The sequence below is a fragment of the Dromiciops gliroides genome, chromosome 2, assembly GCF_019393635.1.
Source record: "Dromiciops gliroides isolate mDroGli1 chromosome 2, mDroGli1.pri, whole genome shotgun sequence".
NCBI lineage: Eukaryota > Metazoa > Chordata > Mammalia > Microbiotheria > Microbiotheriidae > Dromiciops > Dromiciops gliroides.
Genome location: NC_057862.1, coordinates 44,511,462 through 44,583,550, shown reverse-complemented (window position 1 = coordinate 44,583,550; position 72,089 = coordinate 44,511,462).

The following is a 72,089-nucleotide window of genomic DNA, read 5'->3' as shown; positions in this document are numbered from 1 at the left end:
GGAATGGTCCACAAAATATCAGGGTTAGCAATTTGTCTCAGGACTGTTTCTATTTGAATTCCATCAAAAAAGACTAGAAGAGTAACAGTACCACCATCACCATCAACAAGAAAAACAATCTTTCTTTTTGTGCTCTGGGCACTAAGCCAGTCACTGGAGATTCCAAGACAAAATTTAAACAGGCCCTGCCTTCGAGTTTATTCTGCTAGGGAAAAAAGAGAGATATATACATAGTAATAAGTGAAGCACACACATGCAAATATACATATATATGTATATATGTATATGCAATATAATACATATACACATGTGTTTTTGTTGTCCAGTCATTTCAGAAGCATCCAACTCTTCATAACCCCATTTTGGGGTTCTGTTGACAAAGATACTGGAGTATTTGCCATTTCCTTTTCCAGCTCATTTTACAGATAAGTAACTGAAGTAAACAGGGTTAAGTGGGTTACCCTGGGTCTCACAGCTAATAAGTGTCTGAGGCCAGATTTGAACTCATGAAGATAAGTCTTCCTGACTCAAGGCCCAGTGCTCTATCTACTTTGCTGATTAGCTGTCCCATACCTGTGTGTAGTAGTATGAAAAATACATATATGTACATTAAAGCATATTATTTAAAATGTATGCATGCATTCACATATATTTATATGTGTATTTTAATTATTTACATGTTCTATATAATTTACATGTATGTTTATGTATGTATATATAAATATTATTTAATATATGTTATAAAATATATTATATGTTTGAAGCTGAAACCACCAATAAATAAACACAGACACACACAAAAAGTGTTATTCTAAAAGTTTTAGTGTCATTTTAAACTGTTTAAACTATTAAAATTTAAACCTGCCTTGATTTTTTTAGGTAGACAGTATAGATTACCTTATTAGATACTCACGACACACCTATAAGTGCTACAAGTATTATTCTAACTTTACAAATGAAGAAACTGAGGTTGAGAGAGGTTTTGTGACTGACTCAGTATGAGAAAGTAAGTATGTATCTGAAAGCAGATTCAAACCCAGTTCTTCCAAAGCCTAATATCCTATCTGCTATGCCAATACTGGGGAAAAATCTTTCCTGTCATATTCCAGATTTTTTAAAGCTCTTAGTGATACTAGATCACAATATTCAGTCAGTCTTTTTTATGAGGATCTCCTTCCAGTTTATAGACTAATAGAGAAGACAATATAAACACCAGGCACAGTCTAAAGACTCCTTTCCTTATACATACTCACAAAAGGAAAATACTTGAGGAGTAGAAAAACAGAAAGGGTTGAATTCAACCTCTCTTGAGACTGAGAGACCACCCTGTTCTTACTAGAAACACAACATATTGAGTCTCATTCGCTGTATGTAGCTGCTTGGGATAAATGTTTTGGGGTGTCAAATAGCAATTTGTAAGATGCCAGGGTCCGAATAATTACATTTCCATGTGAGTCAATTCAAATGTGCCAGCTCAATTCATCTCCCTCCCCGCTTCCCTTCCATAAAGTAACACAATCTCTTGTCTCTAAGAAAAATAAAAATATTGAGTTCCAAAATCTTTAAAAGTCCTGAAAACACTGGACCTGTATGCATATAAAATCGTGGCTCACTATTTTATCGAACACATTATGTAACACATCACTCACTGGGCTCTGCATCACTGTGTGATCTACGCCATTATACCCAGCCCTTGTGTTTGGAACAGGGCTATTTTTGCCAGTGACTTCTGTGAGAAAGCAAATGTGAGAAAATATTTATTAAAAATTAATTTCTTGGTGACCCAGAGACCCAGTTTTAGCCCTTTTCTTCCCCCCACTCCAGTCCAGAAAGTCCAGTCCTTGAGGAACTTTAGCAAATCTTATTTTGGGACCAGCCCATGGGTACTAAAGAAATGGAGATTGATTATTTTGTCTAGCTCATTGAAGGACTTATGGAATTATACTATACCTAGACTTTGTCCTTTGCCCTTTGCCAAGAGTCTTTTGCATACTTTCCTCTTATGTCATCTATAGAGCTCATTTTAATTTGGACCACCCTCAGGTCATGTCAACCAATTGAATTGAATGATGCAAACCAATTACCTTCGATCAATGTATAATGACTTGCTTCTGTCAAAAGAGGACCTCACCAGGTTAGCCATCATGGCTCCATCTTGGCTTGAGCTCTTGCCTCAGAATACGGGTTCTTGGTGCACACAATTCTTCCTCTTAGGCCTTAAGACCACATGCTGGCTCTGAGAGACAGCATGGGGTCCTCTGGAGCTTTTCAGCTTGTGACAACTGCCATGTGGTCAATTCTTTACTAATATATAATATTAACTAGTAATAAATGCTTACTGCCAAAATGGGTACAATAGTCATTGATATATAAGTAGCAATAATTTTATAAAACACAGACTAGCACAAATAATTTAAAAAACACACAAACAAAAACAAATTTTTTCATCCCAGATACATGATATAATTTATTGAATGAGAATGCATACTTAAACTAGGAACAAATCACTAGGCCTAAACCAAGAATTTCTAGATTGATAAAGATTTGCTGAAATTGTATTTAGGTTACCATTTCTTCCTCCTCCTCATCATTTGAATGTTGTTTGGCTCTCACCAATTCCAGTTCTCTAAGAAGTTACTTTGGAAAATTCAACAACAAATATCTTGACCATAGTTGGAACTAGAGCTGGGTGACTAAGGCTTTGTTCCAAGGTGCCAACATTTTGAGGGAACCGAAATCACTTTCTGTCCTCTAGCAGCATATCAATAACTTATCATCCAGCAAATTACAAAAATTAATTAAAACAAGAAGCCTACCCCAATAGTGTTGAAGAATATAGTTTGGGCCACTATCCCAAGTCATATTTCCCCACAATTTGTCCCAAGCTTAGAAATTTCTAGTTGCAATTCTGATCTTCAGCAAATCCTCTTCTTCTTAGTTTTGAGTAGCTGAGAACTGTTTGGATCCTGAACTAAAGTCCAATTATATCTGTAGAGATTTTCCTGGCTAAGTGAGATTCTGAGCAAAGGCAGGCTTTTAATTCCACATGTTTCTCCCTAACTGGAGAAATTAGAAAAAACAATGTGTCAAGGCAGTTGGGGGAAGGGAGGGAAGAAGATGAAAAGATAATGTATTTTTCATAGTATTTCTGAATGGCTTCCAATATTCCAGAGCTAAACTTCCAATCCTCAGCATAAGCAATTTCTCCTGAGGATTGTAATATCTTGTGGTTTCAATCTCTCACATCCTACCCAACTGTTTCCTCTTTGCGGTCTCAGGTTTCCTTGTCACCACAGGGCTTATCCAAGCTCAGATTTAATCAGTAACCAAACATTCATCAGCATGAGGGAGTGAGGGCCATGTTTTTTACCCCCTTCTTTACATTGCCCTTGTCCACCAAGTAAACAACTTCAGAAAACAAACAAACATGACTGATCATTTACTTGGGCCTCTCCCCTAATCCTAGAACCCATTGCTTTTTCTGACCTTCTGAAATCCTTGGTTTATATTTAATGAGTGCATTTGTTTTTATTTAAATGGAAATTCTAAGAGTTCAGACCTTCCCTGAGGCTCAGAATTCTAAGGTTTTGAACCTAGCAAGCAAAGATGTGGATACCAGGTTACTTAATGTACTTATTTCAATAACATAGTTACTGAAATCTGGTCTATCATTTAGACCAATGTGCTCCTTTCCAAAAGTATTCCATTGTGATTGATTGAGGAAATTGCTGGTTATACTTCCAGAGTAGAGGTGTTGTTTTGTAGCATCCAAGTGAGAGGTCCTCTATTCTCAGAAAATCCTCTTCATGCTTGCCTGCTCTCATTGTGTCCTCAGTTATAAGTTATTGGAGTTTATTATTTGGGATGGATAAATAGTGAGTCCCAGTTCCATGTTATGAACCTGAAGTGAATTAACTAACAGAGGCAGCCAGGGTAACATAATTGTGTCTTGTTACTAAGGAGAGAGGACAATAACTGGGAGCACTGATTCAATGGATGACAGTGTATTGACCAGAAGATTACTCAAATAGATAAAAAAAGGAGTATTTCATGTACCTCTGGTTGTGGGCACAAGGAGAGAGAATACATCTGAATAAGTGTGTCAATAGAAAACAAAAAAAAGCCCTTTAATGTCTAATGGGGCATGTGTCTGTTTTGATGACAGGTAAAGGACATATCTCAGATAGGAGATCTAGACAAAGGGCACTTCTCTGTGAGGGGACAGAAGAGGGTATTTCTGGTTGGAAGCACCTGTAGAGGAGGAATCTGGCTCAGCTCACAGATAGAGGGCATATTTATTGCTGGAGGCACTAGTAGAAGGCATATCTCCAGGTAAGGGCACACATTCCTATGGTTTGGGGAGACAGAAGAATGGTATGCTTCAGGTACAGATTAGGGACACATTTCTGGATGGGGATGCAGATGAAGAAAACATGTTTGTTAGGTTCACAAATAGAGGGCACATCTTTTACTGGGGCATTAGTGGAGGGAAACAATGATTATTGTAATGACGACGATGATGGTGAGGATGATGGCGGTGATGGAGATGATAACATTTATGTAGCACTTTAGGGTTTACAAAGTATTTTACAAATATTGTTCCATTTTATTCTTACAACAACCTTGGGAGATCAGTGCTATTATTGTCACCTTTTAACAGATGAGGGAACTGAATTTAAGAGCGGTTAAGTGACTTGCCCAGAGCCACACAGCTAGAAAGAGCCTGGCAGATTATTTAAAGTCATCTTTTTGATTCCATGCCCAACACTCTATGCAATGTGTACCTCTTAGCTGTCACATTTGTAAATGAAGACACAGGTGGACAGCTCCTGAACTCCAGCCACACTATAGTGAGCAAAGCAGTAGTGACCTCAGTTACTTTATGTTCAGAAACTTTAATCTCATGATACCCTGACAGCAACTAAAATCAGTAATAATTTGATGGCTCAGCCATAAAGGACCAGCAGCCTCTTCTCATACCCTCTTCATCTAAGGATTTCCTGAAAAAAGAAAAAGAAAAGAAAAGGGAAGGGAAGAAGAAGGGAGGGGAGGGGAGGAGGAAGGAGAGGGGGGGGATAGGGAAGGGAAGAAAGAGGAGGGAAGAAGAGAGGAGAGGAGAGAGGAGAGGAAATCCATGCGACTGACTGAAGATCTTGCAGCCTCTGTATGACTGTTTTCCAAATCCTGTCCATGATAGTCTTTTATGCACAGTGTTGTGAGTTATACTCTTCTCCCACCTTTTCCTCCTCTCCTCGACATGAATTAGAGGATTGCATCTCAGTGTAGTAGGGAAGACTGTGGATCTGTCAGGAGACAGTGAGCAACCCCGATCAATAGCTCTTAATGGAGGAGCCTTGTTCATATCAAGTCTGTAAACATGCAAAAAACAAAGCCCAGAAAAAGATGGGTCACTAGCTGTTCTCTGAAACTAACATGACATCTACCACTTCTGTGTATTTGCCCAGGCTATCCCCCATGCTCAGACCACACTCTTCCCTCTTCATCTCAGTCTCTTAAATTCCTTAGCTTCCTTCAAAACTCGAGCATGTCACCTTTTTCTGTAAAGCTTTCCCTGATCTCTGTATGGTTAAGTCTCTCTCCCTTCTCAATTAAACCTTGAATTTCCTTGGCTGTGTTAATGCTGCATCTTCCCAAGAGAAGCTCTTTGAGACCAAAGATTGTTCCTTCTGTGTCTTTGTATTCTGAACACCCAGTACAATACCTGACACACAGTAGTAGTGGTAGTAGGCCTCCACCAGTTGTGGATGACCATGGATCAGTGCCTTGAAGAGCCACAGGCCATAGTGTGGCTGCGCAGTCCAATATGGGAACCACAGCTCCTGAGTGACTTATAACCATAACTGCCACATCCCGTTGTTGTATCTACCTCATGAGGAGTAGCTGGAGTGTAATCTCCAGGGCATTGGCCTAGGCAGATCAATATGGAAAACAAGCTGTTGCCCATGAAGCAGGTTTTCCCTATCCATGATGTTGGTGGATCCAAAGGAGAGGCAGAGCCAGTACAGTTTGGCACCAGTGCCACTGCAAGAGTTGCCAGAGGAATGTGATGTCCAACATCCAACTGTCTAAGGGACTCTGACTCCTGATTTTTCCTCTGGGTTAATTCCCAAAGCCTTTCCCATATATGGGTATAGCCACAAGGCAGCGGAGGTTTAAAATCAGGGTTTCCTTCCCCTAGGCAGGTTGCCTGCCAAGGCTAACGAGCCCCACCTGCCCGAAGCGACTGGTTTTAAGGTGCCAGTGACTCGCCTTCGCCCCTTCTCCTGTTAGTGGAAACAGTTCTGCCACAAGAAGGCCAGGAGTTGGGCTTTGGTTGTCAGAGGCTACTTGAGAGGCACGCTATTGGAGCATTTTATAGAGAGTGGGAGCTTATCCCCACTCCCACCCCAGCATGACAAACCTTTGGAACCTGACACACAGTAGCCAGTTAATAAATGTCTGTTGAATTGAAACTGAATTGAAGGCTTATGAGGCAGTGTGGTACAGTGGAAAGCATGAGGAAATTGGAGTCAGAGGACCTGAATTCCAATCCTGGCTCTTCTATTTACTGCCTATATGAACTTGAGCAAGTACCTTAACTCCCTTGGTCCTCGGTTTCCTTGTCTTTAAATGTAAGAATTGGACTTGATGGTCTTTAAGATTTCTTCTGGCTCTAAATGTATGGTCCTGTTGAATTCATACAAGCCCATAAAGCTTGATTGTTGCAGGAAGAAAGACTGAAAGGGGCAGAATCCTGGGAGGACTTGTGGGAATGATGTAGTAGTAAGGTTTTTTCCTTTTTATTTCAGCACATGAGCAGGTGAGGCAGGTGGTCACCAGTCCTATGAGAGAGGCAGATGGGAGCACAAATGTTGACTCTGACCCCTCAGTTGTATATATAAGGCTAAGACTGAATTTGTTTTCACAGATTCCAGGGAGGGAGCTAACCTTTGAGAAAATTTGGAAGAAATCCATACAAAAGTCTGCAGCACTGAAAATGGCTCGACATTAGAAGCAGCTATGGTTTTATCAATGAAAATGACAATAAGGAAGACCTTAAGGGTTAATGGGACAATGGGACTTCCCATTTGTCTTGCAGATGAACTTTTCTATATATGCTGTCTCTCAATATTAGAATGTGAGATCCTTAAGAACAAGGACTGTCTAATTTTTTACTTGTTTCCCCAATTAACATGTATAGTACTTTGCATGTAGGAAACACCTAATAAATACATTTTCATTCTCTCATCTCAGTTATTCCAATGAACTTCTCCAGATGAAGCTAATATGAAATAAGGGGCATGGGCTTGCAAAGCACTGGATTCTGTCTCCAGAAATCTGAAAGATTTAGCCAGACAGTTGTGGAACACCCACTGAATTTAAGCTAGCCACTCTCGAACTCCTTTGTTGTGAACACTACTTAAGCATTTCAGGGAAACTAACTTCCTCCCATTGCATGGACATCTCTAGAAACAAGTTTTCATGGATGGCTAAAGCTGTGGCTTCTTCAGGTACTCTCACTCCTCAAATAAATGAGGTCTGGCGGACATCCTAATGGTGAGCAGCTGATAGGCATGAATCAGTCACATCAACAAAGGAAGCAGGAAAATGGGAAAACCATGAGTCCCTATCTGAGTAATAAGTTCAAAGGGATATCTAATTGAAACTCTATTTTGATTATTCAGTGATGGTTCTGCCCCCATTATGTGTCAAGGCTCTGCAGAGGTGTGGGATGGGGGGGGGGAGGGGAGGGCAGGGAAGAAATTAATTTACCAAGAAGTTTCCTCCATAGGTGATAGCTTGAGAACAATCATTAGGAAGAAGTTTTCCCATTCACTAGGGCTTATAATTGATTTTAGTTTTTCAGAAGAGATGTGCTAATTCAAGGATGACTGTCAAATAGTCACTCCACTCCTGTTTTTTGCTGTTTACTCTTAAATTTTAATGTAATGGTAGGGGATTGGTTGAGAATGTCAGCCAAAGGACTTCTAGGAACTATCAGCTACCGTTTTTGCTATCTACTCCTTAAGCTTGAATCTACTTTCTCTTGGACTCTCTAAGTACTGGTGGTAGAGTGTGTGACAGATGTGATACGTATACGGTGGAGTGGAGGAGGGGAGAGGAATTTTGTACCAAACTATGGTATTGTGGAAAGCATTAATTTATAAAAGGTAATTAAATCTGTTGACTTGAGTGCTATAAACCATAAAATTATTAAGTGAAATACACTGGTGGGAGCTTGTGATCTATAGTATAAAGCCATCCCTAAGACCCCTGGGGCTACCCCTAGAACCCTAAGGAAATATGTAGCAGACAGCCTCTGGGAACTTAACTTGCCAGTATCAGTTAAGTTGGGAGAGTAAGTCCAGAGCATGTGTTACATTAATAAAAGAAAAGTTGAGAGTGAAAGAGACAGAGAAAGACAGAGACAGAGACAGAGACACACAAAATGCTGTTTATATTGTATAGGGTAGTTTCATCATTGACTCTGTGCTCTAATCTTTCTTCCAATGTGTAACAAAATAATCATTTTAAATTTAAATACTTTACTCCATTCTCATCCATTTGGGCTGAGAAATAGCTAAATTCCTGATGTGGGCCTTGCCAGAGAAAGATACCACATATGGACCACAGGCCTAAAAACTGGAATATCCCCATAATTTCATTTGAAAACTAAAACCAAAACCTACTTGCCAGTTTCTTTTTTATTCTCATCTTTTCATTATTTTATATGAATGTGAGTGTTTAGGCATGCATTTGGATATATAGTCCTCACCTAAAAGAAACTAAGCTTATTGTTATTAGATTCCATTAGTAATTATTAATAATTACAATAATAATTCACAATTACCCCACACATTTAGGCTTACAAAGAAATTCCCTAAGAACAAGCACATAGAACAGCTCATATAATATGATCATCTCCATTTAATAGGAGAAAAAATTAAGGCTTAGAGTGGTTAATTGACTCACCAAACATCATATAGATAGTATGTGTCAGAACCAAGATTTGAATCCCTTTCTCCTTTCTCCAAGGCCAAGACAAAGTCAATAAAAGTTGAACCAGGGACAGCTAGGTGGCACAGTAGATAAAGCACTGGCCCTGGATGCAAGAGGACCTGAGTTCAAATCCAGCCTTAGACACTTGACACTTACTAGCTGTGTGACCCTGGGCAAGTCACTGTGGGCTTGTTCCCATTAATAAAACTGTTTTGTTTTTGAAAGAGGCTGTTTATTTTCTTACCAACCCAATATTAAGGCGAGCTGCCCAATTAACTCTTCCCATACTAAATTTGGCCCTTACAACACTCAGATTATGAATCAGGGTGACCAGATCAATGGTGTCTCTCTCATCCAACTGGTGTTTCAATGAAGGGAGATCTTCTACCCCCATTTAGGGACAATTTTGTCAGGAAATTTTCTACCTGTTACCTCAAGGAACCAAGCTCAATAAATTTAATTCTTGGGGGCCTGAGGGGACTTTAAACTTAACCTGAATCAACAAGCAGGATGTGGCAGTCACAAAACCTAGTGTGATTTGGGGCTGAATTAACAGAGACATGGCTTCCAGGAAATGGATAGGTCAATTGTATTCTACCCTCATCAGAATTCATCAGAAGCATTGTGTTCAGTTTTGGACTTTATGATTAAAGAAAGAAATTGATGAACAGGAGAATGTCCAAAAGAGGACAACCAAGATGGTAAAGCTGCCTAGCATAGTGTCTGGTACATTAGCCACTCAGTAAATGTTTACCAGTTGATTGATTGAAGGGCCTTGAGTTCATGGCATATGAGGATCTTTTGAAAGGACTAGGTATGTTTAAGTTGGTGAATGCTTAAGGAAAGGAGTGTTCAAAAATAGGATGAAAATCTCAGAGGGAAAAATCAGGAGTAGTGGGAAGAAGTTACAAGGAAATAAATACTGGCTGTTCCAAAAGTGTTAGTGCAGTTTTAAGCTTTAATAGGTTAAACAATGTGGGTGGATTTCAGAGGTTACTAAGGGGGAGGGGTCTTCATTTTATATATGGGGAAATTAAGGCTCAGACTAGTGATAAGGTGACTTGTACAAGATCAGACACCTCACATGTGTCTGAATCAGATATTTAATGGAAGGTTCTTGATTCCAAATCTATTAAAAGCTAAAATAGCCAACATTTACAAAGGAGAAATTTCTAGAAACCATCATTTCTTATATCTCCCTATAGGGATCTTCAGTCTCTTAGTTAAGCCAATTAACTACCATGTCAACATAGTGTGAAAGAGGACTGATAAAAAAAATATGGAGTGAGAGAATTTTAATGACTTAAACTACATATAATAAAAACAAGAAGGAAAAATAAACGTTTTCTCAAAACACCGCATGCAAGAAAAGCCAAAGGCTTCATGAATCAATGAGCAATGACTATTATTTTAAGAGTAAAGTTTGATTACAAATGTGAATAGCTAGCAGCAGCTCTGAAAAATGACCCATGGGACAACTAGAAGATGGTTGTTCAAGTAAGTAGACAATAGGAGAAAAAATAAACCTGAAGGTACATCATGGGGATATAGAGGTTGAATTATGCTTTTCTCTCATAGAAAATGGAGGATAGGTAGTACAGTAGATAGCGTGCCATGCCTGAGGCCATGAAAACTCATCTGTGTGAGTTCAAATCTGGCCTTAGACACTTACTGGGTGCATTACCTTGGGAAAATCACTTAAACCTGTTTGCCTCAGTTTCCTTACCTGTAAAATGAGCTGGAGAATGAATGGCAAACCATTCCAGTAAATCTGCCAAGAAAACCCTAAATGTGGTCATGAAGAGTTGGACACAACTAAAAATTGACTGAACAATAAGAACCCATAAAAAACAAAAACTATAGTCTCTACAGACTAGAAGTGCAGAAGTAAAAATCAGAAACCTTCAGAATTTCTTAATGTCAAGTAAATGATAAGATTTTTAGTATTGCTAACTATCTCCCCTGGCATGCTTCCTCTACTCTCCACCCATTGCTTTTTCATCCCATTGATTTGCTGGAGGCAAAATTCTGCTATTTCTTTTTTCCCCTGAAGTGATCTGTTTACATTACATTACGTGATTGCTCTAGGAAATAAGCTCTAGATATATTTGAATTTTGAAATAAACCTTGATTAATTGATGACATAATTCCCCCCACAATGGTTCAAATTCTAGCCCATCCATCACTTCTCTCCATGTGGGTGTCTTGTCTATGTCCTTTAATAAATTCCCAGTGAGGGATGTTCCTAATATATTGGAGGCCTTTCTCCAGGTATTCTAATATGTGGGCCCTGTCATCTTTCATTCTCATTCCCAACACATCACTGGCCCTGTTCTTTGTGATCAGATATTCTCTGGTTGTTACCTCTTATGTTTCTTCTTGAGCAAATGTCGCCATAGTTAATATGTTGTAGCTAGTTTATACCCATTCTATGTCCATCCCCCTTCTTGGTAGGTTATGGAATTTTATAACTTCATACTGCATTATGGAGAAAACAATGATACTAAAAAAGTCAGTTCTAGTTTCAAGGAGCATTGAAAAATACTGAACAATTTTCCAAATGCAATTCCTTTTCTTTCTATTCAATTATAGGCCCATCTCATAGTCTGTCTACTGAGTCTAGCCAATATGGATATAGTGAACTGCATTTATTAGTCTGGAAAATAAACATTTGCCATCTTTTTTATTTTTCCCATACAGATAGATTGAATTCCTTATAGTGTTTTTATATGTCATTGGAGTGCTTTTATTAATCTAGGGCTTGATAGAATTAACACAATATCAACCACAAAGAGAAGTATATTGAGGACTTGACCAGCTATAGACAATCTTTTCACTTTTGTAATCTGTATTGGAAATTCTCCACAATAGAAGTGAGTACCGTTTGTCTCCCTTTTTTCATGTTTTGATTGCTAATCAAGCACCATTTCTGCTATTGATATTGTTACACTGATGATTGTCAAAGTTATCACTGTAGCTGCCCTTTTAAAGAAATTTTGTATGAAATTAAAGTTTGCATGGCCAGCTGGGTGCTACAGTGGATAAAGTGTGGGATCTAAAGTCAGGAAGACTAGTCTTCATGAGTCCTCAGACACTTACTAGCTATATGACACTGTGTTGTTCCCATTTGTTTTAGCATAATGTTTTCAGTAATGTTGTCAGATACCTTCAAGAAGGATGAAAACCGCATCAAGGTCAGCCTCCACACTGATGGTAAATTAAGGCTACAAATCAAGACAAAAATGGAGGGAGAGTTGGTGTATTACTTTTTGTTTACAGATGATTGTGCACTCTTTGCAGCCTCTGAGGCCAAGATGCAACAAAGTATGGATTGATTCTCTGCTGTTTGTACTAATTTTGGCCTATTAACACCAAGAAAACACAGATTCTTCACAATCCAGCACTACATCATTCACATATGGAAGCATTCATTACAGCAAATGGAGAAATTTTGGATCCTGTGGATAAGTTTGCTTACCTTGGAAGTAGACTTTCCAGGGATGTACACATAGGTGATGAAATTGATGCATGCATTGCTAGAGCTAGCTCAGTTTTTTGGAGGCTGCAAAAGAAAGTGTGGGAGAGAAGAGGCATTATTAGACTGCCGACCAAACTGGGGGTCTATAAAGTCATTATGCTGATTTTGTTCTATACCTATATAAGCTAGACAGTACACCAGCACCATTCTAATAAACTAAATCACTTCCATTTGAATTATCTTAGGATAATTCTGAGCATCAACTGGCAAAATAAGTTACCAGACACTGAGGTCCTTCCTCAAACTAAAGTGTCAAGCATTCAGACTCTACTACAAAGAGCGCAAGTCCAATGGACTGGCCACATTGTTTGAATGCCAAATGTACATTTGCCTAAAAGACTATTTTACAGAGAAATCACACAAGGCAAATGCTCACACAGAGATCAAAAGAAGTGATACAAGGACATTCTCAAAATTTCTCTGAAGAACTTTTGAATTGATTACATTACATGGTAGACATTGGCAAAGGACCACCCAGCATCATGTGACCACATCAAAGAAGTCAACACGCTCTATGAGTGAAACAGAATTGCAGTATCTCAAAAGAAACGTGAGATGCACAAATTTAGAGATATTTCCACTCCAAATGTTCATGTGGACTATTTGTGCCCAATCTGTGGTAGACCCTTCCAAGCTCACACTGTTCCAATCAGCCACAGTCAGACTCACTGTACCTTGATTCCAACATAGTGATGTCAATTTAGTCTTCTTTGAAAATGAAGAAGAACCAATCAGCTGTGTAACCCTGGGCAAAGCACTTAACACTGTTTGCCTCAGTTCCTCATCTATAAAATGAGCAGAAGAAAGAAATGGCAAACCATTTCAGTATCTCTGTCAAGAAAATCTCAAATGGGATAATGAAGAGTTGAACACAGCTGAAAAACAGACAATAACAACAACATGTATGCATGCAAGTAAATATTAATGTCATGTATATGTTTATGTCTTGTATGACATTAATGTCATGCATTGAGCACACATTAATGCTAGAGTCAGATCATTCAATTACTAAATCTTCAGTGTGAGCATTTGCACCTCAGGAATTGTCAAATACTACAAATCAAGGTTTGATTTCATTTTTTCTTCTTGACCCAGACTTAAGAGATGGAGAAATGTTAATTGATGCAGATTAAACTAAAAAATATATCATGTGTACATTTTTGTTGTGGAGCTAGTTATTAAACACTTACCAACATACCCCCTGCATGCGATATTTTATATTTGGGGAAATATTCTTGAGGCTGAATTTTTTACTCCACAAAGCCAGGCTTATTTCAATATTTGTCAATCAACAAACAATCTCTCAACCAACTGTATGACTGTAAAGAGATGACCTTTGTGGAAAATTGTGAAAGTCTGATAAGCATATTCAAGAAGTACAAAATGCGGGGGCAGCTAGATGGCGCAGTGGTAAAGCACCGGACCTGGATTCAGGAGTACCTGAGTTCAAATCTAGACTCAGACACTTGACACTTACTAGCTGTGTGACCCTGGGCAAGTCACTTAACCCTCATTGCCCTGCAAAAAAAAAAAAAAAAAAAGAAGTACAAAATGCTACAGACGTCCTTAGGCAGGAGAAATCACTTTCAGCTGGAAAATTGTTTATATAGACCCATGGAGCCACAGAGCTGAAAGGGACATTAAAAATAGTGTGTAGTACAACTCTGGCATTTTACAGATGAAGAAACTGAGGCTGAGAGATAATTTTATATAACTAAAAATCAAAGTTATATATGTTATAACTTAAGAATAAATACTGACTAATGTTCACAACAAGGAAGCACAATGAATAAATTCATAAATTAGTTTTCTTTATGCTTATATCGTGAAGGATAATCATTTGTTCACCAAAGTAAAACCTTATGCCTTTATTTCAGTACATGAAAGAGTTGGCTGGTTCAAAGACAATTAGAAATTGGAAATCTATTTTATTTGTGGGTTCCAATTTATTTAATGAGGGCAGAACGTCATTTTTAAAAAGTGAACATGAACAATAGACATTTAAGTGAGACCCTAATTAAAGAGATACTAACTGTTCCTGCAGCTTAATCTTGAGATGTGACATCACTCTGTCCTATATAGACCAAGGCTTGGCAACCTTTAGAAGGAGCATGCCAAAACTCCAATGTCTTTCCCCAGAGCTTGCCATGGGACTGGGTGGAATCACAAGTCCTAGGGTGGGGGTAGGGGAGAAGAGAAGACAGAAAAAGGGATTAGATCATATGCCAGCAGGCAGCTCTTCCAAGCATGGAGGGGTGGGAAGAATAGGATGAGCTGCCTGCCAGTGGCTTTCAAACTCAGTGGCAGGGAATAGGGCGTAGCAATGGCAACCAGCTTTCATGCCAATGAAAATGGGTTCATATGGCATGGTTGACATTCATGCCTTAGGTTACCAGCCTATGATATACTTATTTAGAATCTCTTTAACTTGATATTGACTTACCGAAAATAGCCCTAAATTTGGAGCAGCTTCTTACCTCCTGCCAACAAGATTCCAGACTGTGCTTTGGTGCTAATATCAGGTGATCTGAACCTGATGAATTCAAAGTTGATTTTCTCTGATACTTCATGTTTTGAATTAAGGGAGTTTTACTGTATATATATTCACACATGTGTGGGGGTGTAGATACATTCAAGAGCAAAAGTTAACCTTTACTCTTCAAACATGTAAAACCACAATGCCAAGTTTTCTGTTTGTGTGTGTATGTATGTGTGTGTGTGTGTGTGCAACTCCCCCTGATTTGTACCACTGACTTCTAATGAACTCTGATGTGATCCATCTGCTTTGTTTAGCCAGTAACTGAGGTGGGGTTCCATGTCATTCTTGAGAATTCTTACTTAGAGATGTCACAAGTTAGTACATAGGAGGCACCTAAAGACAATTGTAAATTTATTGATGGATTGATCTAGTCTAATCTTCTCATTTTGTAGATATGGAAAATAAAATCACAAGGTATAGATTGATGTAGAGCATTATTATGGAAGCCATTCCAGAGGCATTTTTTAAAAACTTGAAACAAGTAGGATGCAAATAAAAGCTCTGCAGCAAAGACATAGAATGCATTACCATCCTCTCTGACTCGTACTGAATCTAATTATGTGAGATTTAATAGGAATAAATTCAAAGTTTTTCACTGACATTCAAAGAATAAGGACATTGAGTGTGAATACAGAATGGTGGCTGCTTAACTAGGCAACAGGCAAGAAAAACCCCCACACATTTGGGTGGGGTTTGCTGGACTAAAAGCATAGTAGGAGTAATCAACATGATGAAACTATAAAAAGAGCTACATAAGGAAATTGTAGCCCAAATTGCAAGAGGCAGAGGGTTCAGAATGAGGGAGATAATAGTAACAATGTACTATTAATGTAACTATGTACAATGTTTTACCCAGTAAAACTATGTGGAGAGTATTGTGTTCAATTTTGGGGTACCACATTTTAATAAGGACATTGACAAATATGGAGAAAATCCAAGGACAGTGACTAGGATGGGGAAGACATGTTTATAAGGGTCATATGAAGGAAGTGATAATATTTATTCTAGAGAAGGGAAGACCTAGGGGTGGACTCCTGTTCTGTTTCCAAAGATTTAAAGAGCTGTGGTTTGGAAAAAGAATGAGATTTGTTTTGCCTGACTCAAGCAGAACTGGTACCAGTGGGCAGAAGCTACAAAGAACTAGATTACATCTAAAAGGACATACATTTCATGATAATCAGGACTGTCCAAAAGAGGAGTGGACATCTGTGGAAGGTAATAACTATGCCAACAGTAGAGACCTTGGGCCAGCTGGTGGCCTAGTAGCCTTGGAGTCAGGAAGACTCATATTTTTTTAATTCAAATCTGGTGTCAGACCAGCTGTGTGACCCTGTGCAAGTCACATAACCCTGTTTGCTTAAGTTTGTTCATCTATAAAATGAACTAGAGAAGGAAATGGCAAACCACTCCAGTAGTTTTGCCAAGAAAACTCAAAATGGAGTCATGAAGAGTTGCACATGACTAACTAAACAAAAACAAGAAGAAATCTTTGAGTGACAGCTAGGTGACTACTTATAAGGAATATTGAAGAAAGGATGCCTATTTTATATTAGGGCTCCTTGATCCCTAAAGTCTCTCTTAAATCTGAGGTTTTAGGATTTTATGATTATATATTTTAATAGTCAATCAGCCACTTTAACCTTTGCTCATGATTTAGCTTAGTTTCTTCTACTATAGGCTTCATCATTACCCATCTTCCCCTTTCTCTGTCTCTATACCTCTCTGTCTCTGTCTCTGTCTCTCTGTCTCTGTCTGTCTGTCTGTCTGTCTCTCTCTCATAGACACACACACAGAGAAACACAAACACATAGACACATACATAAAAATACTTAAAACATAAAAACACAATCTAGATTCTAAGCCAAATTGGTAGTTTGGCTAATCTATAAATTAGACAGTATAGAAATAGAATCCAACATGAATGAAAAATTCAATAAAAGAAACCATACTCTAAAGAATTATAATGAACAATCTTTGTTCCAGATAACAGCAATTGATAATGAAACATATTCCCTTTCTATCAGAAGAGATGTGGGGGGACTAATGCGGCAGAATGTTGAATGCATTGTCATAATGGTCATTAACAGTTGTTTTTGCTTGATTGTTTTCCTTAGTTACAAGGGAAGGTTCAGTTCTGGGGCAGGGCATATCCAGAAATTGCTGTGGTGTAAAAACAAAAGGAATTAATAAATCTTATTTTGAAAAAAATTAAGAAATAAAACCCAGCTTTGATCAGCTGAAGTTGTATTGGTATCATGTTGCCAAGAGTTTCAACATGTGCCTGGTAGTCACATGTAACAGCTTTGTCTTGGAAGGATGCCCTATAGCAGAAATGGGGCATAGGATAAATTGACTTGGAAATTCATTTGTTAAGGGGGAAAATAGACTTATGAATGACATGGAAATAGACTTGTAGATATTGAATCTTTGCAATAAAGTAAACTCCTTTGGGGACAAATGAGTGGGGTTTCTCTACAAAACCTTCTTAACCCTTTAACTTTAGCATGAAGTTCAGGACATGTAGCCAAATGAATGCAAAGCATAGATGGAGAATCCTGTGCAGTATTGCATACTTACTTAATATTGGAAAATAGATACCTGCATCTCATTTATTATATGTTTAAAGGGGTATGCAAAAGGTAATTTCTCTTTTCTCTCTCTCTACCAACCTCCCCCCCCAAATCCTTATTTAAGTTTATTTTCTCCAGCATCTAGTGCCACCCTTCAAAATTACATTGTATTTATTCTTAGGTACACATGTTCTTTCCCCCAGTAGACTCATCATATTCAGCCTGGCATATGGGTGGGTCCTGAATAAATGCTTACTGATGGATTGATTAATATGACTACTGGCCCTCATGGATTTCAAATTCTATTGGCTTATGAACTCTTAAACTGTCTCTTAAATAAGAGGTCAAAGTGGTAAAGTGCAAAGAACATGGGGTTTAGACTCAAAGAACCTGGGTTCAAATGCAGACTCTGCTACTAACTAGCCATGTCACCTTGGCCAATCTGTATTTCCTACTAAATGAAATGTAAGGGGGCAGCTGGGTGGTGCTGTGGTGTCAAGATTTCCTGAGTTCAAATCCAGCCTCAGACACTTGACACTTACTATCTGTGTGATGCTGGGCGAGTCATTTAACCCAGATTGTGTCACCAAAAAAATGTAGAGATTGGAGGATGTTGCCTCTAGGTCCTTTCTAGATCTCAAACCTATCATATTATTAGGAAGCAAAACCATTCCCATATGCAATGGGTTATAGAAGGCTAAAGATGAAAATTAGACAGGATGAAGTTTGGAGGTGTTTGCCATTTGCCCCAAAAGATGTAGCTCTCACACCAATAAGTTCATGGATCCATTAAGCTATACGTTGCCTAGTCTAGAGTTGAATACTAATTACTCAAGGCAATTCCATAGCATATCAAGAATGTGGAACATACTGGAACTTGAATGATGACTCTTAGCCTCAGTTGTCTTATCTTTTAAATGGAGGTTACCATACCTGTTTATTAACATAAGCACACATACACATCACAATGTAATTTGAACACAGGGCTAGAAATAGGAGAAAGCAATAAGCATTGATAGATAGATGATAGAAGATAGGTAGATAGATGATAGATAAATAGATGATAGATTAGATAGATTATAGATAGATAGATAGATAGATAGATAGATAGATAGATAGATAGATAGATAGATAGATAGATAGATAGATAGATAGAGTATAATCTCAATCCTCAAAACAACCCTGGAAGGTAGGTGCTATTATTATCCCCATTTTACAGTTGAGGAAACTGAGGCAAATATGGGTTAAATGACTTGTCTAGGGGTCACACAGTTAGGAAGTAATTAAGTCCATATTTCAACTCATGTCTTACCAACTACAAGCCCAATGCTCTATCAACTCTTCATTATGCTGCCTTTAAGTGAATTTTATTGCAGGAAAGAGAATAGCCAGTTTTATTCTTAGGATGCTGCCAACTCTGCTTATCTTCAGATTTCCACATGAACAATGATCTCTTATGTCTGTGCAGGGAGAGGCTCCAAAAGTTTAATTTTCCATTTCAATCCTTGGGTGCTCCCTTCCAACATGGGAGTGTTCTCTCTGATCCCATCTCTACTTTTGATTTGTATATGGGTTAAGTTGGTGAGGATACAAAACATTTTCTTCTTTCTTCTTTGATTGATATATGTATGTTGAGGTCTTTGACATTACAACTACTCTCTCCATTGGTAAATCATACCCACACAAAGATAAATACTGTTACTCTATCTTTGGTACAGTACACATACATACACATGCATGCCCATACATAGCTATACATATCTGCACACTTCTCTGCCTATGCATATATCTGTACATGTGTATATGCAATATACATGTGAATCATGCATGTGTTTATTATCTCACTTGTCAAGCTACTTTGGATATATTTGTATAGGATACATACAGTATATTAAAGAGCTTATTAGATTAGCAAAAGTTTTGTACAATCAAGAAACACTAATCAAATGTATGCAACATCCCATGCTCTTCTTAATCAGAAACTCTCTTTCACAGTTATGTCAATAGGTGTGTGAGTACTGAGATAGAGAGAGAGATAAAAATAGATAGAGATTGAGATATGCACATATATATACATGTATATATGCCAATGTGTCTATATATGCATATGTATATTGTATGCATATGTGTGTGTGTGTGTGTGCTATTACATCCTGGAGAAGCATGACCACTTGCTCTTGTCTTCAGGGGAAGGACCAAAGTCTGTCTTTCTGTCTGTCTCTGTCTCTGTCTCTCCCTTTTTGCCTCTCTGTCTCTCTCTATATATATATATGCACACACATACATATATGTGCATATATATATACAAATATATATTTACATACATATGTGTCTTTTTGTGTTCCTGTGTTCGTGCATATGTACAAAGTAATCTCATTGTTCTAGGGAATTCCCAGTAAGGGACATGCAGATCAGCAAGTTTTATGCAACATATAGTCTTAGAGAGTTTTATAGGACCCTGAGAGTTTATGTGACCTGCCTAGAATCAAACGGCCATTAAGTGTTTGAAGTAGGATTCAACATAATGTTTTCTTGACTGAAAGGCTAGTTTTCTATTGAATTTGCCAAGTTGCTTCTCATATATGTGTATGAGTGAATTATATCTGTTCTTATATTATTTACATTTATATCAACCATGGAGCATGTTTCCATCATCTGGTTAAATGCATTTCAGTATTTCTGATGAAACATTTGAGATTGATTCTCAACAGATCATGATACAGACCATGTGACCAGTGACCACAACACAAGCATTTGGGAAGAGGCACTTTCAGAGAGTTGTTGTAACGGTACTTACAGCCAAACCAAGGCCTTGTGTTGCAAGACACAAATGTGTCTTCCAGTCCAACTGGCTCACACCCAATCTCTTTGCGAGGATCACTTTAATTTGCCAAATTAAAGTCTGGCTCAGGGGATGGGACTTAGTCTTTCAAGAAGAATGTCAAAACTCAGCAGGCATGTTTGCTAAATGTTAGCAAAAATATAAATAATGGCAGCATGGGCCAGAAGAATAATAGGACAAAGCCTGTCATTGCCTCCCTTCAGCTCCTGTCTCAAAGAGTTGGACTTTTGGATCTGTTTGCCAAAAAGCTAATGTGTATTGACTTTGTGAGACAATCCAGGGGGAAGTCTGTTCCTTGAAGTTGTCCTCAGTTTCCAGTCCCAGTGAAAAGGGAGAACTGGGCTGCAGCTTCATTACCAATTAAATCATTATTTCAGAAGATTTCTCAGAAAATCAAGATTGAATTGTGTATCCACTTTATAAAAGAGTTTAACCATTAAGTGTGTTAGTAATATGGACATGAGTCCGTGGCCAGGCCTGGACATAGTAGAAAACCTGACATGTGTTCTACTTTATCATGCCAGGTTGCCTCAAGGGATGAGAGGTAGTTGAGTTATCATGGATGGGGCTAGCCTTGGATCCAGGAAACTCAAATCCTACATACATCATGAATCCTTGATTTGTAATCCTGGGGAAATTACTTACCCTCTCAGTTCCCCTCAATCAACCTTCTAAGACTATAAGGTTTTTGTTTGTTTTGGGTGGGGGTGTTTATTTGGTGTTTTTTTTTTGAGGGGCATTGAGGGTTAAGTGACTTGCCCAGGGTCCTGCAGCTAGTAAGTGTCAAGTGTCTGAAGCTGAATTTGGCCTCAGGTCCTCCTGAATCCAGGGCCAGTGCTTTATCAGGCACCACCTAGCTGCCTTCAGACTATAAGTTTTAGAGTAGGTGCCCCCCCCCATCATTGGAAGGGGTTTCCTCTACATAAATGAAATGACATATGTGATAAGAAAAAATCATTCTGAAACCTATTTCCAAAAATGGGCTGTGCTGAAAACGTGAGCACGCAAGGCTTAGAATTGTCTTCATGTGTGTGCATGTGCACAAATGTACACATTCACCCACAGACATAGGAATTTCTTTTTTCAAAAGACAATGATTGACTAAGAAGGCATGGCATAATTCAGCACCTCATAAAATTTCAGAATTGGAAAGAAGCCCAGAGACCACCTGGTCCAACCTGTACCTGGACAGAAATCTCTTTACAACACCCCCAACAAGTGGTCACCCAATATTCCTTGAAAGGAAATGCAAAGACAAGGAGCTCACTGTGTCCTGAGGCTACCAGTTCCACTGTTGGATAGTTCCAATCGTTAAGAAGTCATTCCGAATATTGAGCCAAATTTACTCTTTCTCTCACTTTCACCCACAGCTCTTAGTTTTTCCCTTTGGTGCCAGGAAGAAGATATGCCTTGTCCTTGTGACAGCTCTTAAAATACTTGGAGACAAGCTATCATGCTCTCCCTCCCCCTGCCCTAAATCTTCTTTCCTTCAGGCTAAACATGCCCAATTGTCTTCACCAATCCATGTATAGTATAGTTTCAAGGCTCCCAACCATTATTCTTGCCCATATTCTGGAAAGACATTTCAGAATACAAGACTGAACACAGTCCTCTAGATGCAAACCAGTCCAAGAGGACAGAGTGAGTATAGGATAGAGTAGGATTATAGCACCCTAGTTGTTCAGTAGACTGGCACTTGTCCACAGAAGAATGGTTAACTAGTACTCCACACTTTTACTACTAAAGCCATTTACTCCCTATAACCTATAAAGTTAAGAACAAATTTATTAGTTTTTTTAAAATTTTTTTATTTTATATTTTAAAATCTACAAATGTGAGCATTTCAATATACAGCAAACAACAACAACAAAAAAGGATTTATATTAATCTATGACCTTCTGTTACATACTATTTTAAAAATAGGGGGAAAAATAAAAAGAAAGAGAGGGGCAGCTGGGTGGAAGAGTGGATAAAGCACTGGCCCTGGATTCAGGAGGACCTGAGCTCAAATCTGGCCTCAGACACTTGACACTTACTAGCTGTGTGACCCTGAGCAAGTCACTTAATCCTTTTGCCCCACCAAAAAAAAAAATGGAATAGTTTTGTTTGCTTGTTTTTGTTTTTTTGCAGGGCAATGAGGGTTAAGTGACTTGCCCAGGGTCACACAGATAGTAAGTGTCAAGTGTCTGAGGCCAGATTTGAACTCAGGTCCTCCTGAATCCAGGGCCAGTGCTTTATTCACTGCTCCACCTAGCTGCCCCTGGAATGTTTTTTTTTTAATGTCTTGTTTTATTGTCCCCTTTGAGACTCCTTTCCATTTTCTTCTCTGTATTTTCCTAATGTTTTATTGCTTTTGTTCTTCCTCCTCCTTCCCCTCTTTCTTCCTCTCTCCCTTTCTCCCCTTCCTTCCTTCCTTCCTTCCTTTCCTTTTTCTTTCTTCTTCTTCCTCATCCTCCTCTTCTTCATTACACCATCATCACCATCATCATTGTCATTTTCATCATTGCAATTATAGCTATTTGAAAGTGATCTACATTGAGAAATATATTCCCCTTCCTAGAAGTCACTAAGCCATGGTGCTGAATAAGACACTTTTGATTTTTTTTGGGGGGGGGAGTTGGATTTTCTTAATCTGGAGAGGAAGGAATTTATAGATTTTTAAAAAATAATTTGAAAACAGGATTTTGGTATAATTAATTTTCCTCCTAATCCTATTTATTTAATTTATTTTTATTTAAAAACATTAGTCTTAGGAGTCACCAGGCTTTCTCAGATTGTCAAAAGGGCATAAGACACACACACAAATGTTAATAACCTCTGTAGAGAGTATAGGCATGGGTTAAACTACATAGGCTGTGAGGCATCTTCCAACTCTTGAGATTTGGTAATTCAGACTATGAGATTCAAGGTAGTGGGGAAGAGAGAGGGAAATATTTTGCTTTTGTTTCTTTAACCAGATTCAGGGCTACAGGGTCTAGGATGAGGGAGGTGACTCTAAGCTCCTCATGGACTAAAACAAATAAGAGAATGTGTTGGGATGTGGAAAGACTAAGCTAAAGATTAGAGCAGAATAAAGTAGATTAGGGAATGAGATTTTAGAAGTGTTGAGACACATATGGCTTTGCCAAACCAAAATCCACTGGATAGAAACCAAGAAATGATCTAATTTCCATTCCAGTCAGGACCAGGCTTGCGGACTCTTATAAAGAGACCTATTAAAAATAGTATGGCAAAATAGCATGAATGAGGAACAAGGCCTCTTCTCCAACTGCATGTATAGCCAGGATTAAGTGATAAATCCTCTGTAAATGTTGTAATTTCTCCCTTTATAGGTTAGTTTAATCTCTTGCATGTTTCCTGGTGGTGCATAGTGGGTGAAGCTCTTAGGTTCTTGAATTCCGTCAGTCCAGGCCCTTTGACACAAGACCAGATGGGGCTGGCTATTGACAGAGCTGGCCTTTTAGCACCATTGTTTTTTTTTTCTTCCTGTATCTGCCTGAGCATCATGGACAGGTGATTGAATCTCCCATTCCTGATCACTGCCTCCTGCCCTGATTCTCTGTTTTGTTCACTGGCTGCCTGTTAATCTTGCTAGGATGATGCATTCAGCATTGCAAAGGAACTTAGAGCTTATTTAGTCTGACTTTCTTCATTTTACAGATGAGGAAACTGAGACATAGAGAGGAGAAATGACTTGCCAAGGTCACACTGTCCCATTTGATCCTCACAACAATTCTGGGGAGATTTAGGGGCATTGTTTCTACTTGAGTTTGACCTCCATGGTCTCTGTGTCTTCAGAGACCTGATTTTTTTAGCCCATCTAGCAAGTAACCAAAAACTCCTTCAGTAGCTTGCCACATTACTGATGTAGACCACCTGTTGTGGGCTAACTTCCGGTGTACTGCTCATACATACTGAGCTAAGGGAAGTGTTTTATAAGGCATTTGTAAAAGAGCTCAGGGGCATTGGGGCCCTAGTGTTAGCCATGGAGTTAGGAACCCTTGAATTTGGCTTCTTCTTCAGATGTTAACTGTGACCATAGACATGTCACTAAGTTCTCAGCCTCAGTTTTCTCTCTATAAAATGAGGATGATAATAGTAGTGACCTCCCAGAGTTGTGAGAATCAAATTATTCTTACATGCAAAGTGCTTTTCACAAACCCTATAGTATTACATAAGTGCTCATTGTTGTTGTTCACTAGTTTTTCAGTCATGTCCTACTCTTGGCAACCTCAATTGGAATTTTTTTGGCAAAGATACTGGAGTGGTTTAGCATTTCCTTCTCCATCTCTTCTACCTGAAAAAGGGAGTTGGAACTGGGAAGTATCTGGAATGTTGGGCCCTATGATACATGTGTTTAACATTTCTTTGTTTAACCGTGCCTCCAGTAATCTAGTTAAATTGCTTTACTATTACCAGGAAGCAAGGAGATCTGTGAGCCGCAAGAAGGATCTAAGAGGTAATGGAGAGTTTTTCAGTGACTTGGAGGCCTACAAGTCAATGAGAGTAAAGCCTCAGAATAATGATGATCTAGCTAGCACATATCACTTCAAGATTTTGCAAAGTATTTATATACATCATCTCATTTGATTCTCACAAGGATCCTGTAAGGTAGGTATTGCACACATATTCCTTCCATCATAATCACATGTTTTTTGGTGGGGCAGTGAGGGTTAAGTTACTTTCCTGGGGTCTGGGGTCAAGTGTCTGAGGCCAGATTTGAACTCAGGTCCTCCTGAATCCAGGGCTGGTGCTTTATCTACTGTACCACCTAACTGTCCCCCTCATCACATTTTAAGGGGTGGGAGTTCCTTATTAAACAGTAATAACATGAATCTCTCTAAATAGTAGTTGGACAAGGATCCATTATAATGTGAGCTCATTGAGAGTAGGGACTATTTTTCATCTTTCTTTGTATCCTCAGGACTAACCACAGTTTGTCAATAAACGTTTATTAAGGGGCAGCTAGGTGGTGCAGTGGATAGGGTGTCTGGCCTCAGACGTTTGACACTCACTAGCAGTGTAACGATTGGAATGACGCCACCTGCTGGATACTTACTGTAGAAGAGTTCTGCCCATGAAGCGAAGGTCTTTGAGGGCAAGACCAGGAGTCTTTTCTTTGGCGGCAGGAGGTGACGCGGACTGGTGGGAGGAGGAAGGAAGAGACTGGCGCTGACTCGGGGGCTCTTTCCTTTGGACTCTGGTGGAGAGCGGAGCTAGAAATGTGCTCTCCCTTTAATAGATAGGAATCTAGGCCTTTCTCTCTCTCTTTACCAAATTCTTATTCTCCTTAATAAATGCTTAAAAGTCTAACTCTTGATAAAGCTTATAATTTATTGGCGACCACTCATTAGATATTTTTAGAAAGTTTAGCTAGAATTTTAGCCCTTAACAGCAGTATGACCCTGGGCAAGTCACTTAACCCTGATTGCCTCACCCCCCCCCAAAAAAAAACCCCAAAACAAAAATAAAATAAAATAAACATTTATTAAGTTAGCCACTATGTGCCAGTATCATGCTAAACTGTGAGGATTTCTAGTAGAAAATAAGTACTTAGTAAATGCTTTTTGGCTGATTAATTGACAGCTGGAAATCATGCTCAGAACTCAGTAACAGAAATGTGCTTCATGGGGAAGAGAGCTAAGCATCTGAGCCAAGAACAGAGATCAGAATTACAATTACAGTTAAATGAAGAGTCAGGAGGAGAGAACAAGGAGTCACACAAACATCACTCAACAGCAACAGAGGTCAGGGAGTCAAGTCTAGGTTGGCACATGCTGGATTAAGCAACCTAGACCAAAGCAGAAGGAATATAGAGAGCCAAGAATGAATCAGCATGAGAAACACCAGAGAAGTAAGATCTCATGCTCCTCCCTTCACTGCAGCAAAATTGAACTAATATGTCACCCCATCCATATTCCATGCCTTCTCATTTTTATATGTTTTTGCTCATATAATTTACTATGCCTGGAATGCCTTTCCCCTCTCAAACTTTACCTCCACCAATGCTATTTATCAAGTCCCAATTTAAATATGTTCACCCATCTCCCAATCTCAGTGGTTGTTTCCCATTCAGATCCCACAAAGCATTTATACAATCTTCATGTATGAATTTATCAATCCTATTTTGAATGACTTCTTCAAATATGCTTTAATTCTTTCTTGTATAATCTCTGTGTCTCCCACAGGGACCAGTGAATATCCCATAGTAAATGAATGTTTGATGAATAGAACTAAATAATTCGGTTAGTTGTTGGTACTCCTTTATATATCAAAGGGACCTCATGAAAGGGCATGGCAGTCCCATTCTGCTAGGCTCTGAGTGGGGACAGGAGCACTATAACATAGAACGCTACCATACAAGGATAGTTCAGACAACCAGTTGGGAATAAATGAACTCTGGGTCTGCATAGTGTCTTTAACAGAGGTGGCCTGACAACTGTACAAATGAACCAAATACATCCTCTTGCCCTCTGCCTACCTTGTCTTGGCCATTTCTTGACTATTTATGACCTTATACGTTTGAGGAGTGACATCTGATCAGGAGAAGTTGGGCTTTTCCTGAAAAATGTCTTGAGATGGGCTCTACCCCATTTATAACTGAAGACAGCCTCCTACTAGGGAAATATGAAGACTTCCTGTGGGAATTCTGGCAGGTGTTTGACAGCCTCCTTAAGCCCAAGTCAGGTCAAGTAGCAGATCAGACAACTCAGGCAGGGTGGAAAGTCTTTGATTAATTACACCAATTCTTCCTGAGCAAGCATTTGACTTGGAATGAACCAGCCATATTGGGCCATTCTTGCATGGATGTATAGAATTCCTTTTTTTAAAAAAAAATTTTTTTTTAATTAAAAAAAATTTTTTTAGTGAGGCAATTGGGGTTAAGTGACTTGCCCAGGGTCACACAGGTAGTAAGTGTTAAGTGTCTGAGGCCAGATTTGAACTCAGGTACTCCTGACTCCAGGGCCAGTGCTCTATCCACTGTGCCACCTAACTGCCCCCGCGTAGAATTCCTTTTAACTGTAAGAATCTATAGTTCAAAGAACTCATATCACTAGAGCTTTTTTAATGAAAAATCAAACTTGTAAGGTGGGTCAAAAATATGAGACTAAAGATTACAGAGTCGTATTCTCTCTTCTGTACTTTGGAGTTATAAAATTATCTTAGCATAGAAATGTCAGCCAAAAAAAAAGATAGACTAGTCACAAAGCCAAAGTGATGGATATGGGTTCCACTGATATTGATATTCATGCAATGTAATGAAAATGCAAGGCAACCCTTTCCTCAGGATTCTGGGTGGTCCTCAATTGAGAATACTTGAGTGGCATGGATGAGAGTCAAACAGAATGAGTAGGCCTATGTGAGTTGTGTTCTGTGACATCAGAGAGAGAGCCAAAGGCTCAGTAGTGAGAAAGCTAGGCTTGGAGTCAGAGACCTGAGTTGAAATTCAGCCTCAGACACCTATTAGTTTCATTACTATGAGTAAGTCACTTTATCTCTCTCAGTCTTTGTTTCCTCATATTTAAAATGAGGGGTTTGGACTTTATGGTTTCCAAGGACCCTTCCAGTCGTAAGTATAATATCCTAAGTAATGCCCATATTGATGGCGTCACAATCCTACTGGAATCCAAGAGTATAGTTCCTGTGAGGATGGAGCCATTCAGGTTCTGCCAATGAGGAAGTAGAAAATCAGGCATGATATTTACCCTAACTCCCCACTTTAACTATACTCTCTTGCTTCCATTCCATTTTAATGCAAGGAACTTGCTGGTACCTTTGGACACATAGATTATAACATTTTCCTTTTTCTCACTCTACTCAGCCACAAAATCATTCCTAGGTTCCACTAAGTCAATGGGTAAACTGTATGCAAAAAGGACCAATCCCTTTCATGATACACAGAGTTATGAGCATCTGTCACACTTTTGGCCAACAACTTCCATAGGCCTCCTATTTGGTAAGGCAATCCCTCCCCACAGCATAAACCAGGAGGTGACATGCCATTAAGGAGTTCTAGTTGGGACAGCAAAGCCAGAAGCTCTTCTGATACTGATTGTGATTCTGATGCCTGAAGTCTGAGCCTGGAGGTCATAAATGGTCTTCTGCATCAGTACTCTTTGGAAGTTGAAAATGTGGAAGTTCTTTGCATTCTCTTCTCTTTTACTCAGTTCATAACTAAGGGCTTCCTTGTGTTATATTGCAGTGAAATGAATTTCTGTGATCTTGAAATCTGAGAGCAGTAACTTCAACAAATGAAAGGAAAATTCAACAAAAATCCCTCTTGGAGCCTGTGGGCTCCTTGCTGAAACACTCAGGTTAAACTTTCCTACCTTGCCTTGAGACACTCTATAAACCAGTTTTATAGAAATGTTATCACCTTATTGAAGTAAAACAAGGCACCTCAGCATCTATCATCATTTCCAGAATCAAGATTTTGAGAGAAACTTGCCTATGACAGTTTTCTGTTTTTGTCATTTGGCCTGGAATAAGTAGCTCAGATTTGGGTTGCCTGAGCTTTGCACAATCTATGTGAGTGAGAAGAGATTAGGACAGTCTGCTTCCTAATACCACTGGACAGAACTTTCTCATAGTCACGTCTTAGGGTAAGAACAGAGACTGTGATTTGATTGAAATTGCATTATTACTAGATTCTTCCTATTTTCCATAGCTACAGTGGTCTTACAGTGTTCAAAGGCCTAGACAGAATGTAAATAAAGCTATGAATCTAAATTGAGAGCCCTCTCAGAAAAGATTTGTGGGATTCTCCAAAGCTTCATGCAGATTGTGGCACTTTAAAAGTATAGGGATGTGGGTATTAAATTCAGCTAATGAAGGCTGTCTCTGAGGAGTGAAATAATGATCTGTGTCAATGAAAGAGCACATGTATTGATGAAATCTTATATCTATGGAAGTAAGAAAGTGTTGAAGACCAAGCAAAACTTGGCTGAAGCAACTGGCATTTTGTCCCAGGGCATTTGATTTAAAGGGCACTAGCAACACTTACGATCATATCACAGCATAGAATTAAAGAAGTAAACAGCTAGTTAGACAGAATAATTAGTTAAAAGGTGAAGTGAGCTCTTCCACATAATTTTTTTTTTGCAGGGCAATGACTGTTAAGTGACTTGCCCAGGGTCACACATGTAGTAAGTATCAAGTGTCTGAGGTCATATTTGAACTCAGGTCCTCCTGAATCCAGGGCCAGTGCTTTATCTACTGCATCACCTAGCTTTCCCCTCCCCATCATTTTGAAATCAGTATTTTCCAGTTACATATAAGGGTAGTTTTCAACATTTATTTTCACAGGATTTTTAGTTCCAAATTTTTCTCACACTCTCCCTTCCCTCCCTCCTCCCCAAGATGGAAAGCAGTCTGATATAGGTTGCATATGTACAATCATATTAAACATTTCTACATTAGTCATCTTGTGAAAGAAGAATCAGAACACAAGGGGAAAATCTCAGAAAAGAAGGAAGAAAACAGTTCAAAAGTAGAAACAGTATGGTTCGATCTGCATTCATAATCCACAGTTGTTTTTCTGGATGTGGAGAACACTTTCTATCATGAGTTCTTTGAAACTGTTTTGGATTGTTGCACTGCTGAGAAGAGCCAAGTCTATCACCATTGTTCATGACACAATGTTGCTGTTACTGTGTACAATGTTCTCCTGGTTCTGCTCCTCTCAGTAAGCATCAGTTCATGTAAGTCCTTCCAGGTTTCTCTGAACTCCTCCTGCTCATCATTTCTTACTGCACGATAGTATTCCATTACATTCATATACCACAACTTATTCAGCCATTCCCTTATTGATGGACATTCCCTCAATTTCCAATTCTTTGCCACCACAAAGAAAGTTGCTATAAATATTTTTGTACATGTGAGTCCTTTTCCCTTTTCTATGGTCTCTTTGGGGTACAGACTTAGCAGTGGTACCACTGCGTCAAAGGGCATGAACAGTCTTATAGTCCTTTGGGCATAGTTCCAAATTGCTCTCCAGAATGGTTAGATCAGTTCACAGCTCCACCAACAAGGCTTTAGTGTTCCAATTTTTCCACAACTTCTCCAAAATTATTTTCCTTTTTTGTCATATTAGCCAATTTGATAGGTGTGAGGTGGTACCTCAGAGTTGTTTTAATTTGCATTTCTCTGATCAATAGTGATTTAGAGCATTTTTTTCATATGGCAATAGATATCTTTGATTTCTTCATCAGAAAAATGCCTGTTCATATCCTTTGACCATTCCTCAATTGGGGAATGACTTACATTCTTATAAATTTGATTTCGTTCCCTATATATTTTAGAAATGAAGCCTTTATCAGAAATACTGGCTGTAAAAATTGTTTCCCAGCTTTCTGCCTCCCTTCTGATTTTGGCAGCATTGTTTCTGTTTGTACAAACCCTTTTTAATTTAATGTAATCAAAATCATCCATCTTACATTTCATAATATTCTCTATCTCTTCTTTGGACATAAATTATTTTCCTCTCCATAGGTCTGAGGGGTAAACTACTCCTCCCTCTCATAATTTACCTAGAGTATCACCCTTTATGTGTAAATCATATACCAATTTTGACCTTTTTTTGGTATTTGGTGTAAGATTTTGGTCTATGCCTAATTTCTACCATACCATCTTCCAGTTTTGCAGCAGTTTTTGTCAAATACTGAGTTCCTATCCCAGAAGCTGGAGTCTTTGGGTATATCAAATAGTAGATTGCTATCATTATTTACTACTATGTCTCCTGTGCCTAACCTATTCCACTGATCTACCACTCTATTTCTTAGCCAGTACCAAATAGTTTTGATGACTGTCACTTTATAATATAGCTTCAGATTTGGTATGGCTAGCCTACCTTCCTGTGCATTTTTTTCATTAGTTCCCTTGATATTCTTGACCTTTTGTTTTTCCAGATGAATTTTTCTAACTATAAAATAATTTTAGGTATTCTGATTGGTATGGCACTGAATAGGTAAATTAATTTAGGTAAAATTGTCATTTTTATTATATTAGATCAGCCTATCCATGAGCAATTGATATTTTTCCAGTTACATAGATCTGATTTTATTTGTGTGAAAAGTGTTTTGTAATTGTATTCATAGAGTTCCTGGGTTTGTCTTGGCAGGTAGACTCCCAAGTATTTTATATTGTCTACAGTGACTTTAAATGGAATTTCTCTTGCTGCTGAGCTTTGTTGGTCACATATAGAAATGCTAATGATACATGTTGGTTTATTTTATGTCCTCCAACTTTACTAAAATTGTTGTTTCAAGCAGTTTTTAGTTGATTTTTTAGGATTCTCTAAGTATACCACCATATCATCTGCAAAGAGTGAAAGTTTTGTTTCTTCCTTGCTTATTCTAATTCCTTTAATTCCTTTTTGTTCTCTTATTGCTATAGCTAACATTTCTAGTACAATATAAAATAATAGAGGTGATAATGGACATCCCTGTTTCACCCCTGATCTTATCAGGAATGCCTCTAACTTATTCCCATTACATATAATGTTTGCTGATGGTTTTAGGTAGATACTGCTTATTAGTTTAAGGAAAGCTCCACCTATTCCTATGTTTTCTACTGTTTTTAATATGAATGGGTGCTGTATTTCGTCAAAAGCTTTCTCTGCATCTATTGAGATAATCATATGATTTTGGTTAGTTTTGTTATTGATGTGGTTGATTATGTTGATAGTTTTCCTAATATTGAACCAGCCCTGCATTCCTGGTATAAATCCCACCTGATCATAGTGTATTATCCTGGTGATTACTTGCTGTAATCTCCTTGCTAATATCTTATTTAAGATTTTAGCATCAATATTCATTAGGGAAATTGGTCTATAAATTTCTTTCTCTGTTTTGGCTCTGCCTGGTTTTGGTATGAGCACCATATTTGTGTCATAAAATGAATTTGGTAGAACTCCTTCTTCATCTATTTTCCCAAATAATTTGTATAGTATTGGGATTAATTGTTCTTTAAATGGTTGTAGAATATTTGGTAGAATGCACCTGTAAACCCATCTGGCCCTGGGGATTTTTTCTTAGGGAGTTCATCAATGGCTTGTTCAATTTCTTTTTCTAATATGGGCTTATTTAAGGAATTTATTTCCTCTTCAGTTAACCTGGGCAGTTTGTATTTTTGTAAGTATTTATCCATTTCATTTAGATTGTTAAATTTATTGGCATACAGTTGGGCAAGATAGTTCCTAATTATTGCTTTAACTTCTACTTCATTGGTGGCAAGATCACCCTTTTCATTTTTGATACTGGTAATTTGGTTTTCTTCTTTCTGTTTTTAATCAAATTAACCAATATTTTATCTATTTTATTGGTTTTTTCATAAAACCAGCTCTTAGTTTTATTGATTAATTCTATAGTTTTCTTGCTTTAAATTTTATTAATTTCTCCTTTAATTTTCAGGATTTCTAATTTAGTATTTAATTGGAGATTTCTAATTTGTTCTTTTTCTAGCTTTTTAAGTTGCATGCCCAATTCATTGATCTCCTCTTTCTCTTTTTTATTCATGTAAGAAGTTAGAGCTATAAAATGTCCCCTAAGCACTGCTTTGGCTGCATCCCATGAATTTTGGTATGTTGTCTCATTATTGTCATTCTCTTGGATAAAGTTATTGATTGTTTCTATGATTTGTTGTTTGACCCACTCATTCTTTAGAATAAAATTATTTAGTTTCCAATTGATTTTCCATCTACCTTTCCATGGCTCTTTATTACATGTAATTTTTATTGGATCACGATCTGAGAATGATGCATTTACTATTTCTGGCTTTCTACATTTGACTATGATGTTTTTGTGCCCTAATACATGGTCAATTTTTGAAAATGTGCCATGTACTGCTGAGAAAAAGGTATATTCCTTTCTATCTCCATTTAGTTTTCTCCAGACATCTATCATGTCTAACTTTTCTAGTATTCTATTCACCTCTTTCACTTCTTTCTTATTTTTTGTGGCTAGATTTATCTAATTCTGAGAGGGGAAGATTCAGATCCCCCACCAGTATGGTGTTACTGTCTATTTCCTCTTGTAACTCATTTAACTTTTCCTCTAAGAATTTGGATGCTATACCACTTGGTGCATGCATATTTAATATTGATATTACTTCATTATCTATAGTACCTTTTATCAAGATGTAGTTTCCTTCCTTATCTCTTTTAATTAGATCTATTTTTGCCTGCACTTTGTCTGAGATAAGGATTGCTACCCCTGCCTTTTTTACTTTAGCTGATGCATAATATATTCTGCTCCAGCCTTTTACCTTTACTCTGTGTGTATCTCTCTGCTTCAAATGTGTTTCTTGTAAACAGCATATTGTAGGATTCTGGTTTTTAATCCACTCTGCAATTCATTTCCATTTTATGGGAGAGTTCATCCCATTCACATTCACAATTAAAATTATTGACTGTTTATTTCCCTCCATCTTCTTTTCCCCTTTGTACTCTTTTTCCCCCTTCTTTCCCCCTATTCCACTTGACCAGTGTTTTGCTTCTGACCACTGCCTCCCTCAATCTGTCCTCCCTTTTATCAGCTGCCCTTCTTTTTCTTGCCCCCTTTTCCCCCACTCGTGCCCTCCCTTCTAGCAAGACCACCCTTTTCCCCCTTCCCCTTTTTTTTCCTTAAAGAGTAAGCTAAGTTTCTTTATACAAACGGGAGTGTATTTTATTCCCTCCCTGAACCAAGTCTGATGAGAGTAAGGTTGCAACAATGCCCACCCCTCCCTTCTTTCCCTCTGTTGTAATGGGTTGTTTTGTGCCTCTTCCTTTGATATAATTAACCCCATTCCACCTCTCCCTTCCTCTCATCCCCCTAGTCTTCTTTTATTTTGTCCCTTATGTTTCTTTATATCGTCACATCAAAGTTGATTTAATAACAATACCTTTACAGAAATACAGGTCCCAAGAATTAAAAGTATTATCCTCCCTCATATGGACTTAAGCAGTTTAACATCATTGAACAACCCTTTTCTCCCCCTTGTTTACCTCTTTATATTTCTCTAGAGTCTTGTATTTGGAGATCATCTTCCCTCTTGAGTCTTCACTTGTGGGCATTTTGACTGACTCATCTGTGTTTGAATTTTGGTCTTCCCTTTCACCATAGAAGTTGTCAATGGTAAGGTTCCTTTTTTGTTTCTTACTCATGTTGTAGGCTATTTTTAAACTTATCAAGTTGAAGTCTGCTCCTGGGGCACAGGGTTCATGGTTGCAAGCTTCTTACTGCTCTCAGCTGTCCCACTCTCAGCTGCCCCACTCTCAGCTGCCTCACTCTCGGCTGCCCCACTCTCAGCTGTGTCGAGTTACAACAGTGTTGAGCTGCCAGTGAGTGGAGCTTTGCTGAGGTGATCTTCCAGCTGAGATGAGTGGTGCTAATCCACACTGAGCTGAGCTTTGCTGAGGTGATCTGCCAGCTGAGACGAGTGGTAGTAAGCCACACTGAACCAAGCATTACTGAGGTGAGCCACCCTCCCCTTTTACCCCAGGTGAGACAGACCTTTTCTGAAGTCTTCTAAATTTTCTCACATAGCAGGATTTTTTCTCTCTTTTTGTAGGTTCTGTAGTTCCAGAATCTGTTTAGAGGTTTGGTTTAATGTTGTTTTTGAGGGAAATACGGGAAAGCTCAGGAATCTTCCTAGCTTCTCTCTGCCATCTTGGCTCTGCCCCCAGAAGTCTGGCCTCAGAAATTTGCTAGCTGTGTGATCGTGGGCAAGTCTGTATCAATTTTCTCAACTCTAAAATGGGATTCAAACTCTGAGGTATCACCTCACACCTATAGAGTGAGAAAGGAAAATATTGGATGTTGGAGGGGATGTGGGAAAACTGGGATGTTAATCCACTGTTGGTGGAGTTGTAAAAGCAATTTAGAACTATGCCCAAAGGGTTAAAGAACTGTGCATAGCCTTTGATCCAGCAATAACACTGCTAGGTTTATTTCCCAAAGACATCCCCAAAAGAGAAAAATACGTATTTGTACAAAAAACATTTATAGCATCTCTTTTTATGGTGGCTAAGAATTAGAAATCAAAGGAATGTCCATCAATAGGGAACTGGTTAAACAAGCTGTGGTATATGATGGTGATGGGATATTATTGTGCTATAAGAAATGACAAGCAGGATGATTTCAGAAAGGCCTGAAAAGACTTCTATGAACTGATATATAGTGAAGTGAGCAGAACCAAGAGAACGTTGTGTACAGAGACTGCAATATTGTTTTATGAAAACTGTGAATGACTTGACTATTCTCAGCAATACAATGATCCAAGACAATCCCAAAGGACTATTGAGGAAACATACTATCCATGTCAAAGAAAGAACTTATATTGATTGGATGCAGACTGAAGCATGCTATTTTTCACTTGCTATCATTTTTTTTGCTTTTATTCAAGTGTTCTTATACAAAATGACTAATATGGTAATGTTTTACATAATTGCATATGTATAACCCACATCTGATTGCTTACCACCTCAGAAAGGGGGCAGAGGAGGGAGTGAAGGATGGATAAAATTTGGAAATAAAATGGGGTTCATAATTTTACCTTCATCCTAGGGCTGTTGTGTGGATCAAATGAAATAATACTCATAAAGTTCATAACACAGTTCCTGGCACATACTAAGCATTTAATAAATGCTTCTTCCCTTTCCTTTACTTCTCCTCTTTAATCAGAGTTAGAGATTCCCAGAAAGGAAGGTAGTAATAATGAGGAGAGGACTGATGTTCTATTCTCCATATGGTCCAGGTAGATTTGCTGTAGGCCATGCCCCAAGTTCAGCCAGTCATATCTCAAGTGGATACCATTTGTTACAAGAAGCACTTGAAAATGGGAAAACAAACTCATTCCCACTATTGGAAAAAAGGAATATAAATTGGAATTTCATGTATGGGGAATAGCTAGCAATTCTGCTTTACTGAATTGCCATGTAGGTATGAGCCAGATTGTGGAAGGCTTTCTATGCTGAGCTAAGAATTTTGTGCTTTATCTCAAAGGTGATAAGGAGCCAGAGAAGATTTTTGAGTAGGGAGTGACCTTTAAGACCTTTGTTTCAGGAATATTACTTTTGCAGCTATGTGGAGAATGACTCAGAAAGGGGAGAGCCTAGAGGGAGGGAGACTAGGTAGGAGGCCATCATCAGAGTCTAGATGTGGGAGTGCAACTTCCAAAAGAGCTTCCAAATCTACAGAATAAATCCAAGAAAAATAAGCAAATAAACACTAATGTCGGTTCAAATCTATCTAGCAACTAGGATACTGAATATTCATATGAGTAAAATACACACACACATATATATGTATGTCTGTATAGTCATATATAGTAAAATACTCAGATGAGTAAAACAGTTCCTTTTTACTTTATTTCTGATTTAGCAGAAATAAGGAGTTACGGTAGAGAATATTTCTAAATGCCTAGAAGGTATTCTGAAGTCAATTTATGGCAGCTCAGGAGATCTGGTTGTTAATTAGTGCGAGAATTTATAGTTTGAAAAGTGGAAAACCCTACAAATCAGAGCTCAACTTTTTGTTTTATTAATTGCTTCTATACTTAAGAATGTGATAGAGAAATATGTTCACTATGTGGGTTAAATTTCAGCTTAAAAGTGTGCCATGATTTTTTTTTCCTGGAGAGCTGGTGGTTAACCATTTACTAGCACACTTCTGCAAAGGAATCTGACTGTCTGGGTGTTAGTAAACTTGTCTTTGCCACTTACCACTCACTTACATGTCTTACTTCGAGAAAATTGTTTAATTGTGCTTGTTCTGCTTTTCTTCATGTGCCTCTTACCCTTCCATTCTGTTCCCACTAAAAATAAAGGAAAAGTTCTTTGAGGCCAAGGTTTATTTTTATTTTATTTTATTTTATTTTTTTGGTGGGGCAATGGGGGTTAAGTGACTTGCCCAGCATCACACAGCTATTAAGTGTTAAGTGCCAAGTGTCTGAGGATGGATTTGAACTCAGGTCCTCCTGAATCCATGGCTGGTGCTTTATCCACTGCACCACCTAGCTGCCCCACCAAGGTTTACTTTTAATTTTGCCTTTATATCCCCAGCTCTTCGTGTCTCACCATCTTTTTGTGTGTGCGTGTGCGCACATGTGCACACACATACACACATAAATCCATCCTTGACTGAGATCACCAATTGCTCTGTAATTAGAGAATTGCCCAAGGGGCAGCAAGATTAAGTCACTTGCCCAAGATCACACAGTCTGTAGGTATCAGAGGCAAGGCACTTACTTATGTAATCCTGACCCTAAGACTAGTTTTCTGTTAACAATACCTTGTGAAAAGTGTGCCCCTCATAAATTTTAGTCAAATTGTCAGTGTATAATGAGAGTGTTGGACTCTGTTTTATGTTTGGAAGGGATCTGGGAGGTTAGAAACTGACGTTTGGAGTTTAGTTGGCTATCACATTGTCAGTAGAAAATAGCAGAGTCAGGATTTGAACTCAAGTCATAAGTCTCCAAGTTTAGGACTCTGTTTTGCTAAAAAACCCACAAAGTCCTTTTAAATCCTTAAATTCTTTACTTGAACTAAAACAGAGAATTATGTAACTATCATTTTTCTTAATATAGAACACATGGGCAGGGAGGCAGCTAGGTGACACAGTGGATAAAGCACTAGCCCTGCATTCAGGAAGACCTAAGTTCAAATCTGGCCTCAGACACTTGACATTTACTAGCTATGTGACCTTGGGCAAGTCACTTAACCCTCATCGCCCCAAAATAACAAAACAAAACAAAAAATAGTAAACATGGAGCATCTAGGTGGTGCATAGTACATAAAGCACTAGGCCTGGCATCAGGAAAGACTCATCTTCATCAGTTCAAATCCAATTTCAGACACATACTGACTGTGTGACCCTGAGCAAATCACTTAACCCTGTTTGTCTCAGTTTCCTCATCTGAAAAACAAGCTGTAGAAGGAGATGGGAAACCACTCCAGTATATGAGACAAGAAAACCCCAAGTGGGGTCACAGAGAGTTGGACATAACTCAAAAATAACTGAACGCATCTGGTTATGAAAGAGTAGAGTATCCTCTGTTCTATTTCCTCATTTGCTTGGAGGGGGAATTGAGACCACTGTGGCTCAGCTTGGAATGCTATAGGTTAAATTCACCAGTATGTATAGCTCATCTCTATTCCAGGTCCTGTTCTAATCAATCTCTCTCTCTCTCTCTCTCTCTCTCTCTCTCTCTCTCTCTCTCTCTCTCTCTCTCTCTCTCTCTGGGGGCAGCTAGGTGGCCCAGTGGATAAAGTGCTGGCCCTGGATTCAGGAGGATCTGAATTCAAATCCAACCTCAGACACTTGACACTTGGTAGCTATGTGACCCTGGGCAAGTCACTTAACCCTCATTGCCTCACCAACCCCCCCCAAAAAAACCCCTCAAAAACCAACCAAACAAAAATAACCCCACCCTAATCTCTATCTCCCCTAGGGTCACTTCTCTTAATGTAGTTTTTGTCTCATTCTCAGCATCCCTGAAAGCAGATGATCCTTCACAGACCTCCTTGAGGTCATTGGCCTATTCCAGCATCCCATGGGTCTATTTGTCTGCCATCAGTTCTTATATAAGCTGACTTTTTTCTCTCCCAGAAACCTACTGAAAGAGTTTCACTTCCCCATTTTGTTTGGTTCTACAAAGTGGTGACAGGTCTTGACAATGAGTAACATGATGATTTTAAGTAAAATGAAGCAGTAAAGGAACCAATGAGGAACTTAAAAGAAGGTATAAAAATGAGTATGATGAGGTCACAGCAGGGTGGCATGAAAAGAGAAAAAAACTGGAAAAGTTTTAAGAGGAAAATTTTTAGGTAAATGGAACCTCAAAACTATTCTTTGGATATGAATACTAGTGAAAGGAATGAACTAATGCATTTTGGGATTAAAAGCTCATAGACAAGTCTAGATGAAGAGAGAAGCTGAAAGTGACAAGAAAGAAACTACCATTGAGAAGCAGCATGGCATAGTGGATAGTGTGTCTACTTGAAGCCACTAACCTTGAGGTAAAATCCCATTTCTGATAAGGATAAGCTAAGCCATGTTGGAACTACTGTGCTGACCTTAATACAAATACTTTTTAAAAAATCTCTACATAATTACCATCCATGATTTCATACATAATCTTCCTTTTCTGCTATTCTCTGCAAATAGAAATACTCTTGCTTATTAATGTCCTCAAAAAGAAGGAAAGAATTAAACCTATAAAATAAAAGGCCAAACTGTGAGTAGAAACAAGTGGGTATTCATTGATTGGAGAAAGGCTTAAAAAGTTGTGGCATGTAAGAGAATATTATTGAAATATAAAAAGGGATCAATAAAAAACTAAGAACCTTCAGAAGACTTTTATAAATTGATGGAGAGGGAAAAGCATCAGAATGAAATGAGAAGAACCTCCCTCAGAGGACACCAGGATAATCTCACTTCTGGCTTTCACTAGTTATATAATCACAGGTAAGTCACATAGCCTATCTGAACCTACAAGGTTCCTTGCCTGCAAAGATGCAGATGATAATAATGCCTGCAAACTCCTTTGCTAACTTTTAAATTATCAATAAATATCAATAATTATTATAATCAAGGGGAATAGGAACTGAGAAAAGAAGAGAATTCAAAGAAAGATCAGAACCACTACAAGTATCACCAAACATAATGAAAAACACACTATATAACCCAAATATGTCAAAATAACAATGTTGTACTTTTGTTGTAGCAGAAAACTGGAAACAAAACATGAGGATTGCAGAGAAACATCAGAAGATTTATATGAACAGATGCAGAGTGAAAAAAAGCAGAAAAATGAAAACAATATACACAATGACTACAGTGATGTAAATTAAGATAACACTGAAAGGAAACTAAACTTTGACTAGTTATTATCATTCTTAGCCCCCAGAGGAAGAGATGATGAAACTTGCCCCCATCCTTTCAATAGAGAGCTTCTATATTGCATATGCTATCAGCCACAGTCTTTGTTATAAAGGAAGCTTAGTGGAATCAGATTGAGGAGGAACTTTGCTGTTATAGAGACAGAGCTAGGCCCAATATATCTCCACTCAATGTTCCAAGGATATACCCACAGGACTGGGAGTGTCTTTCTCTAATGCTATTGGCTTGAGCCCTCATTCCAATATATTCCTCCTTATTCCTGACTATTTATTGTTAGTAAATAACTCCTCAGTTTCATTTAGCCAATTAAAATTGTTTAATTTGGAGGGGTGCTTTTCTTTGTTTGTTTGTTTTTACAGCTATTTACTTCAATGATATAGCAAGAACAGAAGTACACGCATATTCCCCCAGTACCTTGGGGTCATGCTCTCCCCTATAATACTTTGATCACATTGGAGAGAGTGCTTAACACTTAACACTACTAAGGTCATGTCCAAATGTGTCATTGCTGTTAGATGAGTATGTGTTTCAACTGCTAATGGACTAGATCCCAAAGAACTTTAAGGCAAGGACTTCTGGGTGGCTTACTGTCTTGACCTTTTGAAACTCACAAGGTTGTAGTACTTGCAGAAACAGTTGCCAAGGTTCCATCTTTCCTACTATGTTCCTGAATTCTGAAGGTCATTGTAAGCTCTTCTTTCCTCAGTTCATGCCTGCCTCCTTCAGAAGGAAAACCCACACCCAAAGGATGCAGTGCATAGTTAGTCTCATCATCTAAAAGAGGAAAGAAATGGCGGTGTCCCATCCTCATCCCTGCCCCACTCTACTTTGCTGTGATCCCTTCATTGGCTTCAGAATCCTAGATGTGAACCTGAATTGATTATTTCCTGGTCTTGTTTGAGCTGTTAGTCATTGGTATCTAAACTTATATGTCTATCTCAAGCCACAGCACTGATGCTAAGACATAAGCCCCACCCCAGTCCCTGATTATGTATGTATTGGCTGTGACAGTATGGGTAGGGAAGGGTTGTGGACCAGTGATCTTATTAAAATAGGGAATCTGGGGGGAAGCTAGGTGGCGCAGTGGATAGAGCACCAGCCCTGGATTCAGGAGGACCTGAATTCAAATCCAGCCTCAGACACTTGACACTTACTAGCTGTGTGTCCCTGGGCAAGTCACTTAACCCTCATTGCTCTGCAAAAAAAAAAATGGGGAATCTTCCAGGTGGGGAAGATTCACCCACAGGGTGAATGCCACCTGTGGTATATATATAGGTGGCCACAGGTCAGGGCAAGGGTATGGCTGTGACCAACTCATATAAGGTCTTCAGAGCCAATTGCTAAATTCTCAATGTGAAAATTTGCACTTCAGAAATCAACAAGTGCTATAAATTAGATTTGATTTATTGCTTTGTTTATTTCTAGACTTAAGAAAGTAATAGGGAAATTGTAAATCATACAGCTTAAATTTAAAAGTGTGCCATATGGAAAGAACAATGACACACCAAAAAAATTAAGATTAAATGTAACAAAACTGTAAAGATCAAGTGAAGAGATAACAGAAGCCATCCCTCAAATGAAGAGATATGAGAAGGTATACCAAGTGAAAAAATGTGAGAAGGTATCCCCAAGCTACTCCTTCATGGAGGTGTGAGGTCCATTGTTATTACATATTGCCTATGTTTTGGGACTTTTTCAATGTATTGACCAGTTGTGATGATTTTTTCTCTCTAAAAATATACTATTTGTGATATGGAATGGATCTCAGGGAGGGGGAGGGAAAGGGATATGTGGGATACCATGGTGATATAAAGAAACAAATGACATCAATAAAAAACTTTTGAGTATGTCGTGTGTGCTTCATTTTTTTTCAGAGAGCTGATTGTTAAACATTTACCAAACACATCACTAAGTCAAGATGACCTCCTTAAGTGTTATGTGGCCTGTCGTCATGTAAATCCTCATTCCTTTGTTGAGGGGACAAGAAATATCACCAGGGGAAATGTGTAAACATTATCAAAGACTCAAAAAGAGACCACACACAAATGACAAATTCCTTTTCCAGGGTCCTTGATTCCCAAGTTTATCTTTACTGTATGTGAGTTTTTAAATTTCATTTTAGATTATTAACTGCTCATGATACATGAGCTGGCTAAAGAGTATTACCTCTAAGTGCCTCCAATATGGTTGTGACTCTGAGTGGAAACAGTTTTCAACACCTCCCTGTGCCTCATACTGAAGTGGGATGCTTCCTTCTGGTCCATTCCAGACCAAGCCTTCCCCAAGCCTCTACCCACACTGCTAACATTAATCATGCAATAAGGATTAGTGTCCATCAATTTTGCTTTTGTATAAAGACGAATAAAATTACAACAATTAAAGGGTAGAGAATAAAGAGGGAAGGGGATATTTCATTGCATATAAAATAACCAGGCTAGTCTGCTGATTGCAGAAGAAGAAATTGTTTTCCCCTACTTTGAATCCCTTCCTTCATCATGGGAAGGAGGGGAAGACATAACTTGAGAGGAATTAAAAATTTCATAGGAGATATTTCCATTCCTCTTGCAGAGGCAACAGGACAAGGATGGCTCACCAATCATCACTGTTAGCTCCTGGCAGTCTTTTGGCATGGTAACAACCCCAGAGGCAGTAGCTGCTGCTGCTGCTGCTGTTGCTAGATATGATCTCAGCTTCTCTGGAGGGGAAAGCTGGACAGCAAAATGCCTTTATCCCTAGTGCTTACCTCCAGGGGCCCAAGAGGAGGATGAACCACCAGTTCTGCACTCCAAACTCCAACTTACAACTCTTTCTGGCTCCTTTCTCCCAGAAATCCTTAAAGCTGCCAAGAGTACAAATTCTAAAATATCCTTCCCTAGTGGACCTTGGCTTAGTCTCTGCTTAAACATTTCCCATATCCAAGGCAACACTAACATTCCAGTGGCAGGAGCACTGAACTTAGAGCCAGGAGGCCTGAGTTCAAGTCCTAGCTTCAATAGCTGAGTGACCACTTAAATTTAACTTTGGGTTCCTTTCCAAAAAAAATTCAGAGAAAACAAAGGAACAGGGGACACATATGGAGGGAACATAGAATGCCAGAGAGCCAAGAATACATTCAAAGGGATAGATGTGGATATATATATATATATATATATATATATATATATATATGTATGTATACATATATGTGTGTGTATATGCATTCATAGTTAGCCATGTGCCCAAGGTGTGCATGGTTAAAACAATTCACCTCTCTGACATTGAAGAATAACCCTTGTTCTCTGTTGATGTCATTATGACGCTTTCTGCTAGGTGACAGCTTGTTTCTATTGGGCATGCCATCTCCACTTTCCACATACTCTCTTCTGCCCATGATATCTTTACTCTTTGCTGGGGCTCTCCACTGGTCTCATGGTCATTGTGCAGTTTCTTCTATTAAATGATGGAATTTATTCAGTCTCTTCAGAACTATCTGCTGTTCCCTTTGACCATCTACTGCAGTTTAGCATCTAATAAGCATGTTTGTGGCAAGGGAATGCTATAGTTCTTTTGGGACCTAGTATAGGGTTATGAGCTACTGTGCCTATGCAGGCATTGAGAAAAAAAAATCCAGAGATGCAAGATGAAATTTTCTACTCTTATTCACTCTCTTCATCATGGTGCTAACTCAAATTTCATGGTCCATTCCACTATTTGACATGAGGTTAGAGAATTCCTTTAAATGCCTACTAAATTCCTGATAGTCAGACTCGTGTGTTTGTCACTATTTCAGGACTCCCTCAACCATTTATTTAGACGACTATTGTGGAGTAGGAGGTGACTGAAATTTCCTGCTGGTTTCAAGTGCTTGCTGATGGTAACATAAATAAATCAAGGGGCAGGTACAAAGGGGTTAAATCTTAACTTTGTTCTATTATCCTAATATTATTATGGCATATGTGCCATTAAGAAAATTGCTTATTGTTTGTTCAGCATTCTGGTGAAAAGAAAAAACGGCTCTAGCATCTTAACAGAAATCTGAATGATAAGCTAATCTATAGCTTTTATGTCTCTTGACACTTCTTGTGAGAATTAATTAGAACTATAAGATTTGTTTTGCTATTTGGAAAGACTTTAGCTGTGGAGATGTGGATAACCTTGTGAAGCTTATCATTTGTAACTAAAGAAAAAAGTTCCTGTGGCTTCTTTTAGACATTTTGAGATAAAAAAAGTGATACTGGTCTCAGTCCATAGAAGCACTCAAAAAGGACTCTGAAAATAAAGAGAGGTCGGGGCAGCTAGGTGGCGCAGTGGATAGAGCACTGGCCCTGGATTCAGGAGGACTTGAGTTCAAATCCAGTCTCAGACCCTTGACACTTACTAGCTGTGTGACCCTGAGCAAGTCACTTAACCCCAATTGCCTCACCAAAAAAAAAAAAGAAAGAAAGAAAGAAAAGAAAGGTAGAGAAAAAAATGGAAAGATAAATGAGAGTGATGCAGAAGGGTCATGAAAAAAAGTTAACAGCTTGAAAAGCCAAATTGCCCAAATGGAAAAGGAGATAAAAAAAGCTCTCTGAAGAAAAGCATTGCTTATAAATTAGGATTGAGCAAATAGAAGCTAATGACTTTATGAGAAATCAAGACACAATAAAGCAAATCCAAAAGAATAAAAAATAGAAGTCAATGTGAAATATCTCCTTGGAAAAGCAGTTGACCTGGAAACAGTTGATCAAGGAAAGAGCTCAGACATCATCTTTCAAGAAATTGTCATGGAAAACTGCCCTGATATTCTAGAAGCAGAAGGTAAAATAGAAATTGAAAGAATCCACCAATCACCTCCTGAAAGAGATCCCAAAAGGAAAACTCCCAGAAATATTATAGCCAAATTCCAGAGCTCCCAGGACAAGGAGAAAATCTTGAAAGCTGCCAAAAAGAAATAATTTAAGTACTGTGGAGTCACATTCAGGATAGCACAAGATGTAGCAACTTCTATATTAAAGGATTGGAGGGCATGGAATATGATATTCCAGAGGGCAAAGGAATTGGGACTACAACCAAGAATCACCTATCCAGCAAAACTTGTATAGTCTTTCAGGGGAAAAATGGGACTTCAATGAAAAAGAGGACTTTCAGGTATTCATGATGAAAAGACCTGAACTGAACAGAAATTTTGACTTTCAAATACAAGACCCTAGAGAAGCATAAAAAGGTAAACACAGAAAAGAAATTAAGAGAGATGTTAAAATGTTAAAGTATTTACATTCCTATATGGGAAGATGATGCATCTAAATCATAAGAACTTTCTCAGTATTAGGGCAGATGATAGAAAAAAAAGGTGATACCTATGGGACTATGTTATGGTATACACTGATCTAAAGCCAGGACTTTCAGTGAGGTAAATTGTTAAATTGTTTCAATTGTGTCTGAATCTTCATGACCCAATTTAAGGTTTTCTTGGTAAATTTACTACAGTGGCTTTCCATTTCCTTCCCCAGCTCATTTTACAGTTGAAGAAACTGAGGCAAACAAGGTTAAGTAATTTGCCCATGGTCACACAACTAGTAAGTGTCTGAAGCCAAATTTTAACTCAGGTGCTCCCAACTCCAAGGCCGGCACTATATCCACTGAACCACCAAGGTATCCCTGTTAAAGTAAGAGAATGATGTTAATGGGGCCACAGCTCCAAGTTGGACTAATTTTTTGTTATTGTTCTGATTGACTATACTCTTCTCTATGGCCACAGACTGTATGCTTTAAACTTCTTGAGAATATCCAGGGGGAGTTTAACCTCAGTAATCATGAAGATCTTGGAAACCATGCCATATAAATATCAGTTGAAGGAACAGGGAATGATTAGCCTGAGAAAGGATAAAACAACAAACCTTAGGATGAGAGAATTCTCTTCAAGAATCTGAAGGGCTATCACATAGCAGTGCAATAGCAGGATTATACATGTTCTACATTGGAGCAGAATTGAGAATAATGGGTGGAGGCTGTAGAAATGTAGATTTCAGTTTGATAGAAGCAAAACATTTCTTAATAATTGGAATTGTCCCAAGGGAGAATGAGTTGACTCAGGAAGTAAAGAATTCTCCCTCCAGGAAGTCTTCAGGCAAAAGGTATATGAAAATTTGTCAGGTAAATTGGAGAGTGAATTCTTGTTGAGGGAAAGGTTAGATTAAATGTCTTCTGTACTCTCAACTCTAAGAATCTGTATCTTGCATTCTATAAAATGAAGCTCAATCTCTTTGTATATGGCAGAGTAAGAGAACATTCTTGACTGAGTCTACAACCATTCTATTACTGGAAAAAATACCCCCAAAGGACCTCATCATTATTTCATATATTTTCCAGGATAAGACATCATCATCCCTGTTGACCATGACATAATTGGTCAGGGTATATAAAAAACAGCACATGGGGTCCCAGAGTAGGGCAGCTCTGTTGCTACTTCTATAAAATTACTGTCACCAACTCTACTCTGCTATTTAGGGAAGCTTAGAGCAACAACGCATCCATCCAAAGCTTTTAACAGCTTTTCAGATGAACTGCCAGTTATCACAAGAGTTCCCAGTAGGAAAGAAATTTTGATGGCCAGTTGACCTTCAGATAAACAAAGTAAAAATCCAGCTTAGCAGTAAAAGTCAAATAAATATTTGCCTTGAGAACTTTTATGAACTCTCCTGACATTCAGGCTATGTTGAAGCCCAGCCTCATCTTTTCTAGTCTTTCCTTTTGCCCAGTATTGATGAATAACCGAACCTATTTGGATGATTTGGGGAGCTTCACAGTCTCTGTGGTCACTTCCTTAGAAATGGATCCACTTGGGTTTAACCAACTTCCAACCAAATGTGATCAAAGCTGAAATTCTTTCTTTTAATCTCTGATGAGATAAATTCTAACTTTTAATTCCATGGAAGCCTGTTCTTCCCATGTGGACACATTTGGAGGAGGCTTCCAGGCCTAAAGTTTAAAAAAAAAAAAGATTACATTTCCCCATTTCCCATTTTCATGCCAGCCACAAGACTAGAAAGTCATGGATTTCCCATTACAGTCTAGGCCTTTGGGACAATTTCACTCTTTGAGTCTCCAAAATTTTCGAAGTTCAACTTACCAGAGACTACAGAGTTGTTTTTCTTACTGTGGTTATTGCCATTAATGTCAGAATAACATTAATAAAAAAACATTTTCCAAAAGCTCCAGTGAGTGGGAATCATAGATGTGTCACCCACACCCCATATGAATATGCCCTTCAAAACTTAGACATGTTTACTCCTTAATCATTATAAGTATCAATAAATGGCTATTGTTTTTAGTTTGTTGATTTAATTTGTGATTAGTTTAGATTGTTGATTTATAGCATTGCCATTCTATACTACCATCTCCTCTTTTCTAACTTGAAGCCCACCACAACAAATTAAAATTATTTTAAGTATTTTAACCATTCTTTCCAACTTCCCTACCAACTATCCCACTCAAATTGACAGAGGTCATTTAGAGACCTTTTTGTCAGGGCAATAGCTTCCTCTTCCTATACTGCTTATCCACAGGGTCCCCAGTAGTGTCTGTTGCACTTTTGATACTCATCACCAGTGTGATCGTAGAGTAGTAACACCAGCTTCTAGGGTTCATAGGCCTAGAGTTGAAAGGACTCTTGAAGGCTCTCTAGACCCATCCCCTCATTTTACTGGTAAGAAAACTGAAGCCCAAGGAGGTGAGGTCTCCTGTGCATGAGCACAGGATAGACTTTTCAAATGTCCCTGAAGGCTTCATAACTTCTCCAGTATATCCCATAATCCTGTAAAATGGAAGATTACTAGAAAAGCCAACAGGAAAATGTGTGTGTTTGTGTATATGTGTGTGTGTGTGTTAAGGAAATTGAAAGAAAAGAAAGTATTGCCCTTAGAGATTGTTTTATTGATTCCAGTGTTTATAAACTCACACTGTATCATGACTCTTACAATATAGCAAATGTCTCACAGTTAAGTTAGGACTTGATTGTATAACAGTAACAAGGTTAACCACTCAAGTTAAAGGATACAAGTGGGGCCAAATCTTAGCTGGGGTCTTTCCACTTGCAAAATATACATACATATATATATATATATATATATATATATATATCCTTTGTTTTTATTCTATCAATATACATATATTAAATCACATAATTCTAATCAAATTTTATAGTAAATGATGCATTTGCCATGTATAATTATGTTATGCATTACATATACATATAATTTTAAATAATTTTGAGCCTGTATTTTTATTGATATAGAAAGCTCCTTATGAAGAAATCCATTCACTTCATTGATACAGAAAGGCAACTGTTGTCCAATTTGTCATTTTAGAGAGTTCCCTGAGGCACTTAGGGGAATGAATGACTTGTCTGGGGCCACAAAACTATAGATGTCAGAGGTAGGACCTTGGACTCTCTGATAGAGAGGATGGCTCTCCAGCCACTAAATGCTGTCTTTCATAAAATAAATATAATTGAAACATAATATTTTAAAGCATAGCATATAAACTATAGAACTTAATTTAAAATATATGAGTAAACAACTTACTTTCTGAAAATTATATTAACATCAGTATATTTGTACAATACCTTTTAAAATGATTTTCTCAAATTAAACCATTTTCTCCACTTAGTGAAGTAATCCTCTCAGAGATCAGGCAAATCCAAGAATCATCATCAGGAAATTCCAATCAAATCCAAGGCCCAGGAGAGACAGTATTTGGCAAGAACAAAATATGGGGTGGGGGGGAACAAATGGAAAATCTGGAATGGCTAATGTGGTAATTGTCGACTCAGATTCTTTCATGCTACTCATAACCCAACGTGATTAACTTCTCATTCTTTGAGTGTCAGAAATATAATTCACTTTATCTGAATGTATTCCCCACTCAACACAATATATGCCACACTCACATGTACACACACACACATATTTGTATAAGTGGGATTCTGAAAACTGGTAACAATTTCCAAGTAGTATGCCAACTACAACAACAACCACCACAACAACAACAACAAGGTTATTTCTGTAAGGCCCCTTAAGTTATTTAGAGAAAGGAGTGAAAGGCAATGTACATTCAAAAACATTTTACTTACAATATGGCTTCAATATTCCTTTGTACCTTAATGTCCCACTCTTGCTAAAATGTAAAAACGTTGGACTACTGGCCACTCCCAAATTCTTTTTGCATCCCCAGGGCTTAGTACATAGTGCCTAGCATATAGTAGGTACTTAATGATTGTTTATTCATTGATTGATTTACCACTTACACTTTTCAGCTTCTACTCCTTTGCTCGTGCTATCCTATCCCCATGAATCTTTCCCTTCCTCTTTCCATCTGATCCTTGAAGAACTTTGAAAAATATGGCTTATTATGAGCAGGGAAGATCAGCAGCTTGACCAGTGCAATGATCAATCATATCTCCAGAACACTGGTGATGAAATATGCTACTCACTTTCTTCCAGTGAGGTGAAGGACACGAAGTACATGAAAAGACAAGTGTTTTTGGACATGGTCATTGTGTGGATTAATTTTGGTTGTCAATGTTTATTTGTTATAAGTTTTTTTACCTTCTCTTGGTTTTCAGTGGTGGGACTAGGGAAGGATTTCAGCAAAAGTGATGCCAAAAATTAGAGTCATTTAAACCTTCTTTTAAAGCACAGAAAAGAATAGGAGAGAGTTAAGAAGGAAGCTCAGACAAGCAGGACAGACTTGAAAGTAACATTTAGAATTGATCACATACTTTAAAAAAGCAAGCAGCATGAAATAGAGATTCATAGTTTCACAGAGTATTTTCTTTTTGTGTTCTGTGTTTGCAAGAGCTCTTTCTGGGGAAAATGGATTAAGTTTGAGATACTTTTTAAAAAGAAAAAAAACACATGAGTACCTAATATGCAGTGGAACTCTGAGTGAAAATGGATCACATTATAGATCAGGAAGGACCTCAGACCCCATATAGTCTGAAGCCCTGATTTTACAGATGAGCAAACTGAGATTCTAAGAGGTTAAATGACTTACCCAAGATTATGAAAGCAATAAGTGGGCAAACTGGGACTCAAACATGGGTTCTGTCCCTCCAAGTTTGGTGTGTTTTCCATTACATCACATTTGCTCTCATAATGTGTTATTTTAAACTCACTATCCACTCCCCCTTCAATTCTGTTTCTGTTGATCATTATCTCCTCTGTGTCTTGGACTCAGTTCAAATTCCCTTGTGATAATTCTTGGATTTCCCCCTACCTGTATCCAACCTCAGCTCTCCTAAGTCTTCTCTATGCTGATCTCCTTGGTAACAACTGAATGATATTCTTGGACATGTTCCATCACCATTCCATACCATTCTTGACTGGCATGCATGTAACATGTAGAGATGATTCATTCTTCAAGTATGAGTTGAATCCCTGGATAAATATTTAGCTCTGAGATGCTATAATTCTATCATTCCCTTTGACTTCAATAGTAGATGTTGGCAGAGAGCTTTGAGATCATCAGAGGAACCTTATGATGATCTACTCAAAGGACTACCAAATTGGTTTCTCTATTGCACATTAACAGCTTTTGGAAAAGATTAAGCAACTTCTTGGAAAGATTAAAGAAAATAATATAGGGTCCTTCCACCCCCAGAATATACCAAGGTGATATGTCAGCAATATCAACGTGGAAGGATTTTTTTTACTATGGTTTTAGGATGAAGTCACCAGGGAATGCCTAAGGGCCCTAATGCTCTGGAGAATGTACTTAGTTATGGGGATAACTTAAAAATCTTTCTTAATAAATCACCCTTTAAAAGGGATTTCAGGGGCAGCCAGGTGGGTAGGTGGATAAAGCACCAGTCCTGGATTCAGGAGGACCTGAATTCAAATTCGGCTTCATACATTTGACACTTACCAACTGTGTGACCCTGGGAAAGTCACTTAATCCTCATTGCTCTGCAAAAAAATAAAATCATTCCATTCAATTCAGCAAATACCTGCTTTGCGCCAGACACTACACTAGCCTCTGAAGATACAAAAGAAAAAAGAAAAAAAAAGCTCTGACTCAAAAAGCTCATAGTTTACTAGAAATAAACAACAACATTGATGCAAAGAAATAACCATGCCATGTATACAAAAAATATAAAATAATTTCAGGGCAGTGAGACACTAACAAATAAGTGAATAAGGGAAGACCTCCTATAGGAGATGATGGTTAGACTGAGCCTAAAGGGATATAGGGAATTCAAGAGTCAGGTGACCATGGGCGAGTCACTTAACCTCTCTGGGCCTCAGTTTCCTCATTTGTGAATGAGGAGGGTAGACTAATGTCCTTTAAGATCCCTTCCAGGTTTAAATCTATAAAACTATTATAAATAATAAAGGTCTATAATTTGGAATGTACTTTAAAGTGAACTTGTCTAAAACAGCAAAGTAAGAATCAGAGCTAGAAAAAAATACATGGAAAATTTGACCTTAAGAAAAAAACCAAACAAAAACGAAAACAAAAATCCTATTGACCCTGGCAGAAATTTCACACCACCCACATTTGATTGAGGTAGCTGCCATTCCAGGCACCTATTCCTCCTCCCACGTAAATTCCCACCCCACCCACTTCACAGATACAATTCATTGACTCAAAAACCCTCAAACTGCCTTAACTCATTAAGTGAGAGGAAGAAGTATAGATTAATTCCTTTAAAGGAATTAATCTATATTTCCTCTTCTCACTTCCTTTTTGACTGATCTCTCTTGTCAGCCACCTTCCTGGTAGCATTGTGTGACTCCAGTGAAGGAGAGAAGACTGGTCTTCTTCTTCCCTGGTATTGTAAAGACTGACTACAGCTTCTTACAAGTGTAATTCGCATGATGTGTACTCATCTAGGTGGCCTTCCCATGATACTTGGGTAAAGAAACACCTATGCTTCAACACCCCTCAGTTGAATCCCATGATTCCACCAGGAGAGGCACAGGTAAAAGAATGGCTGGAAAGGAAGATGTAAACTTTGAACATGCACTGAGTCATCAGCTCCTTCATTTCAGGGGCCACTTAGAGCCATCTCCATTATCTCAAATCATGAGCCTTTGAGCCTTGTCTGGTACAAATAGCCCCATAACTCTCTTGGGTTCAGTCAGGAGGCAGGGAATATCTGTGAATACTATGTGCAATCCACCTTACAGTCACAACAGGCAATAAATGGCACCATTCAAAGTCATCATTTTCATTTCTGCCACAAATTTATTTTTTCTGCTCTCAAAGCTAGAGTTAAATCTCTTTCTGTAACCTGGGCCACCCCCTTCTAAATCCACACATCAGGTAGCAGGCAATTCCATTGTCTCCTTATAAACTGTCTTGTCTCCCAATATATCAGGAGAAGGGACTGATCCAGTCATTGAAGTGACTCGCAAAGTTAGGAGAAGCTCTTAGAGGATGGTGGCCTTCTCCACATGCCTCCAACATCTATGGGATCATTGGCTATTCTGCACACACTTACCTATTGCTATGGCTTGCTTACCTAACTATATTGCTATGAACCTAGTGCCTGACTAGTATTAAAAAGAAATCATTGTCCCACTTTGGATAGGGGAAGAAACAATAATTTGTTTGTAACATCTCCATCTCCATTCTCTTCACCCTTCTCCTAGTCTCTCTTGTCACTTCCTTCATCCAATCCATAACCTGGGCATCAGCAATAGGGATATCTTGGTGGCACAGTGGATAAAGCACTGGCCCTATATTCAGGAGGACTTGAGTTCAAATCTGGCCTCAGACACTTGACACTTACTAGCTGTGTGACCTCGGGAAAGTCACTTAACCCTCATTGCCACCCCCAAAACAAAACAAAACAAAACAAAAAGAATATCAGCAACAAAGGACAAACAAAATTCTGCCAGTAGGTCACTGGGAAACCCAGAATCATAACCATTCAGAAAGATTGTTGTTGCTGCTTTGTCCTTCATTCTCAAAGAGGACCATGACATCAGGATGATGTCATGACTTGCACTGAATTGGATTTAAGTGAGGGAGGGCTGTTCAAGGTCATCAGCTTCACTCTTTCCTCCAGAGCCATCTGGGGCCAATGGTGAGACATAGATCAGGATGACTAGAGATGACCCTGGATGTTTAATGGAATTTTGGTTAAGTGACTTGGCTATGGTCACACAGCTATTAAGTGTCTGAGGTAAGATTTGAACTCAGATCCTCTGGACTCCAGGGACAGTGCTCCATCCGCTGTGCCAACTAGCTACCCCATTCAGAAAGATATCTTTGCCTTGGATGTGAATTTCTACTTCTTTTGCTCCCTATCTTTTGTTCAGTTTTCCCAGGACTTACAACAACAGGTCCAAGAGTCAAATTCGATTCAGACAAAATGGAGTGACTTTAATGTCTGGCTAGGTCATTGTTGTATTTGCAAGATCCAAGGACATACATAATACTGACTCAGAAGATACTGAAAATAAAGAGGGGGATAATTTACACGTGAAATGATGAGAATTGTATGAGAAGGGTCCTTAATGATTTGGGGTATCATGGACCCCTTTAGTAGTTTGGTGGAGCCTATGGACCTTTTTTCAGAAGAATATTCTTTAAGTGCTTTAAAAAGCAAAGAATTACAAAGGAAAGCAATTACATTGAAATACAATTATCAAAACATTTAAAAAAAAAAAACAAGTCCAAAGAATTTAGTTTAAGAACTCCTGAGAGGAACAATTTTAACTGAAGGAGTGAGGTTTGTTGCTTAGAGCTTTATTCTTGAAGCCATTGAAGACATGAGCTCATAATTTCAGACATTGGCTCCCCTTCTTGAGTTAAAGGCATCTGGATTTTTTTTTCCTTTCAAGCCTCATAAATATAGTAATATAGCTGGAAGGAAAGAAGGTAGTTGGGAATAATGGAGATGAATTTGGAATTTAAGGGAGGTGAGCCCTGAGGATTAGAAGGGAATTCTCTGGGCTGGGTCTTTGGCAAGGCGAAAAAAGGAGGGAACAGGATGTAGGGGAAAGGTCAGGACACATTTGTGAGAAAGGAGGACTGGGTGTTTCAGAGGGAGTTCCCCTTAGAGCTGAGAACTCTCACTGTCACTGTTGGCAGAGACCTTGTCTCCCTTCTTGGAGCTAAGGATGGAACTAGCAATGTGTATAGCAGAAGTTTTTCTATTAGTCTCTGGGTATCAGTCAGCTACAAAGAAAGATGTGTGCCTTGGCCCATTTCAAAATGAGTGTAGGTACACCCCACTTGGGGAGCATAAATGAACCAGCTGTGTTGGTGAAGTGGGTGGTCAACTATTCTGAATGATTTGAAAGTCCCTGCTGACCAAAACTATCTCCTTCATCAGCCCATTTTGGCACCTCAAATTCCCACCAGTTGAATTACTGTTTGAGTTAAGATACTATTTCTAGAAGGGCAATGTTAATATACATGTATCTTGCCTTGGAGAGCCAAGGGAAATTTGAAAATACTCATGAGAGTTTGAAGATCTTTGGGGACTCTGAAAGAAAGACATGGCAGAAACTTATCTCTGGAGGTGATGGTACAAGAAGAAAGACAGTGTTGAATCATCATGGCTTTACATTGCCATTGGACTAAGCAAGACAACAGGTCAAGTTGAACTACCCCAAAGGGTAATAAGGAATTTGCCCTGTGACTTGTGAGGGCAGCAAAGGTGAAGATGGGGTGGGAAAGCAGTGACCTGCTACCCTTGGAAATTCCACTTAGTGGCCAGGCACCAATTGGCTTTATTGTGAGGGTCAACTAAGCTGAACCAAAACAAATTTCCTTTCATCTGATACTAGAGGAGAAATTCAAACTCTTTAGTCTGACATTCAAGGCCCTTCATAATTTAGCCCCAACCTGCCTCATAGGACATTATGTCCTACTACTTCCCTCTACTCTGGCCAACGGACTGTTTTCTCATTGTTTCCCAAGAGAAATAAATACATTCCTGCTTGGACATCTTACCTATTTTCAGTCTGCTAGCCCTATTATTCCACCAAGAATGCCCCTCTTTCCACCTATAAAAATATTGCTCATACTTCAAGGAATAGCTCAGTCTACTTACTCTATTTACAGTGACATGAGGAAATGGATCATACGATACACAGCTGAAAGTGGTCTTAGAAAAGTCCTGTAATTCAACCCTCTAGTTGTATAGATAATGTCTAGAGGGATAGAGGGACTTGGATAAGGTTGTACAGAGAGTTAAGTAGCAGAGCCACAATTTGAACCCAAGTCTTCTGACTCCAAATTCCATGCTCTTCCCTCCATAGCATGGCTGTCTTTTGCCATTCCACAGTCAATAAGCATTTATTAAAGATATAAAGTTTTGGGAAGAGGCAGAGACAGTAAATGACAGAGGCATATAGGAGAAAATGTAGGGGATGAAAAACAAAGGATATCAACAAAAATCTATTTTCAAAAGATACATTTTGCAATACACTGTACTAGATGTTGAGAGAGGGACAAAGAAAAATAAAATCCAATTATCACCTTCATGGGATTTACAATCAGGTAAAGAAAACAAAATGTGTATCCCATAAGCAGGTTAGACCAGATGACTTCTAAAATCTCTTGCAGGGGCAGCTAGATGGCGCAGTGGTAAAGCACCGGCCCTGGATTCAGGGGTACCTGAGTTCAAATACGGCCTCGGACACTTGACATTTACTAGCTGTGTGACTCTGGGCAAGTCACTTAACCCCAATTGCCTCACTAAAAAAAAAATCTCTTCCAACTCTATACCTCTGACACTATGCTCCTTTGTACATGAACAATCATAATGCAAATTAGATTGTGATAAGTGTATGCAAAAAGTATAAAGGATATGTTATGAGTGAGCAGATCATTATTTTCTAGGCAAGCAAAAAGGGAGAGGTAATATCTGGTCTTGGCCATGAGAGATGAGGAAGATTTCAGTAGTCTGAACTGAGAGGGCATTCAAGGAATAGGAAGCAGTGTGGGAAAATGCACGATGTTGGGAAAGTACATAGATGCCTATTAGTCCATCCCCTCATTTTGTTTTGTTTTGTTTTTGTTTTGCGGGGCAATGGGGGTTAAGTGACTTGCCCAGGGTCACACAGCTAGTAAGTGTCAAGTGTCTGAGGCCGGATTTGAACTCAGGTACTCCTGAATCCAGGGCCGGTGCTTTATCCACTGCGCCACCTAGCCGCCCCCCATCCCCTCATTTTAAAGATGAAAAAATGGTACCCTATTGTTGTCAGGTAACTTTGGGGTCTCCATACTGGAAGTACTCTCAGAGGTCATCTAGCCTAACCAAGATGTCTTTTCTAAGTTGGTCAATGAGCATTTAGCAAGTGCCTATTATGTCCCAGGCACTGAGATAAGTGCTGGGAATACCAATACAAGCAGAATAAAAGAGAATCCCTGCCCTCAAGGAGCTTACATTCTAATGGATGAAGAAAGAACATAAAAGGGAAACAAAAAGATATGCAGGAGGAGAAATGATGGTACATGTTAGATAGAGTCCTATGGAGATTACTCACCAGTGAAGCCTAGAAAGGAATGAAGGTATAGTTGGCTGGGTCTCCTCCTTCAAAGGAGGATCTGGGAGTGAACAGGCAATTGGAGGGAGTGGCCTCAGGAAGGGGACTTCCAATGTGAGAAGTAGTCCAGGGGTAGAGTGAGCTCATAGGGTGAAGAGGCTTCTGTGGCACAGGAGAGAAAGTCATGTGGAAATGAACCAGCAGGGCAGCCAGAAGGCTCTCATACTCCTTGAAAGACACAATCACTGCTTATATCCCAGCATGTCAGGGTCCCAGAACTAAAGCAATTGGTCAGTGCCCAGAAACATTTTATCTCAAAAACTAACTCTTTGAGACATGATCCTTTGTTGTTGTTGTCCACCTTTCTGTGACCCCACTTGGGGTTTTCTTGGCAGAGATACTGGAGGGATTTGCCATTTCCCTCTCCAGCTCATTTTACAGATGGGGAAAATGAGGCAAACAGGGTGAAATTACTTTCCCAGGGTTACACGGTTTATACATGTCTAAGGCTGGATTTGAACTCAGGAAAATGAGTCTTTCTGACTCCATACCTGGTACTCTATCCACTGAGTTACCTACCCACTCTATGGTCCTCTACTGAGCTAAATTTAAATAAGAGATCAGGACAGTTAGTAGGAGATGACATTCTAGACTGAATTTTAAAATATAAAAATATGTGTGTCTCTCCCTAGGTCTTATACTGTACATATCATATCAATATATACACTATATACATATAGATACATACATATACTATGCATACACACACACATATATATATATGCCTATGTGTATATGCATAGTTTTCCTTCTTAGAATATGGGTTCCTCAAGAGCAAGGACTGTATCATTTCTCTCTTTATCTCCTGGCTACCTAGTATAGCTTCTACCTGGCACATAGTAGGCAACTTAATTGATGCTTGTTGATTGATTGTTTGATTGATAGATGAGTCTTTCCCCTATAACCTCATGACCTTGACAAGATTATATCCCCATGAATTAAGAAGGAGGAGGACTTAGATCTAATGGCATGTTAATCCCCTGCCCCAGAGTTCAGAGGCCTTAGACAGAGAAGGAGCTTGTGGTCCCATCTCTGAGCCCCCCGAATGGCCAAAGGTCATTAGGGATCAAAGCTAGTTGAGTCACTCAGAAGTATGAGAGGGAGTAACCCAATCTTACCCTAGTTTACAACTAGGGAGGCCCTAAATGGGATTAGTTACCAAATCTTACCTTTAGGAAAGAATCAACTTTGGGGAAAAAAACAAACTCCAGATTTATAAAATGCAGCCTTGAGCCAAAGTGGTTTGTACTCAGCTCTTCAGCCCTCCCTGCAGAATGTTAGTAATCTGGTTTGCAAATTAGGAGCTTAGGACAGAAGAAGAAGTTGAAAACCTTATTTAATAGTTATTGGCTCATGGGATCATAAGCTCATGGGCATATGGTGGAAATCTAGTTTAGGATTAGTGGAGACATTTCCAAGTTTGTGTGTGTGTGTGTGTGTGTGTGTGTGTGTGTGTGTGTGTGTGTGTGTACTCTATATAGCAAGTGTGGAAAGAAGAAAGATTCCAGCAAAGCAGCTCCAATTGATAACATGTGAAAAAGAAATGCTGGAATGGGATCCTTTTAGGGCACATAAGATCACAGATCTAGGGCTGGAAAGACCTTAGAGATCATTGAATATAACCCCCTCCTTTTACAGATGAAGAAACTGAAGCCAGAAAGGTTGAACAATTTGCCCAGCATCATGCCACCAGTCTCTGAGGCAGGATATGAACCTAAGTTTTCCTCACTCTTAGTCCAGTATCCTACCTACTGCACCATGCTGCCATCTTCCAGGGCAACAGCATTGCGCCAGCCCAGAAAAGATTATGACAAAAATCTATTTCTTCTCATAATGATACTCCATCTCCAAAACAGAACTATTGCTTTTGGACTGCACAATAAAACTTTCATTCAAACTTTGATCTTAAATCATTAGGACTGTGGTAGCTTGGGTTTTTTCCATTCTTTGCTTTTTTTCTTGTATATTTCCAGATAGTTTATGATAAGTTCATAGATTCGAAGGATACAAGGTAAGGGAAGGGGAAATGAACTAGTATTTAAGAAGGACTTACTATATATGTTAGGTACAGTGCTAAGAACTTTACACATATGATCTCATCTGATCCTTACAGTTCTTACTGGGAGGTAGATAGCATTATTATTATTATCCTCATTTTGTAGTTGAGGAAACTGAGGCTGACTTGCTTAAGGTCATATAACTAGTATGTGTCTGGGGCTGGATTTGAACTCAGGGCTTTCTGATTTCATTCACAGTTCTCTATCCACTGTGCCACCTACTGTCTCTATATATACTTAGAAGGGAATTTACAATTCAGCTCCTCCAACCCCTTCACTTTGTAAGTGAGGAAGCTGGTGCCAGAGAGATTGCGACTTGTCTAAAATCAAATATTTAGGAAGTGGAAGAGCTGGGATTTGAACCCGGGACCATTGATTCCAAGGAGCAGCTAGGTGGTGCCATAGTGGGTAGAGTGCTGACCCTGGAGTCAAGAAGATACACCTTCTTGGGTTCAAATCTGGCCTCAGACACTTACTATCTATGTGATCCTGAGCAAGTCACTTAACCCTATTTGCCTCAATTTCCTCATCTGTAAAAAGAGCTATACTAAAATAAGATCAAAATGGGTACATGATTTAGACATAAGACATGATACCATAGGTAAATTAGGAGAAGAAGGAATAGTCTACCTTTCAGATCTTTGGAAAGGAGAGCAGTTTATGACCAAATAAGAGATATAGAATATTATTAAATGCAAAATGCATGATTTTGATTACATTAAATTAAAAAGCTTTTGTACAAACAGAAGCAATGCATCCAAAATTAGAAGGGATGCAGAAAGATGGGAAACAATTTTTATGGCCAGTACTTCTGATAAAGGCCTCATTTCTAAAATATATAGGGAACTAAATCAAATTTATATGAATCCAAGTCATTCCCCAATTGGGAAATGGTCAAAGGATACAAACAGGCAGTTTTCTGATGAAGAAATCAAAACTATCTATTGCCATATGAAAACAATGCTCTAAATCATTATTGATTAGAGAGATGAAAATTAAAACAACTCCGAGTTACCACCTGACACCTATCAGATTGTCTAACATGACAAAAAGGAAAATAATGAATGTTGGAGAAGCTGTGGGAAAATTGGAACACTACTAATGCATTGTTGGTGGAGCTACAAACTGATCCAACCATTCTGGAGAGCAATTTGGAATTATACCCAAAGGGCTATAAAGCTGTGCATACCCTTTGACCCAGCAATACCACTTTTGGGTCTTTTTCCCAAAGAGATCATAAAAAATGGAAAAGGACCCACATGTACAAAAATATTTATAGCTGTTCTTTTTGTGGTGGCAAGGAATTGGAAATTGAGGGCATGTCCATCAGTGGGGGAATGGCTGAACAAGTTGTGGTATATGAATGTAATGGAATACTATTGTGCTGTAAGAAATGATGAGCAGGAGGAGTTCAGAGAAACCTGGAAGGACTTGCATGAACTGATGACGAGTGAGATGAGCAGAACCAGAAAATAACGTTATACACAGTATCATTAACATTATGTGTTGATCAACTGTGATAGACTATATTCTTCTCACCAATCCAATGGTACAAGAAATTTCCAAAGGACTCATGATGGGAAAGGCTCTCCAAATCCAGAAAAAAGGGAACTGTAGGATATGGATGCTGATTGGACCATATTATTTCTTTTGGTTTTGGTGCTGTTAGTTTTCTGTTTTGAGGCTTTTCCTTTTTGCTCTGATTCTTCTCTTATAACATGACCAATTCAGAAATATGAAAAAAGAGCTGAAGAAGGAAATGACAAACTACTCCAGTATCTTTTCTAAGAAAATCTCAAATAAGGTCACAGAGAGTTGGACATAACTGAAACAACTGAACAACAACCATTGATCCCAAAACCAGTGTGCTTTCCATCAGACCATGATGTTTGCTTAGACTAGAAAAAAGTCTGAATCTCAGGATTAAGAAGGACTTTTGGACTCATTCAGTCACCTCTTGTTCATTGTAGAGATAAGGAAAGTGAATTCCACTAAGTTAGGTTGATAGATAATCACAGTCATAGAGCCAATCTGACTATAAGGCTCTTTACCTCTATCCCCTTCCCTCCCCAAAATAGTTCATCTCCATGCTCTCCTGGAGATGTTGAAAGACTTCAAGACAAATAATAATACAATGTCTGAAGAGCTACAGTTGAGGATCACCCGAAAGATAACTGAGAAATGAATGGTGAGTATGAACAGACTGTAAAATATTACTAGCTAGGAATTATCCAAGAGAAATGTTGCAAACATCATCCCAGAAAGGTGTTTCTAAGGTCAACAATATGATAGAGTAGAAAGACAAAGCACTACTTGGAGCCATGGTACCTGAGTTTGAATCCTGACTTTTCTGTTTACTATAGGTGGGTCCTTGGGCAACTCACCATTTCCCTTGACTCAGTTTCTTCATTTGTAAAATAAGGAAGTTGGAGTAGATGGGCTGTAAGGTCCCTTCCAGGCTTATGACTTTTACTCTGTTGTTCTATACACTAGCCCATACTGATTTGTCCCATCCTAAACATCATCAGTGAAGTGAAAATTAAAGCAAGACTTACATATGGAATGATCATTTTTTCTCTTCCATTGAATCTAACATTTGTTTTCATTAAGTGTTTTATAATTACAAATCCACACTTGTCTGTATTATTGAAGGCTAACTGTTATTTAAACCACTCTGTCTGACTCATTGCTATTCTAAACTGATTAGATATATTTAAGCCTTCCTAGTCTTTGTTTTAATTTGTCTGGGTTTGTTCTCCATTGATAATGCCCTGTTAGAAGCCTTGGACTCTTCATGTACAGGTTCCAATTTGGAGGGGAAAACCACAAGAGTAATTATAGGGTTTGAGTAAATATCTTGAGATTATAAATTATCTGGCTACTATTCAAAAGGTATAGAACAAGGAAAGTTGGAATGATTCCTCCGAAATTCCTTTGTAATAAAAATGTTCTTAGATACTTAGCTAGATCTGTAATCTCATCCTTCAGTATCAATCACGACTCCCATAATCCACATGTTCCATTCTTATGTGATTCTTGTCCATCTATTTCCTTAAATCTTCCATAGATCATCCACCCCATGTTCTTCAGACCTTCTTCCAGTTCTTTCAATACCAAACTAGCACTCAAGATGACCATCTGGTTTTTCTTGCCTGTGTCCATTCCCATTCATACAGTTCTTCAATGATGCTGTCTGTAGTGCTTCTTCCATACTAGTTGTCTTTTGGAACATACTACAAAGAAAGTCACGTGTAACTGTGTCTTTTGGTATTGTGGTGGTGTTACATGATTCTCAGCTATACAACAAGCCATGAGATTTATGAATTGATTTTTCTAGTTAGCAATAAGAGAATTAGAGCCTTTGAAGGGACTTCAGAGGTATTCTAATCCAAACATTATCTTGTGTCTAAAGCCCTTTTATCCAAGTGGGAAATAGAAGTTAATTTTCATCCTTTCAAAATGGTGCTGTCCCCCTCTAAAATAATCATTATTAGCATAGCTAACATTCATAGGTACTTTTTTAAAAGTCCCTTATTTGTCCCTTGATACTCTTGCTGAAATAATTATTTCTGCATGTATCATATCCCCTTAGAGTAAAAAGTAAGCAACTGGAGGGCAGGGACTATATTCTTTTACTTGCTAGTATCCCCAGCAATTAATTCACAGAAACTCACTTATAAGAAACACTCATCAAAGGTCTGCAGTATTTGTTTTTGCAGTGAATGGTACTTAGGTAAGCCTTCAGAATGTGTTAACCTTTACTATACCTCTAATACCAGAAAATAAAGGTGTAATAGTATTCTGAAAGGTCATTCCAGGAAAGTATAAGATCTGCTCAGTTCTATCAGGCTGAAAAGTGTCTAAATATTACTTTAAATACAGACCATGGGGGGTAGCTAGGTGGTGCAGTGGATAAATCACCAGCCCTGGATTCAGAAGTACCTGAGTTCAAATCTGGCCTCAGACACTTGACACTTACTAGCTGTGTGACCCTGGGCAAGTCACTTAACCCCCATTGCCCCACAAAAAAAAATGCAGACCACGTCTACCATTGGTGTACGGCTAGGTGATATAGTAAACAGAATGCTGGGACTAGAATCATGAAGACCTAAGTTCAAATCTAACCTCAGATCCTTACTAGATTGAGCAAGCTACTGAACTCCTGCCTCAATATCTTCATCTGCAAAATGAGGATAATAATAGTACCCAACTCTAATGATTGCTGTAAGGCTAAAATGAGGTAATATTGGTAAAGTCCATTGCAAATTTTAAGGTGCTATATAAATGCTATCTGTTATCATCATCGTTGTCATCATCATGTTACCTTCTAGTTCTCAAAGGAAGATTAAATCAAAGATGACTGTGAGGTTATCTGCATCTTAAGATCCAATGTCTATTAAGGAAAATAAAGAGTGGAAAACTGAGAAAATCTTGACAGAATCCTCCAGATCAAGTCAGATATGTGTGGTGCATGGGAGGGAGGACTAGCAAGCCAACAATTTGTGGATAAGAAATCTGTGGAGTTTGCTTGGCTTTAAGCTTAGTACAACTCAACCATTCAACATGGCAGTCAAAAAGTAAGTTCACTGATGAACTGTATTAAGAGAGGACATGTATCTAGAACCAGCAGGTGATGGCCCCTTTGCGATCTTCCTTGATCACACCATGTCTGAAGCCTTGGGTCCACCTTTGACAACTACACTTTAGAATTGAAATTAACATCTATATAGTGTGACCAGGATGGTGACAGCCCCAATATTATGCCACAGGAACACAAGCTGAAGGAAGTTGGAAAGTTTAGCTTGGAAAATACTTGGGGGCCTAGGATAGCCAACTTCCTTTATTTGAAGATCTGTCATGTGAAAAAGAGATTAGACTCATCCTGATTGGCCCTGGCAGATAAAACCACATAGAAATTTCAAAGAAGAAAATTTAAACTTGATGTCAGGAAATAACAACAACAACAAGAAGCCAACTTTCAAATAATTAGTATTGTTCAAATGTGAACTAGGATGACTTGCATGGAAGAGACACCTTGGACTCTCAGAAATGAAAAAATTTGCGGGGCAGCTAGGTGGCGCAGTGGATAAAGCACTGGACCTGGATTCAGGAGGACCTGAGTTCAAATCTGACCTCAGACACTTAACACTTACTAGCTGTGTGACCCTGGGCAAGTCACTTAACCCCAATTGCCTCACAAAAAAAAAAATGAAACAATTTGCAACAAAGTCACACTGTTGCCACAGAGAGGATCTGAACCAAGTTCCTTTGACCCCATATCCAGTACTCCTTGTAGCCTCACCTATGATGGTCACTCAGTTTCTTTTTTTTTTTCATATAAAAATTATAATATGTGTGCTATCTTCTCTCAGAATAGTTGTGAGACTAGAATAAGCATATTAAAAGCACTTTTATATTTTAAAACATGTTTGGGTGTGCATATTTCTGTGTATGTTAGTCCAGGTGAACAATGATCTCATTTAAGTAGGCAATCTTTCCAACACAATTTATACATTGCCTTCACCTTAGAAGATGGTCTTCATGCATTTCTGTTTCTTTTTTTTTTATGAGATATTTTATTTTTTCCGTTACATGTAAAGATAGTTCTCAACTTTTGTTTATACATGCTTTACAATTTCAGATTTTTCTCCCTCCCTCCCCCCTCCCCTAGACAGCAAGTAATCTGATATAGGTTATATCTATATATCTCTATACATATACATATAGATATATATATATACACACACATATATATACACATAATAACATTAATCCTATTTCTGCATTAATCCTGTTACAAGAGAAAGAATCAGAGCAGTGATGCAAAACCTCAAAATAGAAAAAAAAACAACAACAGCACCCAAAACAAAAGAAATAATATGGTTCAATCAGCATCTATACTCCACAGTTCTTTCTTTCTTTTTTTTTTCTTGGATTTGGAGATCCTCTTCTATCATGAGTTCCCTGGAACTCTTCTGTACCATTGCATTGGTGAGAAGAATATAGTCCATCACAGTAGGTCAACACTCAATGTTGATGATACTGTGTACAATGTTCTTCTGGTTCTGCTCATCTCACTCATCATCAGCTCACGTAAGACCCTCCAGGGTCACTCAGTTTCGAAGGAAAATGGAGGAGACAAGGAAAATGGATTGAAAATGAACCAACACAAAGACTCCCAGATGTACACACACAAAATCCAGAATCAGTGGGAGCAATGAGGGTTTGTTTCAACTCAAGCTATACTTAAGATTTTTTTTCGCCAGCTCAATTCTTTCCCTGGAATGATAAGTTAGTAAATCCCAGTTGTTTGTGGCCATGGTGTTTACATAGCACTCTTTATTACATACATACCAGAAGCTGTCTAAAGCCCAACTAGACATACTTAGTAGCGAAGAAAGCCCCTGGCTTCCATGATTGAAGGAAAGCAGAGCTATGAGACACAGGTAGATGTGGCCCACAGGTAAATTGGATTATCCTGTTACCACCACAAGTGAAGGTTGTTCTGGGCTGCAGAGGCAACACTGCCTATATCAAATATCAAGGATCTTGGGGACAAAATCATATAATAGCCCAAGATGTTTGTCTGACTAACGCGGACTGAAATTTAGTATCGAGTTCCAAACAAGCAAGTTTCAGTGTAATTACTGAGTGTGTTTTATGTATATTTTGGTCTATATATCCATCACATTTAATGAAATACAGATTACAGTCATTATTACTCTTTATTTGTTAAATAGGGTGCCTCTGCCCAGGAAGCTGACCTTGGAGCATTTGTTAAATGGCTGTCATGGAAAATGACCGAGCCCTACCATATGGAAAACATTTCTCCCTTCTTAACTGATAATATTTAAAAAGATTAATCAGAGCTAATAGTCCAAGGCTGTATTCTCCATTGCATCTATTTGTACCCTGTGCTTATGTCCTATATCAGAAATACTCTTAAAAGACACAGGAATTTTGACTGGTCAAGAAGAAGATGTAGATGTGGTCTCACATGTAATCTCTAATCAGAGATGAACAAGTTACAATTCATTAAAGTTCTCACTGTATAGAATATTCAGACTTTTCTATGGAGAGCATGGCTGTCCAACATTGGGACAAAAGGGAAACTTAGAGACAAAAATAATAGCTGAAATTTGCATAGTTTTTTTTTTGTTTGCCAAATATTTGAATGTAACATTTCATTTCAACCTCATGTTGACAATGTAAAACATTTACTTTAGACATTATTGTCCCCATTTTACAAATAAAGACACTGAGGCACAGAAACATCAGAGGCTCATAGAGCATGGGGTTATAGATTTAAAGCTGGAATGGACTTTAGATGTAACTGGGTTCAAACCAATTACTTTACAACAGAATAAACTGAGGTCCAGAGAGGGAGGACAAGTATTTATTAAGTACATACTATGTGTTGGATACTATGCTAAGTGCACTAAGGAACAGAGGGAAGAAGGCTGGACCTGGAGAAGGAAGAGACCTGAATTTTAATCCCACCTCTGATACTTTCTAGCTTGTGATTAGTTATTTATCACTCTGGTCCTCAGCAAAATTGACGTCATAATATCCATTTCTGCATCATGTATTACCTCTTTCTGTCATCATGAGGCTCAAAGATAATCTTGATATACCCTCCAAACTTAAAATGCTGTTTAATTATTGCTGCTAATTATTACTGCTTTCATTTGAGCCAAGCAGGTCTTCATGATTTGAGATTGTTGGGTAACATGTCAGCATACGTTCAGAGTTACCAAGCAATAATCTCTCCCTCAAGTTTCCAGGTATTACCAACCTTGTTGTTCTCTCCATCCTGAAAGGGAGGGGGAAGTATGTGGCTTACCCAAAGGCCATTAATCAAATGCCTAATTATCCCATGGTGCTAAAATGGTACCTTGCTAGGATAAAATGAGACAATAAATTTGATTCTTGCAACAACCCTGGGAGGTAGGGTGCTGTGAAATTGAGTGCCAGAGATGGTGTCAAGAAGACTTCAATTTGAAACCTCCCTCTGACACTTAGTAGCCATGTGACCCTTGGCAAATCACTTATTTTCCCAGTTTCTATTTCCTCATCCATAAAATGGAGATAATACTTGGGGTTGTTATGAACTTTGACCAACGGAAACAGTCTGGCAATGTGGGGGAAACAAAAATAAAAGCTGACTGGAGTCAAAAGACCTGGGTTCAAATCTTGCCTCTCATGCTTACTCCTTCTTTGACTTGGCCAAATCTTTTAACTTCATGGGACTTGAGTTACCTCATTTGTATGTAATATGGATTTCTAAACACCAGGTGATAGGAAATCTGGGTTACATGTAAAATGAGAGGGTTAAAATAAATGGCCTCTGAGGTCCCTTTCAACTTTCTGGTTCTATGACCTCAAAGGTGACTTTCACCTCTAAATCTAGGAGCCTATGAGTTATCTCATTTAGTCCTCCCAACCACTCTATGAGGTAAATACTGCAGATATTGTGCCCTTTTGACAGATGATAGTAGTATCAGTGAAAATAACTTGTCCAGGGTCACATAACTGATATGTGTTGGAGAAAGGATTTGAACACACATCTCTCCTGACTGCAGGTTTATCCTTATTTCCACTGGACCACATTGCTTCCAGTCATGCAAGGAGAAAGACAAATAGAAGAATCACAGCCTAAATGTTTCATTGGAATTCATGAAATATCCCGTTGTTCCAAGAGTTGTCATGGCCAAATAATTCATCATTTCATGACTCATTCCTCAGTTAGAGGTGAACTTTGAGAAGTAGCCACAATTTCTTCTTTGAACTATGCCTGAAGCCTTTCCAGCATAGTAGACTCTCTCTCTGGGCTTACAGTTGTCTCCTGTCATAAACTTTAAAAAGCCAGGACTATCTCCATATGATGAGGCATTAGAGTAGGATTTGATGGAGAATGAGTTGTTTTGTTTTAAACACAGAGCAAAAGGAGAGAATTGTGGAAAGGAGACCAATTGTTTACAATTTAGGGTACCAATCAGTAAAAACCTTTATTTAGGCTGTAGTTATAAGTCAAAGCAGAAGGAGGCATCATTTGGTCCAGAGAGAAGGAACTATCTTCAGGACAAACAGGCTTTTCAATATGAGACATCACCAACTAGCATTGATAACTTCCAGTAAACTTGGTGTTATGCTGGTTTCACCAGTAGTCTGTCACTGACCTTGCACCAGTGGGTTGGATTTGAGAAGAGAGGGCAGAAGTTTTCTAATCTACTAATCTTTAGCTGCTCTTAGGAGCCTAAAACAAGGGATTTGTCCTTTAATGGTCCTTACCCATGATTTGGGGTGAAAGATGGCAATACATGGGAATTAAATAAGACTTTTTTTTAGTGAATTGGAGGGTTATTCTAAAGGCATTACTTGTGTGAAAAAGGAGAAAACATAATACCCCCCCTCTTTCTGCCCCTACCAAGACCTGCTAGGACTTTGGGGAGATCTGCTATCCAGAATTTACAGAAATGCATGGAAATAACACAGGAGGAGATCACATTTTGATCAGCCCCTATGGAAAAAGTCTCCACACTGATATGATCATAGATCTATTGAAGTAGCAGGTTGTTGTTGTTGTTGTTGTTTTTTGTCCTTCCTTCTCAAAGAAGACCATGATATTGGGAGGTCATGGTGTCATGGATGACATGACTTGCAGTGCATTGGATTTAAGTGAGGGAGGGCTGTGCAAAGTCACCAGCCTCACTTTCTCCTCCAGAGCCATCTGGGTCCAGTGGCAAGATATACATCAGGACAACTAGAGATGGCCCCAGAAGTTTGAGGCAATCAGGGTTAAGTGACTTGCCCAAGGTCACAAAGCTAGTAAGTGTCAGGTGTCTGAGGTTAGGTTTAAACTCAAGCAAAAATAATAATAAGGAAAAAAAGGAAATACCTAATATGTGCCAGTGCCAGGCACTGTGCTAAGCACTTTGCAAATATCTCATTCGATCCTTGTTTCTACCCTGGATAGTAGGTACTATTATTACCCCCATTTTAGAGTTGAGGAAACTGAGGCAGACAGAGGTTAAATGATTTGTCCAGGGTCACACTTCTAGTAAATGTCTGAGGTGTATTTAAACTCAGGTCTTCCTGACTCTGGTCCCAGCTCTACCTATTGTGATTATGATTTATGTTATTAGCAGTACATAATTATTAACATAATAATTATATGCAAGATGTAATATGTATTATATGATAACAATATAATAATTAATAATAATAGCTCAAAGTGTATCTAGGGCTTATCATATAGCTTTGAATACATTCTCTTATTTGATCTGCACAACACCTAACAAGGAAGGTACTATAAAACAGTCAGCACTATGCTAAGGGACTGAGGGAAGGGGAGGGAGGGAGAGGAGGCAGTTGAAATGAGTCTTGAGGATGGAGAGACCCAGTAGAACATGAGTGCCTTGGGAGCAGTGACTATTTTTTTGCCTTTCTTAGTATCCCCAACGTGTAACTTGGTTCCTGGAAGATAGTAAGTGCTTATTAAATGCTTGTTGACTGACACTGGATAGGGAGAAAGGGTGGAGGAAATGTAATGATGGCAACAACAACAAAAACAACAACACTAACAATGAAAATTTAGGACTTACTATGTGCCAGGCACTGTGCTAAGCACTTTACAAATATTATCTCATTTGATCCCTGCAACAACCTTGGCAGATAGGTTTCCCCATTTTATAGTAAAGGAAATTAAGACTGCAGGAGTTCAATGACTTGCCCAAGGACACATAACCAGTGTCTGTGGCCAAATTTGAACTCTAGTCTCAGAGCTTATTCCCCTGTACCACCTAGCTGCCAATCTCAATTCAATTTAATAAACAGTTATTAAGGATCACATTTCATTTCACATGGCATGAGGCTGAACAGTCATTTCTAATCAGAATGAAGGTGCTTACCTGGAGCAGGGGGTGACAGGTGTTTGAGGAGGCAGGGAGGAATATAGACTTGACATCCCAATGGCTCTGCCAATGGTCAGGCTGAGCACTGAAGCCTAAGCAATGTGGGAAGAAGAAGGGAGCAGTGGGGCACAAAAGGACTTGCAATTCTTGTCTATTCCCAGATTCCCCTACTGACAAACAGTAAGGCCATAAGCAAAACAGATTTCACCTCTGCTTACTGTAAAAGAGGTTGATGGTTCTCTGTCCCCTCACAGTTATTGTTGAAAGAGGGGCCATCACCGAAAGCCATGATACCCCTGGAAAAATTCACCTGACTCCCCAAGGGCCAAGGCCAGGAGTAGGAAGCAAGCCAGATAGATTTATGGATTAAATAGATTTATAAATTATACATTAAACTGCCTACTGTAAAAAATTATTCTTGCTCACTAGATGCTATGGTGAACAGCAGATTGACAAGGTAAATAAAGCACTGGGCTTGGAGTCAGGAAAGCTTTGATTTAGTCTGACTCAACCACTTAACGAGCTGGACAAATCATTTTGCTTTTCTCACCCTCAGTTTGTTCATCTGTAAAATGGGGTTATAAAATGTTGGGAAGAGAGATGGTTCTAGAATCAGAGGACCTAGGCACAAATCCTATCTCTGATTTTTACTATCTGTGTGACCTTGGACACATCATTTAAACTCTTTGGACCTCAGTTTCTTTATCTGTAAAAAAAAGTGGGTTTAGATTAGATTATTTTGAAGTCCCTTGCCATTATAACTATATTAGCCAATAACTTTAGCATGCAGCTCTGAGCATTCAGATAAGGCAGGCATGTAAATCACTTTGCAAACCTCCAAGTTCTAATAGGATTTTGCTGTAGCCAGCCATAATGGCTCCCGAGAATAGATCGTTCAATTTTTCAGCATAAGCATTTACACCTTAGAGACTGGCAAACACTACCAATCAGAGCTTGATTTATTACTTTGTCGATTGCCTAGAATTAAGAAAGTGGTGGTGAAAATGTTAATAATATAGACTATACTTGGGCAGTAATACAGAACATCTTCATAAAAATACAAATAATAATAATAATATAGACTAACTGGAAAACCGGCTTTTTTGGAGAGCCAATTATTAAATTTTTACCAATACCACCCCCAGAATAAGTGCTGGTTGTTATTGTTATGTTGTGTTATTTCTATTATATATATATGTATCTTTATTTTGTGAGTGTATATGTATGTATATAAGTGTGTATGTTTGTATATGAGTACGTATGTATATGTGTATGAGTATATATATATATGTATGAATGTGTATGTGTGTGTGTATAATGTGTAAAAATATAAAGGCAGCTGACTCAAATATGGCATGAATATTGGGAATTGAATGTACTCTTTTACAAAGAAAGGTGCATCTTCTGCATTTGAGGGAAACAGGAGAAGGAATAAGGATGCAGGCACTGTGAGCAGCCTAGTGAGGGGAAGGACAAGCAGGCAGGATCCAGGACCACTTGGGTGCTCTATTTCCCAGAGTCCAACATCCTCCAGCTTCCAACTAAGAGAGACACTGAGCTAAAATTATCTCTAGCCACCACACTTCAAATATCTGTGGTGCAGGGTTAGATTAAAGGGTTAGATTAAAGGGCACTAGACCCACTTGATTTCAAGGAGAAGATAATATTCAACTTACACTTGCATGATAAACTCCCTCCTACCAAATGCTGGTTACACAAAGGACCATGACAAGTTGATAGTTTTCCTGTTCAATCATTTCACTTGTGTCTGACTCTTAGACCCCATTTTGGTTTTCTTGGCCAAGAAACTGGAGTGATTTGCCATTTCCTTCTCCAGCCCATTTTACAGATGAGAAACTGAGGTAAACAGGATGAAGTAATTTGCCCATGGTCACACAGCTAGTAAGTGTCTGAGGACAGATTTGAACTCAGGAAATGGAGTCTTCCTGACTCCAGGCCTGGCATTCTGTCTACTGAACTAACTAGCTGCCATTGGTAGCACACCTATTTTTTTAAGTAAGCAAACAAAAAAATAAAACAAGTTATAGATATTAGAATAGACCAAGGAATGTACAAGGGTGATTCTTTAGCTAGGACAAAATTCAAATCTCAGCACAAGCTGGGAAAGAGAACAATCTCATTGAGGGGAAATACACTCTGAGGTGTCTCTCGACCTTAGTGTTGCAAGCACTGGAAGTCAAGGCATATGATGGTGTAGGGGTGG